This window comes from Lithobates pipiens, unplaced genomic scaffold (assembly GCF_037356315.1).
Source record: "Lithobates pipiens isolate NorthernLeopardFrog02 unplaced genomic scaffold, aLitPip1_a1.2 Scaffold_28, whole genome shotgun sequence".
In the NCBI taxonomy this organism is placed as follows: Eukaryota; Metazoa; Chordata; class Amphibia; order Anura; family Ranidae; genus Lithobates; species Lithobates pipiens.
In genome coordinates, this window is record NW_027507789.1 from 194052621 (window position 1) to 194124709 (window position 72089).

General features: G+C 45.6%; 2 protein-coding genes across 3 annotated transcripts in view; one reads left to right on the forward strand and one right to left on the reverse strand.

Moving 5' to 3' along the window:
* Positions 1–5817: 5817 nt before the first annotated feature.
* SERINC3 (serine incorporator 3) lies at positions 5818–46198 on the reverse strand. The gene is made up of 10 exons (XM_077460221.1): positions 46044–46198; positions 32021–32182; positions 27702–27895; positions 26597–26676; positions 24168–24305; positions 20940–21109; positions 19063–19153; positions 17309–17489; positions 16612–16836; positions 5818–10798 (listed from the first exon to the last, which is right to left on the reverse strand). The coding sequence occupies exons 1-10, from the start codon at positions 46080–46082 to the stop codon at positions 10660–10662; spliced, it is 1419 nt and encodes a 472-aa protein (XP_077316347.1). The 5' UTR covers positions 46083–46198; the 3' UTR covers positions 5818–10659.
* A 23200-nt stretch (positions 46199–69398) lies between these two features.
* Positions 69399–72089, forward strand: part of PKIG (cAMP-dependent protein kinase inhibitor gamma) — a 169099-nt gene continuing 166408 nt past the window's right edge. Inside the window, exon 1 of one of the 2 annotated variants that reach the window (XM_077460224.1) lies at positions 69399–69447. The gene's annotated coding sequence lies outside the window, so the exon portion shown is untranslated. The remainder of the gene's footprint in view (positions 69448–72089) is intronic. The other variant, XM_077460228.1, reaches the window with a different exon arrangement.

The following is a 72089-nucleotide window of genomic DNA, read 5'->3' on the forward strand; positions in this document are numbered from 1 at the left end:
GACCCGGATGAATTGTATGGCTAATTGTTGTATTGACTGTGTGCAGTCCTAAAGAAGACCCACTGTGGTATTTACTAGCTGTGTGCAGTCCTGAAGACCCACTCACCCCACCAGATAATTCCGGTTATTTTTTTCTATTCCTAGACTTTTGGCACACGCAAGTTGATAGTGGATCAGTTAAGAGATTTCTTGTTGGTTTCTAAGGGTTATTGCAGTTTGTATGCTTCCTGTTGTCTGTCTGAACAAACCATTTAGCGGGTCTACTTAGCATCTGAATATATTGTGACAGTTTGCTCTGGAGCGTCCTTGGCTTTAGGGGATTCATAATTTACAGTTTCAAGAGTCTTGTTTGGATCAGTAAAATGGCTGCTTCCACTGTTCAAAGGCAAGAGGTCCCCTTTAAGTTGGATGTTCCCATAATGGTATGTTTTTTTTTTTGTTCCATTTCACAGCTTCGAAGTAGCATTCCTTTTTGTTTGTGTTGTTGGGTTTTTTAATACTGGCCAACTGGACTCCATTTTCCATAACGCCCCAATTGTGTGTGAAAATTTCCTTTTCATACACAATGTTCTGTGTATTGTTTTGGTTGAAGTCTACCCAGATTTGATCCTTGAGTTTAAAGCTATTTTACTTTTTTTAAAGTCCAACCTTAGTACGAAGAGGTTGAGAGTGAGACCAACCAATCTAACTCTAGCCAGTGGTGGCTGATAAGCACTTGGGAAGAATTCAGATGAATAGAAAGGATTTTTCTTTTTTGGAAAAGCAATGTGACTGTAATACCCTGTTGGGTGGGGTTTAGCTAACATACTGTATCTCACGGTGGGTATATATGTTACAGAACGACAGTGAAGCAATGGTTTCTCTACTTCCACCTTGTTGTAAACTGAAAAAGGATTTTGCATGTACTATATATAGTACATAGCATTTCACCTCAAGGCCGTGTGTAGTAAGGCCTCGTGAACACTGGGTGTTTAGCCCTGGTTCAGGTGGAATATACAGGCACAGTTTTCCAGCCACGCTGCCACAGCCAGTCAAGCTCTGAGCAACCACCAACTGACGGGTGGAGGGTGCACCGGGCAGTATGTGCCCATGGATGAAGGTCCAGACTACTTGTGTTCCAGGCATTTGATCCTGGGTGCCTACTGCGCTAAAAGGAAGTACCCACTTGGTGCATCGTCCAGTCCTGTTAGTTGTCAGCCTCTCATAGTGTTTGACAGGCTGCTGGCAACAAGGCTAGACATTACACCTGTACCTGCCACTAGCACCTAAAGCCAGAGCCTCGTGCATCGGTGCTAAGTGCATGAGGCCTTACTGTGTGGAAATTGAGGTCAGCAAGCTTCAGTTAGAATAAATTCAAATATGGCAACTTTTTAACCTCTGAGCCACTTTTGCAGACAGGTGCTTGTATAGTTGGTAAGTGGGAGGCCATTTTGAATCTTGACGTGCAGTGGCCAGAGCTCTGTGTGGCTTTCTGCTGTACAGTTGAAAACTAAACCAGAAGGTGCCAAAACCTGTAACTTTTCTACTCAGCCATTTTATTGTGAATTTAAAACCTAATGGATTTTTATGCACTGGGGTCTGCTTTACATCCTACCAATTTACTAAAAGGTGCTTCCAGAGATTATCAATTGCCAACACCCTCTTCTATAAAACCAGGGCTCTTTTTTTGTGCCATGCTGCCAAAGCTCCTTGCATTGGGGTCCGGATAGAGATTTTACCTAGAATAAGGTAAACTAGATGGTGTAGGAAATATAAAGGTGTTATAAGCTCTATAAATAAACATGAATTTCTCTGCCCCCCCCCCTCCAAGCCAGATCTACAGCCATGGCAGTATAGTGGAGTGGAGGGATGGCTATGAGGACCCATTCTTGAATAGAATGTGCAGCTGTTACACATACTGTGGTGCATGTAAATATGTAGATGAGTCACATTAAGCTACTTGTATTACTGGTACAGTTTGATTTAAAGTGTACATGTCATCCATAATTGAGGTGTCCCTATTGGTTGTTTAAAAAAAAAAAAAAAAAAAAAAAAGGCATGGCTGACACACAGTGAGAAGCCTGTTCACCCAAATGAATTTGGTTAAATATTCCATATTAAGAAAATGCTCACTTAGTGATACTATCAATCACTTTAAAAAAACATTCTTGCCTATTCCATTCATGTATTAGCAGAAAAGAAGGGTGCCCCTTTGATGCTGGTTTTATGGCACATTCCCTGCCCTCTGGAGCTATACCCCCCTCAGTCTAATGGCAGAATTTCATTGGTAAAAACAATGTGTTGACCAAAAGGATGGCAAGTGGGGGCTTGGCTGTAGGCGGTGCGCTTAGACCACCAAACAGGAAAATCACACCCTTAGTAACAAAGTTAAGTCAAAATAGAACACCGGAGGGGGGGGGGGGGGGGTCACTCTAGCTTTGACATTTGACTTAAAAATGGCTTACCAATTAACTTTAAAGGGTATCTGAGCCAATGCTTCCATCCAGCTGTTCCGAGAAGCCTCTGTAAATAGTATGTGACAGATAAGACAAATAGTTGATGGTCTGTTTTAATGTTCTGGTCAAACGAGAGCTTTTGATGCCAGTGATTTCCTACAGACTCAGTGAGGGGTTCACAGGTTGTGAAATGCTCTATATGGCTCTTGAAATCTTTGTCTGTATAGGTATATTTTGCTTGGTATATAGGAATATTTTTATAATTGTAGGATAGCATTTGCTTTGTTTTGTTCGTTTTTTTTTTGGGTGGTGTTGTACAAGGTTTAAACACCACGCAAACTAATCCAACTTCCTTTGCAGTTCGCCTTTTTACCCCGGACCAATTGGGGCCTATGTGTGCAGATTAGAGATGAGGTGTGTATCTGCAAATCCAGTAAATTTTTTGCTACATTAGTCAGGTTATGCATTCCATTAAAATAGGATTCAGTTCAGGCGATCACCTGAAATCTTTCTTATTTTTCCAAACAAAAGCTAAAATCAGGCTGCAGGGGAGTATCTACCCTGTATGGCGATGGGATGGTACCTAGGCGGTTGCACCAGGGAACAAATCCTGAACCCCAATCTGCACATAACATACCCATGCAAATGTAATCTCTTGCTTCTAACTTGTTTTCAGCACTTGGATTGATCATGCTGCTATAAGACCCCTTTCACACCACACCGCACCTTGCGTCGGCGGTAAAACGCCGCTATTTTTAGTGGCGTTTTACCTCTGGATTTGCGGCGTTTTTCGGCCGCTAGCGGGCGCTTTTACCCCCCGCTAGCGGCCGCGAAAGGGTTAAACCCGCTGACAATACGCCGCAATAGCGGCGTTTTGCCGGCGGCATTACAGCGCTGCCCCATTGATTTCAATGGGCAGCAGCGGTGAAGGAACGGTAAACACACTGCTCCTTCACCGCTCCAAAGAAGCTGCTGGCAGGACTTTTTTCTGATGTCCTGCCAGCGCACCGCTGTAGTGTGAAAGCCCTCAGGGCTTTCACACTACAGACAATGGTGCAGCTTCTTTAGTGCGGATTGCAGGCGCTATTTCTAACGCTATAGCGCCTGCAAAACGCCCTGGTGTGAAAGGGGTCTAAGGTAATTGCTAGTAAGTGGTTGAAACCCAGTTTTGGATAGATCTTGGAAAGATTACAGTTTTTTTTTTTTCTGTGTTGCCCCAAGCAAGAGATTTTATACTGCCCATCTCTGTGACCCCCGTATTGCAAGGGGGGGGCAGGAAGGCACATTGTCAGACTTAACCCTTCCTTTCTCTACTATTTTGTTTCTCTTGTGTCCTCTCTAGGCTGGGTTCACACCTCTGATGGATGCGGCTTGCAGAAGCGTCCAGTGTGTCCCTTTTCTCTGTTTTTCTTGAATTCAGCCCCGAAATGGAGCCAAAGATGCACAGCACTCCTGTGCAAGCCACAACGGAGATACGAGAGTCGGTCACAATCTCCTGTCATGCAAATTGGATGTGGAGAAATCCGCATCCAATTCATATAGGTGTGACCCAAGCCTTAGAGAAATGTCCCATCACTTCCTGATCAGAAACTAAGGGCAAATCCTTCCAATAGGAACACAGACAGTAATAAGATGAAGCTGTAACTTTTCCTCACTCCATCCAAAACATTTTTTTTTTTTTTTTTTTTTGGGGGGTTTTTTTTGTTTTTTGGCAGCAGTGAGAATCATTTTAGTAGCAAAAGATTACATGGTTTCTATAGCTTAAAAATGAACTAAACCTTCCTCTCCTTTACAGCCAAGGAAGCTGCCATCTTGGCCTTTGTGTTTTGATCTGCACTTGCCATGGTGCTGCACATGTGATTGGTTAGATTACCAGCCATTTGAAGTGACAGTTCAGTTGAGAGCACAAGCAACTGACGGATCTCATTCACAGCGAGCCTTGAATGGAGTGGTGTTGGGAAACTGTTAAATGAAGGGTTCAGTTCAAACTGTAGTTCCATTATTGAATACATTATGTGAATGTTACTATTTTGTGACCACTGTTACATGAAATACATTATTGTGTTGCTTCTCTGTCTCCTGGGTGACTGGTACAGTAGGTAAAAGGTAAAATCGGCACACAGGCTACTATGTAGCTGGTAACGGATAACGAAATCACTGCTGTGATTTGTAGTTCAACAGGCAGAACCCGCATCCAGGGCTACATTCACACAGGAGTTCATGTGCAGAGAGTTTGCATCATTTAGAGGTGGACAAATGCCATCTCTGGATATAACACTCTACTGTGGCGCATACATACTGGCTGATTAGGTGCAGCCTAGAGCTCAGATAAAGCCTACCCTGCCATTCACTGGCTGCATCCAGAGTTGGTATTCGCATGTAACCACTCAAATGAGCCCTATGATTAAGCCCCGATGGGTGGGACAAAATGCATTAGAACAGTCTTTGGCATTTTGGGCGCCTGCGCCCCTTGCCCGAGTATCATGGAAGCACTGTCTCTGGTGCGCAGTGTTCCAAATGTGGCATCTAGGGCACTCAGATGAGCAGTTACTTGCAAAAGGCAGCAGTACCTGCCAGCGATTTGTCTAGTGTACAAATCAGACAACTGAAGTGTGTGTAACAGTATTTATAACTACTGGCAAAAATCTGATTCTTGCCAGCGAGCGCATGTGAACTTTGGTGGGAATGTAGGATCGGGATATTAAAATAAGCAGCTGCTAAATGTTCTCAATACAGCCAGTGAAATGTGTTACCGTCTTGCCTCACTATGGGGGTGGGGGGAGGAGAGACTCAGATTTTGATTGCATCATGTATGCAGAGTTTTAGGCACAATTCCTGCTGGGAACACTTTAAAAAAAAAAAGTTTATGTCCACCCAGAAAGGGTAGTTAAGAATGGGGTACACCCACCCCATGACAGTCCTTTTTTTTTTTTTTATATATTCCTTAATGTATACATAGTAGCTTGTGTGCCTAAGAGAAAAGCGCAAACTGTTTATTAAATGTTGTTCTGAAATGTCTGTACTGACGAAATGTTTATTTTTCTATCCTGGTTCATCCATTAACATTTTATAAAGAGGTGAGAACAGATTTAAAATGTCGATTTGTATGCATGGGTCAATAAATCTCTATATATGTACTTTTGGTTCTTGATTTATTTTTATATTGTGTCTTAAAATGCTTTACTGTTTATATATAATGTATGTATGTGTGTGTGTGTATATGATTTTCCTTTAGTAAATAACCCCCTTTGTTTAACAAGAAGGTTTAGGCTGGAATTTGCAGGTGTGCAAAGTGCATGCGATTGCCATGACTGGTCTAGCATTAAAAGAAGTTCACTACCAAAAGGAAATAGACAATGGGGAAAAAAACACAACAAAAACGTAGTTTCTTTAGGGTATATTAAACAGTGTATACATTACAGTGCAAATCCGAGTGTTTAAGATAGTCTCATACTTACACATTGTATGGGCTGGGATATCTATCAGGTTACTGAAGTGGTGACATCACTTTATCACGTGTCATCAGTCATCAGAGCTGGCTTTCCCAATAGATATTACTCCATATTGCCAGAAAAGGCCTGATTGGTTGCTGTGGACAACTGATGACAGAGGCGATCTGCGGGGTCACCACTTGGGTGAATAGACAAACGTCACTTCAAGAATTCCTCAACACAAAACATCTGCCTGTAGAAAAGTTTCGGCCTAAAATCATCCTTTTTCAGAATTATTTTTTTTATTTAAAATTTTTATATACAGCGCCCTCTGTCAGTTTGTTATAGCTTGGTGTCCTGGTAGGGAGATTTCCCTTCACTTCCTGTCCTGGTGAGACGAATGCCCCTTTCACCAGAACAGCGGTTCTCATTAGAAAAGACTGCCCTTCCGTTCCTGGAAGAATTAGGATTAAGCAGTTTATACGGGCTTATTTCTTTTTGTTTTTAGTTCAGCCAGTGGTTTTGGGGGGGGGGGGGGGGGACTTTATGCAAGGACAGCGTGTGGATGGGAGGATTCAATCCCGCTAAGCCTTTGTATTCTGACAGCTGGCAGACTTCCCCCACCATCATAATACACTGATCAGCACTGCAGGCTATAACCAGCAGTAGAAAATTGAACAGACTTGTTATACAGAAGTCTGCCCATCCATGGATGGAAGTTAGGCCAGTCCCGGCTGAACCAGCTAAGTGATGATCCCTTTCTGTCCTGCTGACAGGGGTGTCCAGAGAACAGAGAGGGTGAATCTCCCCAGCGGGGACACGGACACCAATCAAAACATAACAGAGTTTATAAAACTTTATCAATTAAAAAAAAAAAAAAAAAAAAACACATTTTGGCATCAGTGTTTAGCCAATAGTCTGGATTCAGTCCTGTTCCCAGCATGGTACAAGTACTGTATGCCATAACATACTTATACTATATACTCTCTTTTCTGGAAGTCAATTTGTTGGTCCTTTAAGTGCCATATAACTGTGCATTAGCACAAAACAATTAAACATAAACTAGAACAAAGTGCTCCAGGCATCGCACCAACCTTCAACCCTCAAAAGGGACTGATAACAATGCCTATGGATGTGGGTGAAGCATGAAAGTAGAAATCTCCTTTAAAAGGTCTACCATTGTGCTTGCACTGTTCCATGGCTCATATGACTATACAGGGGATTTTAGTGCAGCGCTAGTTGAAAAGGATCAGAAGTTACAAATCCTCCAATTAGAATCAATCAGGCAGCATATGTGCAATGGTGATCAGCAAACTGCAATAACATTGTAGCAAACATTCCACAGCCACTAAAAGAAAGTCTGATTGGTTGCTATGGGATGATGCTGCTAGTTTTACAGTATAGAACAGTGATGGGAAAACCTCGGCACCCCACATGTTTTGGAATTACATTTCCCATGATGCTCATTTACACTGCAGAGTGCATGATAATTATGGGAAATGTAGTTCCAAAACATCTGGGGTGCCAAGGTTCACCATCACTGGTATATAAGCTCAGGATGGTTGTACATGAAAGTTTCAGCATTGAACAAGCTTTTCATATACAGCCATCCTGAGCTTATATACCAGTGATGGGAAACCTTGGCACCCCAGATGTTTTGGAACTACACTTCCCATGATTCTCAAGCACTCTGCAGTGTAAATGAGCATCATGGGAAATGTAGTTCCAAAACCTCTGGGGGTGCCAAGGTTTTCCCATCACTGGTATATAAGCTCAGGATGGCTGTATATGAAAGGCTTGTTCAATGTATAGTGCTGAAACTATCTTTAAGACTCTATTCTCATGCTGAAAATTCCTATGGCTGGATGTGTGCAAATAGGTGCCGCAGCTGAGCATGTCCAGTGCAATGACAAGTTGCCGTTGGCTACAGCTATTTATGACAAAGTGCATCCAGCTACGATCCCTGCAAGTAAACCGCTGACCGCCTGTTATTGCATTGGATAAGCTCAGCCATTCGCACATGTCTATTCCAGCCGTAGGGATCGTCAGGTTCTGGAATATGCAAATGGGTCTTATAGTACCGAATTACAATACAAGCCCTTTGCAGCCAAGGCCAGGAATGGTATTCAGAGGTTTTATTCAGCCAGCTGCAGCTTTTCTCTTTAGACACTGATTATAGATAATGCAGGTTCTGTGGTTAATTGGCTTCAATCAGTTGCTTGTATGCAATTATCAGCAACAGAACCCAAATAATGAATGTGTCAGTAAATAAACTGCATAGTTGGCAGCCCTTCTCGGCTGATTCTTCCAGCCAAGTTACTGTGGAAACAGATGCAAGTGCCCCAACAAAAGGGATTGCATATCTACATGGGGAAGTGATCAGCTTTATTTACATGGTCTCATCATTGCGTCCTTGTTTATAGCTATACTGATGCAGGCTTTCCTATTTACCAACAGTCTCTATGGGTCAATAGTCATGGCTTTGTTACTTACAGATGAGATAGTCAACCACAAAACAAGCAGGGCTTCTCTGCCAATGGCACTATATGGAGAAAGCAAGGGACAGGTTGCATCTGTTTCCAAGTACGACTTAGCTGAAAAGAAATCTGGATCCTGTGTGATGAGACCCAGTAAGGCTGCTTTCACACTGGGGCGTTGCTGGCGGTAAATCGGCGCTATATTTAGCGTGCTTTACTGTCTTAGCAGGGCAGTTTTTAACCCCCGCTAGCAGCCAAAAAAGGGTTAAAACCTTTGCAGCGCTGACCCATTGTTTTCTATGGGTAGGGGCGCTTTAGGAGCGGTAAATACACCGCTCCTAAGATGCGGCTGCGACTTTTTTTGACCATCCTGCAAGCGCACCGCTCCAGTGTAAAAGCCCTCGGGCTTTCACACTGGAGAGAGAGCAGTGGCTGTTTCAGGGCACTATTTTTAGCGCTGTAACGCCTGCAAAGTGCCCCAGTGTAAAAGGGGCCTGAGAATTGTCAATGTATCTTCAGTTTGGGTTAGAGGATGATGAGTTGAACACCCCAACAGCGTACTATATCTCTCAAGGGTTCTGACCAGGAGAATCCTGCATGTTCCCAGCTCCTCCTGGTTCATTCACGGGGATTCAAAGCTGGGAACTGCAAAGCGTTCTCTTTCCAGTGCCATTGATGGGAGATGTAATGGGGCTGGTGGGTCCTTCAACACACCAACATCCCCCCCAAACCGAAAGCTCTGTTTTGGATGGAATGGCTGCAATGCTCTCCTTCAGAATACACAACTGATACCTAGCAAATACTGAACACAAGAAAAACCTGTACAAAAAAAAAAAAAAAAAAAATTCTCATCATTCCATAAACCAACATTATTACGAGACAAAAAAGTGCATTTTTTTTTCAAAACTAGTATATAGAAAAATGTATCCAATATATTACTGAAAAGTCAAATAAAAATGTTCTTTGATACAATAGATCAGCTCAGCAGAAGCGCACATAAAAGCAGCAATAAACATATGATAAAGCTTTGACAACAATTAAAAGTATTCATTACGAAAAAAAAAAAGCAATAAAAGATGGCTTATTTTTTTTCTTGCTAATGGAATTATTGAAAGCAAACCTGTCATAAAGAAAGCGTTTTTTTTCCCCGTATTGTAATCCTCCTAAGAGTCTTTATTTTCCTGTCCAATTTCTTCATATGAGGGCCCCCCCAAAACCCAGAGTCACTCTGCAGTTCCAGTTATGGGTTCCCCCTCTTCTTTCTCCCCCCCACTACCTGCACTTTGCAATAACTTGCTTCATCTGATAGAGGAAATTTCTGCTGCATAGACAAACCTGTCAAACAGGTTAATATAATAAATAAAAATAATTGTACATCTGCCTGACTCAGCTGGTTGCCTGTGATTACAGGTGCCAAAAAACTGTCAGTCAGCTGGCTTTGCAATACATTGGTGTCTAATTGTAGGTCTATTCTGCTTGATAAATGTCCCATCTGCTTTTTTAGGATGAAAGCATGCCTCTCCGCAGACTTTCTTCAGCAAACTGATTAGGGATAAATGCAGATGGTGATTTTGGTTTTATCCAAAGGCTATATCCACCTTTCGCAACATGTTACACCCTAAATTTGTCTAACATGTTGCTTCGCAGCCAAAACCTATGACAGCAGGCAGGGGTTTATTTTTCTCCTCCACGGCTGCGGCCACATCTAAAATCTGTGAATGAATAAACTACAAGTCCCAGCCGCCATAGCAGCAGACAGACTAGTTGTTCTCAAAGGACTACTAGAGCACTGATGAAAACATTCATTGTCTACTGACACATTCTGCAGCCCATAGCAAGTTACAGAGAGCTGTAGGAGCCTGACATTGTACCCATGATCAAGGGTGCAATATTTTGCAGGCTCCCGGGTTAAATTTTTTTTTTAAATCTGCAAAAATGTGCATTTTTGGGGGGGGCGAGTTTTAGCCTTTAAAAAATTCCGAATCACAAAATGCCTGAGCTGAGGACTGTATGGAATGACAGTGCAGACTCCAGCTGTTTAGGATTGTAGAAACAGAGAAAATGTGGTGTGCTAAAGCTCGATGTGCCTGAAAAGACACCCCCCCCCCCCATTCAGCAACCCCCTGGGGCTTTGGAGGACCCCCCATAAAGCACAGAATTTTGACAAGAAAATAAAATCTATTTCCAGGCACTTTCAGGTGATCTGTTGTAATATCATTTTTTAGGGATTAATCTAGCTTTCTTGATGACGGGTGCACCCCAAGCAGACTTTGGAATCGGGGAATGTTGTTACCAAAAAGGAGGATCAGGAGACATTTAATTGAACTCTCTGTTGGGACAGATGGCGGGAGCGATGAGTGTCCAGGTGTAGAGCAAAAGACACACCCAGCTGGAGGTAATCTTCACCCAAACAGCTGGCCACTTGCTTGTTATAGTATTCAAATCAGCATCCGGGCTGGGGGGGGAAAGAAAAAATATATATAAAAGCATTAACAAAGGAAATTTTAGGCCTCATTTCACACAGGGCATACTACAGTGTATGTCCATTCAAAGCTGTGTTTACCCACAATGAGATGCACAGGTGTTCCATGCACCCAGTTCCATTGATGTCAATTGGGATGCAGCAGCTGCTCTAATTGGACACTTTCTGGTGACAATTGGGACACTGGTGTGGATGTCCCTGAATGCAATGGGACGGCCTGCACAAGGAGGCACAGAACACCTATGCTACCCCCAGCAGGTGAACACAGCCCTGCACGGACGTACACTATATTACGCCCCTTATGAACGAGGTCTTAGACTGCATTCACTTTGTGCAATTTATTTTGTAATCATTATGAATACCCATAGACGTAATTATAATTCATATGCTGCCATTGTTATCAATAGGCCCTTCAACACCCACCATAAAGCTCATCTCTACAACATGAGAGTGAGGAATACTGTATTGCAGCAGAGGAAACTGCTTAGGCTCCGTTCACATCTAGGTGTTTATGGGCGTTTTTCTGCTCTAAGCCTCAGCTCTAAAAACGCCCAACAAGATAAATCCCATTCATTTCAAAGGCCCCTGTTCACATCTGAGCATTCTGTCGCCTGAAGCAAAATGCCCGTCACTCAAAAAAGTACAGGAGCTTAATTTTTTGGCAGACTAAAAGGATAAAAGGACACCAATGTAAAAGCAGTAAAACACCTGTAAACCCCTGTACAAAACACCAGAAAAAAAACACCTGTAAAATAGGAACGCTAGATGTGACCAGAGCCTAAGGCTGGATTCACACCTATGCCGTTGTAGCGCTTTTTGCATTTTGCAGATATGCACTACAGAATGTGTTCCACAGGAAACGATGGACTGTAGTGCAAATCTGCACAATGCACAAAGCACTAAAAACGGCATAGGTGTGAATCCAGCCTTAGGGTTGTCAGCTCACTTAGCACAGGTTCCCACTGACAGCAGGAATGAAAGCGTGTGAGTTCAGCTGAACTCGCACGATTTCATTCCCACATGTCAGTCTGACGATTTCAAAGACATCTGTGCAGTTTTCTGCACAGAGGTCTATTGAAATTGCCAAAAGTAGTACGGAAACTACTTTTGGGAATCGGACGGCTCCATTGGGGGACATGTCAAATCGCATGCCAAATCATACGTCTGGCTGCGGTTTGCAGTCCAGAGCGTTTCTGTTCACCGGTTCAGGTGCAAATTCTTACCTGAATTCGCACTTGAACCGGACCCCAAAACGCACAGGATCCTTTTCAAAACCGCTCCGCAGCCGTCCTGGAAATGTGTGAAGCAGCTCCATTGAGAGACAGTCACATTCACGTTATGCAAATTGGATGCAGTTAAGAAGGCATCCAATTTGCATATATGTGAACCCAGCCTTAGCCCTGGTTTACATTAGTGCGATTTGACATGTCAAATGGCAGCAATGGCACTGTCCTAATCAGTGCGACCCTGCGCATTTGCAGCCCCACAGCGATTTCAAAACATAGTTTCTGTACTACTTTTTGCAATTTACGGTGAGATTTCCATTGACATCTGTGCAGAAACCCGCACAGATATCTGTGAAATCACAGCTGAAACCGGGACTGAAATGCGTGGGTGAAATGGTGCGAGTTCAGCAGCTCAGTGTGAACCTGGGCTTAAGGAAGTTAGGAGCTCACTGGGTGCCTGGCACATCAACAGGTATTGTTTCTGTACTTGCAGCATTTTTAAAAGAGAGAAAAGATGGAGAAATGTTTATTTTACACAGACATACACCTTAACTCTCCGAGAATAATGGATTGCAATTGTTTGATGGTGAAGATGTGAAACATTCTTCACCTCCTAATAATGTGATAATAAAAAAGCACTGAACACTAACCGCTTTGGTTCTAAGGTGGAACAGAAATACAGGCGCATCTCAAAAAAATTTGAATATCATCAAAATGTTAAATTATTTCAGTAATTTAATTAAAAAAGTAAAACTCATTAAATAGATGTTACACACAGGGAGATATATTTCAAACATTTTTCTTTTAATTTTGATGATTATTACTTACAGCCAGTGAAAACTCAAAATGCAGTATCTCAGAAAATTAGAATATTACCAAGACCAATTAAAATAAATAGGATTTTTAATACAGAAATGTTGACTTACCGAAAAGTATGTCCAGTACAGTATAGTATGCACTCAATACTTTGCCGGGGCTCCTTTTGCATGAATTACTGCATCAATGCGGCATGGCATGGAGGCAATCCGCCTGTGGCACTGCTGAGGTGTTACAAAATCCCAGGTTGCTTTGATAGCGGCCATCAGCTTGTCTGCATTGTTGGGTTTGGTGGTCCTCATCTTCTCCTTGACAATACCCCACAGATTCTCTATGGGGTTTAGGTGTGGTGAGGAGAGTTTTATGGCCAATAAAGCACAGGGATACCACGATTATTAAAACCAGGTATTGGTACTTTTGGCTGTGTGGGCAGGTGCCAAGGTCCTGCTGGAAAATGAAATCAGCATCTCCATAAAGCTGGTCAGCAGAGGGAAGCATGAAGTGCTCTAGAATTTCCTGATAGAGGGCTGCGCTGACTTTAGACCAACACCAGCAGATGACATGGCTCACCAAATCCTCACTGACTGATGACTTTAGACCACTGAGCAACAGTCCAGTCCCTTGTCTCTGGTTCAAGAGTGACTTGACACAAGGAATGTGACAATTGAAGCCCATTTCCTGGATATGTCTATGTGTGGTGGCTCTAGAACCACTGACACCAGCCATAGTCCACTCCTTGTAAATTCCCCCCCCCCCCCCCAATTCTTGAATGGCCTTTACTTCACAATCCTCTCAAGGCTGCGGTTATCCCTGTTGCTTGTGCACCTTTTCTTCCACACTTTCTTTCCACTCAACTTTCCATTAATATGCTTGGATACAGCACTCTGAACAGCTAGCTTCTTTAGCAATGAACTTTTGTAACATAGGGCGGATCCATGCTGATCCACCCCACGAACATCCGCTTGCTCAGCGGGGATCGCTCAGTCGATCTCCGCTGAGCAGGAAGAGGACAGGTCCGTCTCTGCACACCGTGTAGGGACGGACCTGTCAGAGCGCCGCTCTCCCCTATGAGAGATCAGATGATGACAGACTGCAGAGTCAGTCATCACCCAATCCGATCCGCAGACAGATGCAAAAGTAGGTTTTTCCTCCGTCACATTTTTTCGGATCCGAGTGGGTCGGAGGTCAGCAGACATGTCACTGCTGATATCCGCCACTCCATAGACCTCTATGAAGCATCCGTTCAGGTCCGCCGAAAAAACTGACAGGCGGACCTGAACGGATCGTTCATGTGAAAGAGCCCTTACCCTCCTCATGGGAAGGTGTCAGTGGCTGTCTTTTGGACAATGGTTAAGTCAGTAGTCTTCCCCGTGATTGTGTAATCCAGTGTTTCTCAACTCCAGTCCTCAAGGCGCCAAAACGGGTCATTTTTTAGGATTTCCCTCAGATGAAACGGCTGTGGTAATTACTAAGGCAGTGACACTGATCAAATCACCTGTGCAAAATAATGGGAAGCCTGAAAACATGACCTGTTGGGGCGCCTTGAGGACTGGAGTTGAGAAACCCTGGTGTAATCTGCTGAACCAGACTGAGAAACCGTTTAAAAAGGAAACCTTTGCAGGTGTTTTGAGTTAATTAGCGGATTAGAGTGCAACACCACAAGTCTACAATATTGAACTTTCACAATATTCCAATTTACTGAGATACTAAAGTTTGGGTTTTCAATGGCTGTAAGTCATAATCATCAAAATTAAAAGAAAGAAATGCTTGAGAATATTATATATATAAATATATATATACACATACATACATACACATACATACACACACACATATATATACACACACACACACACACACACACACACACACACACACACACAGTGTCTTGCGAAAGTATTCGGCCCCCTTGAACTTTTCAACCTTTTGCCACATTTCAGGCTTCAAACAAAGATATAAAATGTTAATTTTTTGTGAAGAATCACCAACAAGTGGGACACAATTGTGAAGTGGAACGAAATCTATTGGATTTTTTAAACTTTTTTAGCAAATAAAAAACTGAAAAGTGGTGCGTGCAAAATTATTCGGCCCCTTTACTTTCAGTGCAGCAAACTCACTCCAGAAGTTCAGCGAGGATCTCTGAATGATCCAATGTTGTCCTAAATGACTGATGGTGATAAATAGAGTCCACCTGTGTGTAATCAAGTCTCTGTATAAATGCACCTGCTCTGTGATCGTCTCAGGGTTCTGTTGAAAGCTTGAGAGAGCATCATGAAGACCAAGGAACACACCAGGCAGGTCCATAATACTGTTGTGGAGAAGTTTAAAGCCGGATTTGGATACAAAAAGATTTCCCAAGCTTTAAACATCCCAAGGAGCACTGTGCAAGCAATCATTTTGAAATGGAAGGAGTATCAGACCACTGCAAATCTACCAAGACCTGGCCGTCCCTCTAAACTTTCAGCTCAGACAAGGAGAAGACTGATCAGAGATGCAGCTAAGAGGCCCATGATCACTCTGGATGAACTGCAGAGAACTACAGCTGAGGTGGGAGAGTCTGTCCATAGGACAACAATCAGTCGTACACTGCACAAATCTGGCCTTTATGGAAGAGTGGCAAGAAGAAAGCCATTTCTCAAAGATATCCATAAAAAGTCTTGTCTAAAGTTTGCCACAAGCCACCTGGGAGACACACCAAACATGTGGAAGAAGGTGCTCTGGTCAGATGAAACCAAAATCCAACTTTTTGTCCACAATGCAAAACGATATGTTTGGCGTAAAAGCAACACAGCTCATCACCCTCAACACACCATCCCCACTGTCAAACATGGTGGTGGCAGCAGCATGGTTTGGGCCTGCTTTTCTTCAGCAGGGACAGGGAAGATGGATGCAGCCGAATACAGGACCATTCTGGATGAAAACCTGTTGGAGTCTGCAAAAGACCTGAAACTGGGACGGAGATTTATCTTCCAACAAGACAATGATCCCAAACATACAGCAAAATCTACAAAGGAATGGTTCACAAATAAACGTATCCAGGTGTTAGAATGGCCAAGTCAAAGTCCAGACCTGAACCCAAACGAGAATCTGTGGAAAGAGCTGAAAACTGCTGTTCACAAACGCTCTCCATCCAACCTCACTGAGCTCGAGCTGTTTTGCAAGGAAGAATGGGCAAGAATTTCAGTCTCTCGATGTGCAAAACTGATAGAGACATACCCCAAGAGACTTGCAGCTGTAATCGCAGCAAAAGGTGGCTCTGCAAAGTATTAACACAAGGGGGCCGAATAATTTTGCACACCCCACTTTTCATTTTTTTTATTAGTTAAAAAAGTTTCAAAAATCCAATAGATTTCGTTCCACTTCACAATTGTGTCCCACTTGTTGGTGATTCTTCACAAAAAATAAAAATTTTATATCTTTATGTTTGAAGCCTGAAATGTGGCAAAAAGGTTGAAAAGTTCAAGGGGGCCGAATACTTTCACAAGGCCCTGTGTGTGTGTATATATTATATAATAAAAATAAAAAAAAATAAAAAACTGTGTAATGAATCCATATAATATATACGAGTTTCACTTTTTTAAATTAAACTACTGACATAAATTAACTTTTTGATGAGATTCACATTTTTTTGAGATGCAACCGTATAATAAAAAAGTAAAATGCCCAGCATGCCTTTCTACCAACACAGCCCAGTGATTGGCCAGTAGTCCTGTTCCATAATGCACATACTGAAGAATCTCTCACCTGTACCAGTTAGTGAGGGTCATCATGATGTAGAGGGAAGCCAGGCACAGCATGAGATGGAAGAAGGAATAGCTGTACTGGACGCCATCCTTCTCATTATCCAACACACGTTGCACCTGCCCGTCCTCGCCATCCGAGCCGGTTCCTACGGTGTCATCCAGCATGGGGGTGTCACTGCCAGATAAGGTGAGCTTGTTCACTTGGCTGTTAGTAGAGTTTCGGATGCTGCAAGAAAAGCGCATACAGTCTGATGAGAACAAACTGGAATACAATGAGCAACAAAACAACTATAATACTGTCATGTACATCAAATGACACATCGATTTGGGGGGAAAAAAAAGTTCTCCATTAAAGTGGATTGCTTGCATTTTTTTAGATATATAACATTTTAAGGTTATGTTTTTCCCCAGTCCATGACTTCTGCTAGCCAGTAAATTCTCCCTGTGCCTCACCGATATTAGATTCAGGAGCCTGCCTCCGTGACAACTGTCTTAAAGGGGATTTCCCTGACATTGGAAAGTTATCTTCTCATTTCCTGTTGCATCTACAGGACAGGAAGTGAAATCTACTAGTAGAAACTGTTTCTGTATGGCCACATCTGGTTCAGACTTCTTTTTTACAGAAAATTTTGCAGAAAAAAAAATAAAATAAAAAAACACGGCCCCCCCTCCTATGCTTCTGGCAACCCAGCTCTCACCTGGAATACAGAAGGCACAGCACAAATAGTATCAGGCCAATGATGCTCTGGGTATCCCACCACTGCAATGACTTTATGGGCTCTGGTGTGGGGACTTCTGGGACGGTCCCATTGTGGGGACTCAGCGTAGGAGCTGTAATCTTGTGGAGGATGGTCATTAAGCTTGGGTTGCATGTACGATCTGAAAAAAAAAAAAAAATGGTTAAAGAACTTATGTTATTGCATGCAGGCAAGGGGAACAGACAGCATGGGGTACTTTTGCTTAAAAGAAGCATTCAATATGCATGGCCTTAAGGCAGGGGTCTCCAAACTTTCTAAACAAAATGGCAGTTTACAATCCTTCAGGCTTTGGGGGGACAGACTGTGGACAGTGGGAATAGAAAATGCCCCAACATCAGAGACCCATCATTGGTTTTATTTGGAGGAATAGTGCCCCATTGTTGGTATCAATTAGAAAAGTGCCTAATTGATGAAGTCAACAGGGAAAAATGGTGCCCCATCATTAGTCAGTTTGCGGAAAAGTGCTCCAAAGGCCAGATAAAGGCAAGCAAAAGGCCACAACTGCCCCACTGAGCTACAGTTTGGAGACCACAAAGACATCATCTCTTCAGATCAGCTACCAATTACATTCATATCAAAACAGGTTACTGGTTGTGTTCTGTCAATTACTGCAAATTGTCGGCTAATGCCTCCAACAATCTGCGCATGTGCAGTAGTAACGTCAACACTGCTCATATCATCTGAGGCATTATCCAATGATGTGCAGTAATTGACAGATCAGAGTCTCCAATAGGCGGCTGATTAGTGGCCTCCGGTTGGCTTGAACTGCTGCCAATCATCACTTGGGCGCCCATAAATGCCTTCCAAGTCCTGCCCTCCTAATACTGTAGTAGATTTTCCCGTAGTACCAATTCCACAGTCATTGGTTGCTAGGGACACAGTTGTCAGAGAGAGCGAGGAAGAATCAGATTCTGCATCCGCGCTTTGCTGATTGTTGGATAATGCCTTTCAACCAGTGGCAGACACACACACACACACACACACACAAACCTGTTGACCTCACACCAGCTGATTTGCCGAACAGTTGGAGTGATATCACTACTGTGCATGCGCAGATCGTCTGAGACATTATCATTATCAACACCTGCAATAACACCAGAAGAAGCCAAAAGGAGTGGACTGCCGAGGTGCCCCCCCCCCCCCCCCCCTGTCAAAAAACATTCCTTTCAGTTTTTAACACCCCTGACCAATGCTGGGACCCCCTAAGGTTGTAGAATTCTATGTACCCCAATTATGAGGGAAAATGCAAAAGGACACATTCCGCCCTACAATGCCGCTCTCATTCAATGTGCAATTCTCAACACTCGTGAATTACTTCATTTTGGAAAGGAGGGGTCAAGGAGTTTGGCCACAGTAAATCAAAGTATAGAAAACTACAGGTTGGGAATTTTATCTGACCAGTCTACTTAAGTGGCAGACACAAAACTTAAAGGTAGGCAATAACGCCACAAACCAAAAGACCTACACGGTGCTCCATGGTGCCTCCTACATTTAAAGAAGATGGTTTGAAAACATGGTTAGTGGGTTTAGCATGGCATGTCAGTATGTACTCACAGCTTGGAAGATCTGAGGCTGTGTGTAGGTGGGCTGTTTCATCTCAGCCCACCTACACACAGCCTCAGATCTTCCAAGCTGTGGGTACATAATGACATGCCAAACACACTAACCATATTTGGCTCAATTGAAACACTTACCAGGTTCGTTGGATATGGCAGACCAGGTCAGGTAAACTGTGTACAGGGTAATCACAGAGGACTGAAGGAGCCCAGAGCGGGGTTGACCTTCCTGCAAAGCAAAGAGCGCACATTATTTCTAATATTCAATACCTTGAACACCAAGCTTACCCCACAACAACATGATCAAACCCTATTTTCCAGATTTCCTTAAAGGACAAGTTCATCTTTGGAACATGTTACTTGTTCCACCTGTATTTAGGGGCATTCCAGTTTCTGCCTTCTCTCTCCTCTCCACGCCTTTTGTCACAATATAAAAAACAGCGCAGCTATGTGGGTCTTCGCCCAAATGGCCACGCCATTCATTCACAGAGTTCTGTGAGGCTGGGTTCACACGCGTCTGGTTACGGTTTGCAGTCCGGTGCATTTGCGTTTACCTTCAGGCGCAAAATTTTTCCCTGAATTCACACATGAACCCGACCCAAAACACACACATAGGACCCTTTTCAATTTTGCACCGCAGCCGCCCTGGACATGTGTTAACTGACTCCATTAAAAGTCCACCATACTAACAGGTTATGCAAAGTTGATACTGTGTAAATGCATCCAATTCGCATATACGTGAACCCAGCCTGCTGCAGCAGCCAACATCTTGTAGTTCTTAATGAACCACGAGGGTGCTGGCGAGCACTCTCATAGTCAATTGATTCCTCCTACCATTCAGCAACTGCCTGCCCATATTAGAAGTACAGGCAGACAGAGTACGGAGAGCCCACAGGATCCTGGCATTGCACCCATGATCAGCAGAAGAAGAGTAAAAAGATGCATAGTAAAAAAACTGCAGAGGAAAATATAATGTGGAGGAGTTTGCTGGTCTTAAAAATACGGACGAGTGCTTCAATAAAATGTGTTTTTATTGGACTGAAGTCTCCCGTTTTCCTGAATATTGCTCACTATTGGGCTCCCAGGCTTGAGATTGCTTCCAGTCTGGCTTCGGTCCCTGCGGTCTTTTGCCGTCTTGTCACCCCTGCCCCCTACAATTTTGTCCCCCCCCCCCTTTTTTTTTTTTACTTTTACAGTTTGGAGGGAGCACTGGAGCCATGGTTGCTACATGCTTTCCAGTCATAATACTGTTCAGTTATTCTGAAAGTAAATGACCAGATCCATCCTAGGTCCATGTGAATCAGCTTGCTCCCAAAGGAAGAATTCTCTTTTGCATACTGTATGTTTTGTCTTGTGCATTTTGCATTTCTGACCTCCAAAAGGTCGTCTGTTTTTTCCTAAGCCTTTAGACTGATTGTACAAACCACAATCTGATGGCAAGTATAAAGCATAGAACTAAGATACATTGCTACAAATGATATGCATGATGCCGAGTAACTGATAAAAAGACTACCTGGCTTATGCGATACAAGAAGGAGCAATGTGCATGATGTAGTTAACCATTGCAGTGAACCTGTAAGTGAGCGGATTGAATTACACTGCCATTTGGTTGCCATAAGTTACTATTCACCATCGGCGCCGCTCTTTTGCTTTAAGCTTTTATAAAAGCAATCAGCTTATAGAGCCACAACCAGACATGCTGTGCATTACAGCACACACACCTCCACCAGCTGATTGAGCGCTGTACAAATAAGCACTCCGCTCTGCAGTCTACCATTCATCTTAGAACATCTAATGTAATTTTTAAGCCTGTTTAGAAAATATAAAGGACATAGGTTAGGTTTACCCTGTGCACCACATACAGTACTGCCCCCTGAGCCCCAAAGAAAGCAGCAGTCATTGCTGCACATTATAGCAGTAAATAACTCAGCAAACTGTAGATTTATAGGATATAAGAGATGATCGCCTCTGTTCTACAGGTACCACCCCACCCTCCCAGCATCCATGGACTGTACCTGCACTTTGGGGAGGATTGAGATGACGGATACAACAACACACAGGATCAAGTTGAAACTAATGAAGAATTTGTTCTCGGTGCAACCGCCAGGCACAGTGTAGAATACAAAGAGGAGAGCGTAGAATGTTACTGATGCGGCGTACAGCAGGCCGGTGGACGACAGTAAGACTAGAAGATACAAAGACAATGGAGGTTATCGGATACGCATTTAACATATCAATTCACAAATGCTAGAATTCAGGTTGTGGCAAAGTATTATAGCAGAACTCTGGGATGAGCAAACAATCCCCCATTAACACACACCCCCTACACAAAACACTAAACAGTTATTACATTTGCGAAAATTCCTTACCATTGAAGAGAAAAGTCTAATTGAATTTCCAGGAAGTCCTCTTTAATTTAAAAAAAATGTAGCATCTATTCTGCCAAGGAGGAGCTGTTAAAACAGTGATTACATCATATCCTCTGCTCTCTCTCTACACCATGGGTAGACAACCTCCGCCCTCCAGCTGTGGAGCAACTACAACCACAGCTGGAGTGCTGAGGTTGCCTATCCCTGCTCTACACCATAATCAAACTACACGTCCCATCATGCTTTGCAAATTGCAGTGAATGTGGGAGGGTACACGTTAAAGTGGTTGTATACCCCGCTTTGTCATTTTTATCTACAGGTAAGTCCTACAATAAGGCTTACCTGAAGGTAAAATTAATATCTCCTAAACTTGTACGGTTTAGGAGATATTCACCTTGCATGCAGCCACTGCCATCAGCAGTGCATGCGCTCCAAAGGTCCAGTGGATGCTGCCGGAAAATCAGAGCGCCTTGCTGACCCCAGAGGACTACTGTGCATGTGCGGGAGTGATATCATCATGGCTCTGGCCACTCACAGTGCCGGAGCCACGAACCTGAAAGAAACACAGAGGGAACATGTCAGCTCCCTCAGCAGTGTTTCACATAAAAGATCTGTCAAAGCCCGAGATCCCCGCTCTGTCATCCGGCCGGTGTCCTAAGGATTCTGCACAAAGAGATGATGAGCGGTGGTGGCAGGGAGCAGAGGCGGAAGGGAGGAGGATGAGGACACCACCTCCATCGGTGCTTGCTTGAGAGAACTACAACTGGGAAGAGCCAAGGCTGGTCTTACAAACAGAAAATCACAGGGCAGGAACTGTTTTTCAGCAAAATCAGCAGACTATTACAGAGGAACTACAGAGCTCAGAAGACAGATGCCATAGTTGGTAAAGTTAGGAGATCAGCAACAAGGACATGGAAAAAAGTTTTTGCCAGAGTTCTGCTTAAAACCACCAACTGAAAAGTACTATAGGAGGCAGAGCTGTATTTTTACTCATTAGCGTCTCTAAAATCAGTGTATATAATATCTTCTCCAATAACTAAGGCACCGATTGGACAATAAAGCCTTCACACATCTTTTCTGTGGCATAAACTTGTATGGCCATCTGATAATACATATTGCTGCCCTTGTTTTAAAACCCCAGACTACGGCTTGATCTCTGGACATGACTGGAATTGTTTTGAGCAATGGTTTGCCTAAAACTGGTGCACAGTCAACCTATTGCCTGTTTCGGGAACAATAGTTTTGTGTCTAGTAGGGTGGAGGCTAGAAGCTAGGTAGGCAACGCTCATTCATATGTCAAATTTACAAGCATCAGGTTTGGACTTAATAAAATGTGGAATCAAATAGGTAAGGTGAACCTGTTATTTGCCAATGCAAGGCAAAGCAACAGGTTTAGCGTTAAGCCGGCTCCCCCCAATATAACACTTCCCTTCACTTAAAGCAGAGTTCCACCCAAAAGTGGAACTTCTGCTCATTTGTCTCCTCTCCCCCTCCAGTGCCACAATTGCCACCTTGTGGGGGGTGGGGGACAGGATACCTGGATATCCTGTTCCCACTTCTGGGAGTCCGGGCCGCAGCCCGTGACATCACTTCGGGGCTCCCTCCTCCTGTCCCTGTCGCCAGGCCAGCAGGAGAGAGGAGCGGGGCCTCGCGCATGCGCAGTAGGGTTCCAGGTGTGAAACTATAAGGCTACGCTGCCGGGTACCCTAACCCGCAATGGCGGCAGCAGCACCTGACAGCTGATGAAAACATCAGCTGCGGTACCGACATCGCTGAACTCCAGGACAGGCAAGTGTCCTATTATTAAAAGCCAGCAGCTGCAGTATGTGTAACTGCTGGCTTTTAACTTTTTTTTTTGGGCTTTAAACGCTTGTCCCATTTGCCACTAGAAACAATTTGTAGAACCCCCAATGCAAACCCTAAGGGTCACACTGCTGCAACCCCAAAGTCATGCGACTGCCAGTGCAACTTCGCATTACAACTTTGGCAAATCATAAAAAATCTTTTACAAGTTACTAAACTTTGTAAAAAAAAAAAAAAAAACCTCAGTACTAAGTATTTTGTTGCTACTTATGGAAGAACAGCATAGCATGTAGGTGAAGTGAAAAGCAGTATATGAAGGAGTCCAGCCTGTAACTGTGGTTTACAACAACATGGTGCCTGTCTGCACACCATAGCATATTGTGAGATCCTGTTAGTAAAAAGATGGCTTCAGCTTGGTGTCCTATCCATGGGAGAACCCTCTTAACATTTTTCGCCCAGTAGGGATGTATTCATAGAGGCTACTGGGCAACCCATGTTGGAGGGGTTCTCCCAAGGATAGGAGACCAAGGTAAGAGGAGCTCACTATATGCTGTAGCAGAGCACAGATGAGCGCCATTTTCTTGTAGTCCTCAATGTCTCTGACAAGCCTGTATTCAACCCAACCAGCACCTGCAAACACTGTGGCCAGTCAGTTGGCATAACGGATTGGGGCATGAGCGTGATCCACTATTTGGTTTTGGCCTACTATGCAATTGTGATGGTCGACCCAACGGCTCCTTTAAGAGTTGATCTACATGGCCCTTATTCCTTGCTTATGCTCATATCAATTTCTTGCACACTTGAAATTCGCATGAGACAGACCCAAAGAAACGACTAAGAAATGTTTAGACTATTCATCCCGTGTGAACTACAAAATTGTCTATGGCCAGGAAATGCGCCATACTCTCCTCTACAACTGTCACACATAACACCACGGAGTGACAGGAAGAATGCCCCTTACCTAAATGAAACCCACCAAAACAGTGAACAAAAAAAAAAAAAAACACGCCAGACAAAAATGACATCTTCGGACTTCGGTGCGAACAGTTAAACATTTAGTATCATTCTTACCTGCATACCAACATCTGGAATTCCCCTCCTCCATGCGCTCCAACCAGGACTCATTCCAGGAATGTGCAAAATCAACAAGTAGCACCAGCTGGATGAGGATGAAGGAAAAGGCCCCTGCGGCTCCAAAGATAAACCAGGCTAGAATAGGAGAAGAGGACACCACAAATTAAAGTGGAATGCTGGTTAAAAAACAAAACAAAAAAACAAACATACACATATGCACACACAATTTGATTGGTTGCACTACAGGTTTGCACTACAACCAAAACAATTATGCGCTAGGTAGCCCTGGAAGACGTCTTAATGACGAAACACCTCAGGCAGAGCCTCATGCCAACTTCATCGTGCTCATGGAAATAGAAGTCCATGTGACTGCATTAAATTAAATAAATATGTTTTTAATTGTTTTTATTACACTATGAAAAGGCGCTTTTCTTTAGATGAACACTTTTTATATTCGTTCACTGGGAGGGATAACTTCTCTTAGGCGTTTACTAGGGATGCACCGAATGGGTTTTTTGGTACCGAAACCGATACCGAAAATGAAAAATACACTAGGCCGAAAACCGAAACCGAACCAATACCAAAAATGACAGTTTTTAAAAAATATTTTTATACAGGAGATGGTCAGAGACTGGGGACATGGCACAGGAGGTGGTCAGAGACTGGCGACATGGTACAGGAGGTGGTCAGAGACTGGCAACATGGCACAGGAGGTGGTCAGAGACTGGCAACATGGCACAGGAGGTGGTCAGAGACTGGCAACATGGCACAGGAGGTGGTCAGAGACTGGCAACATGGCACAGGAGGTGGTCAGAGACTGGCAACATGGCACAGGAGGTGGTCAGAGACTGGCGGCATGGCACAGGAGGTGGTCAGAGACTGGCGGCATGGTACAGGAGGTGGTCAGAGACTGGCGGCATGATAAAAGAGATAAGTGTGTTGTCCCCTGTGCAGCCAGTGTGTTGTCCCCTGTGCAGCCAGTGATGCAGCGAAGAGAGAGGAGAGTCGACTCCGCCGTCTGGTTCAATAGAGCGCCGGGAACATCACAGCTTTAATTTCAATAGCTGTGTGTTCCCCCGTTGCGCGCCGTCGCATACAGCCCCTCCCCCTTGTCCGGGGAACTGTGATAGATCACCCGTCCAATCTGGACGGGTAATCTGTCCATCACAGTTCCCCGGACAAGGGGGAGGGGCTGTATGCGACGGCGCACAACGGGGGAACAACACACCAAGATAAACTTATTTGGTTCAGATGGTGTCAAGCATGTGTGGAGGCAACCAGGTGAGGAGTACAAAGGCAAGTGTGTCTTGCCTACAGCCAAGCATGGTGGTGGGAGTGTCATGGTCTGGGGCTGCATGAGTGCTGCCGGTGTTCTGTCAAGACAGGTCCCCCGTCAGATAATGTCTGCCCTGTACTGCGCAGGCGCAGCGCTTGCTCAGTACGGAGGACAAAGGAGACGTCAAAAGTCTCCGAACACGAAAAGCTGTTGATCAGCTGTACACGGTGCCTGCGCAATTAAAACTACATTGTGGCACATGCTCCCGATGCTCGTGCAACTCTGCAAGGGGCGGGTGTATTATTCATTAAACTCTGCAAGGGGCGGAGGCTTACAGAAGAGGCTGCATGATGGGCAGACCTCATACGATGGGGGGTGGATTTCTCAAAGGGGCAGATGTATTATTGAGAAGCGTGTAAGGGCCGGATGCCTACAGAAGAGGCCGTATTTTACAATGAAGGGCAGAGCTGATAAGTTGGGGTGGTTTTATCAATAAAGTACACGTCTTTGCGGGCAAGTCTACACAACTGAAGGGTGCGTTTAGCATCCACCCCTTGCACACTTCAATGAATAATACACCCTCCCCTTGCAGAGTTGCCACATTTTCAATGGGGAGGTGTGTTAGATTGTGTTGAAAAGGATGTATTTTTCTTGAGCTTTTCTTGCGCTTTTTTTTTTGGGCGGAAAAGAAAAAAAAAATTGAAAAAGTTCAACTAAATACAATTATATATAGATTTTAAAAACTGTCCATTTCAGTCTCGGTTTTTGGCCAAGTGCATCCTGAATTTTTGGTTTCGGTTCAGAATTTTCATTTTGGTGCTTTACTAATAAGAACATAAGATAGAACTAGAACTAATAAGAGGAGGCTCCAATGTGGTCAGATTAGGCTCAAAGAGCAACAATAAGAAAAGGTGGATAATCAATGGTACCATAGACCAGTGGTTCTCAACCCTGTCCTTAAGTATTACCAACAGGACATGTTTTGGGAATTTCTCTTGGATAAAATAGCTGTCCAAATATACCAAGCCATTGACTCGGAATTTAAAGCACCTGTGCAAGATAAAGGAAAACCTGCAAACATGGCCTGTAGGGGGGAGGAGAGCATTGAGAACCGCTGCCATAGACAACTAAGTAGGTAATATGTAATTACTTCTTGTAAAGGGTCCTTCTGGAATGTAGAAAGCTCCCACCATTATACCGACAATGGCCAATACTTTGAAGAACCAGAATCTGCAACAAAATCAAGTCCATTAAAATGTTGTTATCAAAGACTGAAGAAAAGAGCTGCCTTTTTATCAAGGGCAACCTAAAAAGTTGGCAGAAAGACAGGCAAAGGTTTAAATTACAAAATCAGAAAAAAAGACTATTTACTACGTGGCAGTGAGAGGTTTGTATCTAAAGCAGTTCCTTAGGGAAAAAAAAAAAAAAGTCCCCATGTGGCCCTCAAAAAAATAAAATGAATAAATAAAACATTTTAAAAAAGTCAGTAGCTACAAATACTGTAGCTGCTGACTTTAATAAAAAGGACACTTACCTGTCCAGGGATCCAGTGCTGTCCTCACCCAGGCTGAGTCTTTGTCGGTCTTCATGTCCCTGGTGCCACCATGCTGACTGTGGGTAGACAGCTGTGGCTCCTTGTGGCTTCACACGGCACGCTGTGCTCTGTAAATGGTCACGCAGCCTTGGACGTGTCCCAATAAGCTGCGGGTAGAGGATGAGGGGCAGAACTTCTTGAGGCTGCATTTTAGGCATTAAGGTGAAAAAAACTTTTTTGATGCAGAGCCTCCCTTTTACTTACCTGCTGCCGATCCCCTTTCAGTGATGGGCATGAGCCCAGTGGCTTTATCCGCCATCTCTCTCCTCATTGGACAGATTGATAGCAGCAGGAGCCACTGGCTCCCGCTGTGGTCAATCAAATGACACGGGAGTGGGACAGAGTCATGCTGTCTGTGTCAATATACGCAGCAGTGGAACTCGGGAGTGAACCCGCACGGGTGCCCCCAGAGAAAGCGGGTCTCTGTGAGGACACCTGATGCAGGGGAGAAGCCAGGAGCGCCGACGGGCACCCCAGAAGAGGATCGGAGCTGCTCTGTGCCAAACCCTTGCACAGTGCAGGTAAGTATAAGAATGTAATTTTATGGAAAAAAAAAAAAAAAACCTTTAAGCAAGGATGGAAGTATACCGACAGATCCAACAACTGCAGCAAAGCCGCACAGGACATGTATATGTGGTATGATAGATGAAGCTCCACTTACCCATTGTGTATGGCAGCCCGGGGGTCCTTGCTGGTCTTCACACCAATCATCAGCAAAGCGAAGACTAGGAAGAACATGGTCATGGCAAAGCTGACGCGATACACGGCCTTATAACCGACCAGAACATCGCAGTCCACATAGCCATTAACACTGGGGATGGTTGTGCCAAATCCTCCTTCACAGAAGCCCGGGATCTGCGGAGTAGGAAATAATATTACTCATTGGGTCTCAGCCAAGGATTCTTCTACTGTGCGTTGTGGACAAACTAAACATTACACACCAGGGAGTAAAATGCGACATGATCTCTGCAAGTCTGCTAGAGAGATTGATTAGAAATTAGATATTGATTAGTGCTCTTCAGTGTAGGTACTTGTGCAGGATCCCCCCCTCTCCCCCAAATGGTGTCTCACTTGGCATCCTGTAAATTTGTTGGGCATTGTATAACATGAGGCATAGCTCTCCAAGTTATAATCTCCTTGGGATAAACATGAAGCATACCAACATGTGATCCGAGGTATTAAGCCCAGAGCTAAGCACCATTACACTCACACATGGAGCTTGTGACCAGCATAAAAGCCCATTATGAATGGATACCATAGACAGAAACCAAAGCCTGAGATCTAGAGATTCGCTGCTTTCGGAGAACCGCTGCAAGGAGGTGACATTCTAACAAAGTTAGTTTATTAACAGACTGTATTAATAAAGGTTGAGTGTTACTATTTATAAAAGGGAATCTGCACCTTTTTTTTTTTTAAAACCACTTAAGGACCGGAAAGAATTGCCCCCCTTAATGACCAGGCCATTTTTTTGTGCGGTAATGCGACGTTGTACTCAAATAAAATGCATGTTCTTTTCCCCACAAATAGAGCTTTCTTTTGGTGGCATTTGACCACTTCTGCAATTTAAATTTTTTGCGCTATAAACAAAAACATTTTTTTTTTAACTATAATAAATATCCCAAAAAATAAATTAAATTTTTTTTCCCCTCAGCTTAGGCAGATATGTATTCTTCTACATATTTTTGGTTAAAAAAAAAAAAAAAAATTATTTAAAATGTTATATTATAATATTTTTTAAATTATATATATATATATATATATATATATATATATATATATATATATATATATATATATATATATATATATATATATATATATATATATATATATATATATATATATATATATATATATATATATATTTTACAATAAGCATATATTGGTTGGCTTGCACAAAACGTATAGCCTTTACAAAATAGGGGATATATTTATGACATTTTTATTAATTCTTTATTTTTTTTATTTATTTTTTTACTAGTAATGGCGGTGATCAGCGATTTTTAGCGGGACTGCGACATTGCGGCAGACAGATCGCGCACTTTTGACACTTTTTTGGGACCACTGACATTTATACAGCCATCAGAGCTAAAAATAGCCACTGATTACAGTATAAATGTCACTGGCAGGGAATGGGTTAACACTAGGGAGCGATCAAGGGGTTAAATGTGTGTCCTAGGGAGTGTTTCTAACTGTGGGGGGGATGGGACTGCCTGGAGAAGGAGACCAATTGCTGTTCATAACCAGTATGAACAGCAGATCTGTCTCCTCTCCCCTGACAGAACGGAGATCTATCCGTTTACATTGTTCTGTCTATCTCAGGAGCGGACATTGTGGCCACAGGGCATGCGCATCGGCTATTAAAGCCTAGTCTAGTGCTCTTAAAGTGGCCAACGTACAGCTACGGCAATTTGCCCAGGGGAGCCAACCTGCCACAGTAACTGCAGCTGCTGGTCCTTAAGTGGTTAAAGTGGTTGTAAACCTCAGACATGAAATATGAACGAAGCGTATCCCTCTTTAGTGTGTACTTGTCTCTATCCAGAGCACCGGGGGGGTTATTTACTAAAGGCAAATCCCCTTTGCACTACAAGTGCAGTCGCTGTAGATCTGAGGGGGACATGCAAGGAAAATAAAAAACAGCATTTTAGCTTGCACATGATTGGATGATAAAATCAGCAGAGCTTCCACTCATTTCAGATCTTCCCTTCAGATCAAAATTGACTGAACTTCCAAGTACACTTGTAGTGCAAAGTGGATTTACCTTTAGTAAATCAACACCTGTGTGTCATTTCTGTGATGATTTGTACTTCTATTATCAGCATGAGTCACTTCTGACAAGTTTTCCTGACACCAAGCGAAAAATGGTGACAGGGGAGGGACCAGTTGATTGACCGCCTCAGCTCTGCTTCTGTGTGCCTTGTCCCTTCCCTCCAATCAGCTTTCACAAACTGTAATTTCAGCTCTCCATCCCCTTTTTTTCAGAACACTCAGACAAAACATTCTGGACTTTGGATGGATGAAGAGAAGACTGCAGATAAACAGGTAAAACGTATGTAGCAGGATTTGTTTCATCTCCGTGTATCCCCTGAGGCCAGTCACTTCACTGGGTATATGGAAGGGTTTACAACCACTTTAAACTAAAGCTACCCTATAACCTAAGGGGCTGCTGAAAGCTCTGTATAGTACATGAACACACACTGGGGGTTATTTACAAAGGGCAAATCCACTTTGCACTCAAAGTGCACTTGGAAGTGCAGTCGCTGTAAATCTAAGGGGAAGATCTGAAATGAGGGGAAGCTCTGCTGATTTTATCATCCAATCATGTGCAAGCTAAAATGCTGTTTTATTTTCCTTGCATGTCCCCCTCAGATCTACAGCGACTTCACTTCCAAGTGCACTTGCATTGCAAAGTGGATTTTCCTTTAGTAAATAACTCCCTTTGTGTTGCTATACATGCCAAAAATTCCAAAACCGCTTCATCATCATCATCATCATCATCTTGTTATGACTAAATGCCAAATGTCATTGTAATGATGCAGCTGTATTGGCGAGCTCAGCAATAATCATCAGCCTCATTACATTCTTCTAGTGCCAAAGAGTGACTGTGGAGATGATTAAACATGAAACCTGGAAATTACCGCCTGTCTGATGACAACAGGAGGCCATGCTAATCAATGAGAACAGCCCAAAATCGCATCTCCTTATAGTTTGCCTTCCCCGATTCCTCCATTACCCCCTCATCAATATGCGAATGAAATTATTACATAAAATAAAACGTCACACACCATTCCATAAACCTCAGCAGATTCCTAATACAGTGGAACCTTGATTAACGAGTAACGCGGTTAACTAGCGCTTTGAAAGACGAGCAACTTTTCTTGAAAAATCCTGACTCAGTTTGCGAGTTGTCTCGCAAAACGAGCAGAATCCAAGAGAATGTGGTGTGCAGTACCGCATTTGGCCAGAGGTGCGGGGGCGCCGGTGACACTCAGAATGGTTTGGAGCCGTTCAGAAATACTCCCGAGTGTTTCTGAGCCTTTCCGAATTCAGCTGAGCTGTCCCGGAGTATTTCCAAGGCTCTCCAGCGCCCCCCCCACCTCTAACCACATGCGGTATTGCATGCAATAGAAGTCAATGCGGAACTAATTAGTCTAATGCCGCGTACACACGATCGGAATTCCGGCCAGAAAAAGACCGATGAGAGCTTTTCATTGGAAAATGCGACCGTATGTACACTCCATCGGAATTTAGCTGTCCAAATTTCCGCCAGCCAAAATTTATAGCATGTTCTCAATTTTCCCAACGGACAAACTTTATCGGTAATTCCGATCGTGTGTATGCAATTCCGACACGCCAACAATCACGCATGCTCAGATTCAACTACGAGACAGAAGCTATTGGCTACTGGCTATTGAACTTCCCTTTTCTAGTCCCGTCATACGTGTTGTACATCACTGCGTTATAAACGATCTGAATTTGGTGTGACCGTGTGTAGGCAAGACAGCTTGAGCCGAATTCTGTCGGAATTCCGTCGGAAACACCATCAGAGATTTTTCCGACGAGAATTCCGATCGTGAGTACGCATTGATTTCTATAGGGAAACTCGCTTTGATATGCGAGTGCTTTGGATTACAAGCATTCTCCTGGAACGGATTATGCTCATAATCCAAGGTTCCACTGTATTGGGAAAAAGATGGCTGAAAGTGCTGAACAGAATTGTGTGCAATGTCTGAGGCTGGCCATACATCATACAATTTTCTTATTCTATTTTTTTTAGATTTACCGTCAGCTATGTAGTAGTACAAGGGCCTCTATTAAAAAAAAAAAAAAAAAGAAAAAAAAAAAAAAAAAAAAAAAAAAGGAGGAGGACATAAAGCAGAAGCCATGACAACGAATGTTTCTGGTTCATCTAATCTGTAGGATTGAAGTAGAGCCTGGATGACCACCACGTGTTATATAATAAATGCGGTCCAAACTTACCTTTTTCAATTGGTCCGCTATCCCAGGGGTGAGCATGAGACAGGACAGGAAAGTGCCCAGCAACATGAGGAATGCATAGACGAGACGGGTCACCGTGGAATTACCGGTGCTGGGGCAGCATCGACACAAGATACACGTGGCACTGCTACACAGGCATGGAATCTGCAAGAGACAGAAAAGTCATTATGAAGCGTCCAGTTATGGGTGAAGAGGTATTTAAAAAAAAAAAAAAAAAAAAAAAAAAAAAAAGGGGGGGGGGGGGGTTCTGCTAGTTATGGAACATGAGGTTTCGCATACAATTTCCACAGTTCAATACAGACAGCTATTAAAGTGGTTGTAAACCCTCCCCCACAACTTTGTCCCATGTAAATCAGCATACAAAACCCTAATGAACACTGCTTGTAGATATCTCCTTACTTGCTTAGTATTGTTGTAATCCTTGTTGTTCTGTAGAATGACGTCACTGAGCATGCCCAGATCTCCCCTGATTTAAGGCACACTCTCTATGTCTTATCTATCTGTTATCAGGACTTCCTATGGCACAGCACTGAACTCTGCTAATCACTCAGAGATTCCTCCTACACACCATGTGACATAACATACAGTCTAAACTTAGCCATTACTGTAGTCTTATCAGCTGAAGCTGATAAGTCTGACAAAGGGAAACATTAGACATCGGCACAAGTAAATACTATGAAATAAACTAGTCAGCTATGAACAGGGAAGCAGGGTTGCCATAGAAACGTTGGATTGAGAAGGAGGCTTGGTTAACAGTACAGGAAGTGCTCAATGTAAGGATGGAAATACACTCCACTGTGGACTCAGAAAACAATACTTAAGATGGTGCTGCCTAACCCCTGGAAACAAGTTTTTTAAAGTTTCTTTAAACAGTAAGTAATATGAGATTTGGGCTGGATTACAGTGGCTATAGTCTGATAATGACTTATTATAATGGACTAAATGAAAAGAAGCATCAGAGTGGGAGAGTTTACTTCCTCAGACTGAATAGACATTGTTATCTGCTAAAACGTATGTGAACGACTCTCCGATTTTCTGCAGGACTATGAAGTGAAGGGAGAGGAGATTCATGGGTGACAAACAGCAGCACCTGAGCCGCCGGGTCTGTTCTAGGGAATATAAATATATTCATATGAAGTGTACCCCTTGCACACGGGGCTGTTTAGCTGCAGTGCGTCCCTCCTTGCGTTTTTAGTGGCCTGAAAGAGACAGGTGCAGCAGCCAACCTTCTTGTGACCATATTAAACCAATCGGGGGCTAACCATACACGCTTATGGTCCATACACACGATCCGAATATCGCACGAAAACTGCCGTCCGAGGAAGAATCGGATCGTGTGTACACTACTTATGAGAGCCGATCAGGACAGTTCATCCAATATTATTCGGCCAGGCAAGCACGAAAATTTTCCTTGTACAATTCCAGATCGTGAGATTTTCATTTAGTCAGTATAGATGACGTCCGAAAATACAATACAAATACATTACAACACATGACATCACGTCAGATTTTTTTTTTTCTATCGTATGAGAATTTGTGACTTTATTTACCTATTCAATTTCTACTATTAAGCGAAAAAAGGTCATACGATATTTGGAACGTGTGTACGGGCCATTAGACTGTACAGCAGAAACAAATCGATTCCGCCACCCACATTAAACATCATGGACAGAGGAATCTGCACCAGCTAGTGCATTCAAGAAGCCGATGCACCCACCTCTTCCCAAATACTTGAACAGTAACTGCCATGGACTAGATGTGGTCACTGTCTGGCTGACAATCTTCCACTCACCTCTTGATTTTGAAAACTCTCCATGTCAGGTTGAGAGTTGCCAAGTGAACCACCCATGGCTCTAATTTTGCCAAATGCTTGCTGAATCGGCCAAAATTCAAACAGTGTATAACTAGCTTTACATAGGGAGTCCGCAGTCCTGTGTAAGCTATGACTCCAGAGGCTTGAAGACCACGCAGGGCCCCAACAGAGACCTGAAGACCACGCAGGGCCCCAACAGAGACCTGAAGACCACGCAGGGCCCCAACAGAGACCTGAAGACCACGCAGGGCCCCAACAGAGACCTGAAGACCACGCAGGGCCCCAACAGAGACCTGAAGACCACGCAGGGCCCCAACAGAGACCTGAAGACCACGCAGGGCCCCAACAGAGACCTGAAGACCACGCAGGGCCCCAACAGAGACCTGAAGACCACGCAGGGCCCCAACAGAGACCTGAAGACCACGCAGGGCCCCAACAGAGACCTGAAGACCACGCAGGGCCCCAACAGAGACCTGAAGACCACGCAGGGCCCCAACAGAGACCTGAAGACCACACAGGGCCCCAACAGAGACCTGAAGACCACACAGGGCCCCAACAGAGACCTGAAGACCACGCAGGGCCCCAACAGAGACCTGAAGACCACACAGGGCCCCAACGGAGACTTGAAGACCACAAAGGGCCCCAACAGAGACTTGAAGAAGACCACACAGGGCCTCAAGACAGCAGCAGGAAAGAGTGGTTCCCATTGCTGTTTCCGAGACTGAGGAGGGAGAGACATTTTGCTCTTGTGCTTATCGCTGGATCGGCTCAGGTAAGTATTAGGGGGGGCTACCCACAGAAGATTTTACCACCTTAAAGTGGAGTTCCACCCATTTTAAAGTCAGCAGCTACAAAAAGTGTAGCTGCTGACTTTTAATAATCAGACACTCACCTGTCCCACAGTGCAGCAATGCGGGTGCAGGAAGCCTCGCTTCCCTGCCCCTCCTCTCAGAGGTGCCGGCATTCTAACTGTGGGCGCCCGGCTGTGGCTGGGTGCCCATAAAAACAGAGTATCCGCACCTCTCCCAAAAAAATGACATGCCAAAAAGTGGCATGTCAGGGGGTCACCTGCACGTAAAGCTGAAGTTCCGTTTTTGGGTGGCACTCCGCTTTAATGCAGGTAATGCATGGAGGTAAAACAAAACCTTCAGCCTGTAGAACCACTTTAAAGAAGAATTCCAGCTTTCCTATCACTTTAAATAATATGTTTGGACCAGTATTTCCAATACAAAACAATGCGGTAGTTGTGTGTGCTGCACTGTATTTTAGAAGCATTAGCTACATACAGCAAGCAGCACCGTGTTCCGACAACAGCGTGGATGACTTCCCGTCTGCTGCCAAACTAAATAGATTGGGCTGAGTACTTCTCTGCTATTGAGGAAAAGCCTTGTAGTTTTATTTGATGAATGCAAACCCCTTATTGATTGACTGAGGTGAAAACGGAGTCAAAGGAAATCTTTTACTCACCGATTAAAAGAAGTTTTTTTTTTTTTTTTTTTAAGAACCCTACTTACCAAGGTGGATGCTGCCCCTGCCAGCTCTCGGCCCACATTCACACTGAGGGCAGGCTTGAAATCGTGTGCGTTCTGCTGAATGCGCACAATTTCAAACAAGCGTTCTAGTCCAACTTCCGGGGCAATTTGTCAGACATCTGTGTGGGTTCATGCACAGATGTCTATTGAAATTGCCCCTTAATCCCCAAAAGTAGTGCAGAAACGACTTTTGGGAATCAGTGCGGCACCGCAAAATCGGCGTTGCACAGATTTGGACGGTGCTATTGCCAGAAATAGGCTCTGATTTGGAATGCGATTTGACATGTCAAATCGGCCCAATGTGAATGTGGGCTAAGGCTGAGAACTGAGCAATCAAACACTGCTCATCACTCAGAGCTCTGTGAACACAGCTGGTGACTGTCACCAGCTCTCTGCTCTGCCTCCTCACTAGAGCGCTCGGCTGTGGAGGGGGCATGAGAGGCTGGCTCAGGCTCTCAGTGACTCGCTGAGAGGCCAAGCCTGGTGCCAGTTCAGGGATCTGGGTGGATCCCGACCATATGGTCACGAAATTTCCCGAGCCTGGACCAGTTCTGTGATGTCAGCCGACAACATGTCTTGAGCCCGATGTTTGCTTGAAACGGGTCACAGGAGTGCAGAACTAACTGTACTCCTGTGATCCACAGAACAAGTACAGACAAATCAGCTTTGCTTTAAAAATACAAGGTTTGTCCTGGATGGAGAAGCACATAGCTCAACTTTCTTTAATTACAGCAAGAGTGGTCTGTTGGAACCCAGCACCACATACTGTATGTAGTTAATGCTGCTACAGTATAATATAATGCAGCCAGCAGCCGCATTGTTTGGCAATGGAAAAGGTTCATTTGGGCCAGCTTGGCCCGAACAAATTTAAGTGTTAGAAAAAGCTGGAATTGTAGCTGAATGTATCCTGGCTTTCTTCTGACTGGCAATCACTAGATCATGTGCTGGGTGTATGTGGAATGTACTAAAGGTTATCTTGTACCTCTCAGTGTCTGCTTCTGTGTTCTGGTGAATAGAGGTCCTCTGAATTCCTGTACAAAGTCGTTCCGTGCAGATATTAGGGGAATTAAGAAAGGTTAACAAATCTATATCACACTGGTAAATTATTACTCTGTACCACCTCCATGTCTGCCGAATCAGAGCTCCCCTACAGAATGGAAGCTTCTCCCTACAGAGCAGACTGACCGTCATCCGTGGTCATCTGTGGACGTCATACCACGTCTGTGCAGATCTGCAAATCAGCATACTGGGAAAGCAGCATGTGATCAAGGACCTGTACTGTCCTGCGGTTCCATCACCTACAGCTGTCAGATTTCACTGAAGGAGGGGTGTGAAAACCTTGGCATCCATAATGCTACTACTTGGACTATTTATCACCTCCCACCACCATTACTAGTAATGGCGGCGATCAGCGATTTTTAACAGTGACACCAATACAGTGATCAGTGCTAAAAAACAAATATGCACTGTCACTATACTAATGATACTGGCAAGGAAGGGGTTAACATCCGGGGCGATCAAAGCGTTAAAGAGGAAGTAAACCCAGATGGGTTTTACTTCCTCTTTGTTTCCCTGGAAAGGTAAAGCATAATGGGCTACTATGCATCACATAGTAGTCCATTATGTGTCACTTACCTGCAGGAGAAGCCCGCAATGTCCCCGTCTTCCTCGCTAGTAGCGAGCGTCCATTCTTCACCCCTCTTCCTTCCGGGGCCGCGAACTCCAGCTCTGTGACTGACCAGAGTCGCATGACGTCACTCCTGCACATGTGTGCGGGAGCCACCTTTAACGGCATGACCCGAGCTAGAAACGGCACAGCGTGCCCTTTAACTCTGGCGCATGCTCAGAAGAAATCGCCATAAGGCAATTTGCAAATATCTCTTAGACCGTGCAGGTCTGGGAGGTATTTCAAGCACCTAAAGGTAAGCTTGAATCTAGGCTTACCTGTAGGTTAAAGTGGTTGCAAAGGGTTTACAACCACTTTAAGTGTGTTCCTAGGGCAGCGATTCTCAACCGGGGTTCTGTGGAACCCTAGTGTTCCTCCAGAGGTTGCTAGGGGTTCCTTCAGCATTGGGCCATTTCTGCCTCTTGGGATAAGTTTCCACTCACACCATTGATTTTTAGCTATCTGTAAGGAGGTAATTCTTCCCAATGACCACAAGCGTAAGGACCATTCTTCCCACTGACCATCACACTAATGTATCACGAGTTGTAGATTTCTCATTTTTAGCAGAGGTTCCCCTAGACTGGAGAACTATTTCAAGGGTTCCTCTGTGTTGAAAAGGTTGAGAAAGGCTGCCCTAGGGGGTGCTCTGTGTGGGGATGCTTGTACTTGGTAAGACAGATCCATGTTCCTGCTTAGCAGAAAAAGCTGTCTGCCTAGTCTATCATGAACGATCGATTGGCTCCTGCTGTGTCCAATCACAGCAGGAGCTGGTTGCCAGTGGCGCGTGTCTGCAACGCAAACGTGATCACGTATAGGTACGCGATTTCACCTGTAGGAGCCGCTCTCGCGGGCGGTCCGCAACTGGTTAAAGTAGAGCTATAGGCAAAAGTTTATTTTTTCCACTTTGGATCGAGCCAGGGAGTGTTATAACCTCTGTCAAAAATGTTTTTCACCATCTGCGTCCCATTTTAATTCCTTCACATCCTGTCACATAGCCAAACAGGAAGTGGGACGTTAAGGGAATTCCTTGGGGACCCGCCAAGCCATCAAACCTAGTGTTTCTAGCTCAGATTACACAAACAGCTGAATAACTCAAATGGAGCAACTCTCAACCTCTACTTTCTAAGCATGGCTCCATAGAGGAATTCAATTATAGAAAATGTGAATAATATCAGCTAATACCCAACTCTTTAGAATAAAAACTTCCCTCTGACTTTGGCACGGCTCTACTTCCAGTCTAACCTGTACAGATCACATGTCTCCATGTACGGCAGATAAGAGGAATCTGCAAAGTTACAAGGCCAAAGATCGATCTGCTGGAGCGAGGATCAGGTCTGTCAATATAAAAGCCAGCAGGGACAGTTATGAATCAAGAGCGGCTTCTTCAGTAGGACTTTTACTTTCAGCTGGTGTAATGGTGTCATAGGTGTCCTGTACACAACCTCACCTGATAGAACTATGTGATAACACAACGTCCCTGAGAGAGAACGACTTCTTACAGCACTCAGGAAAGAGGATCTCTAGTTTTTTTTTAAATCCTTAATGAAAGGATGAGCATTTCAAAGCCAACATTAACTAGTTGCCACCCACCGTCCAATGACAGCGCGGAGGTACGGCTCTGGTATGTCATATGACCGCGTCCCAGAACGGCTGTGCCGTGTTGCTAAGACACGGAGTGACCCCGATCTCTGTAAAGAGTCGCAATAACCATGTGATCGGCTGTGTCCAATCATAGCCGGTCACATGTAAACACAGAAATGTCAGTAATCGGCACTCCTCTCCTCACACTGACAGAGCGTGTGGCGAGGAGAGCCAATAAGTGGCATCTCCTCACAGGAGAGGAGACATCTACGCATGTAATCAGGGCACTGATCATCAGTGCCCTGATTACAATAGCGTCACCAGTGCCACAAATCAGTGCCGGCGAGGAGTGCCTACCAGTGCCATTAGTGATGCCAGATGCATGAAAGAGCCACCAGCTCTGACACTCCACTTAGTGAAGTGATAGCAACCAAAGAAGACATCTTCCAAGATAAGGGACTAACAGTTTAACTGGTTAAGAAAAAAAAATGGCCTCTGCAAAGACAGCCAAGAGCAAATCCCAGTCCCAAAGACACTAGAGTGGCCTGACATGTGGGACCATCTATGCTACACACTGTACGAAGTATGAATCCAGAAGTGAGAAACAATGGCCTCTGGAAAAAATGGATAGGCAGGAACTTGAACCCTGAATGGTACTTAAAGGCCAATCTCCTTTCCCCTACTGAATGGAGAAAGAGAAGAAAATTTCACACTCAGATTCCTGTGAGTGCCACTTCGTAGCTTCCCCCAGGAAAAACAATATTTCTAAGTCCTGTAATCTAGGTTCCCTGAAACCAGCTTCCCGGGCTCAACAGTGTGGAGATACAGGACTCCAGACCATTAGGCCCCACTGGCCTGGGAGTGTTCAAGGAGCGACCCCCCGCAAGACTCGCTATATCAACATATCAAAGCCCCGCTAGGCTAATTCGGCAAACACTATTATCAGTGTTACCACCTCCTGGATTCTTCGCAAAAGACGTGGGAGAAAGCATCAAATACTGTAAGGGAGAACTGGTCCCTAAAAGGTGCTACCAGTGCATCTGCCCCTATTGCCAGTGGGAATTTCGTCCCAGACACAACCTGTTCCCACTTGTTGAACTTGGAATCTAGTAGATTCACCTGCAGAGTTCCCCCTGCCATTACTGGATTACACCTACAACTGGTTTGTCCCAACACGCAGAGCAAGGCGTACTGGCCAACAATCCAATATAATTGATGGGCATTGGGCAGTACTTACAACTGTGGAGACCAAGTCCACTGAACTATAGCCACCTTCAAACCAACTGGAGAAGCAGGCATCAGTGGTTATCTTGTCCATCTCTTATCCAGATCTTGAACCATCAACCAGCAATCTTAGCTCTGTAATACCCCAGGAACAGAGCCCTCTGGCAATCCAATGCCTGGAACTTCATGTTCCAGACAGAGAGAATGATCCTCTACCAAAGACCTGTAGTAGGACTGTATGTAGGGAATGTGCCTTGACCTTGATACAACTTCCTCCTGCAGAAATGCATCTAAGGAAAATCTGGAACAGACTGCTTCCTAAACAAAGATTATTGAAGTAAACAGATTGGCACATCCAATACTCACACTTCACTAGTATCCATGGGCTGGTGTTATGTCTCCAGGAGGCCCTACCTGGTATTCCCAAAACCACATGGCTTTACCATGGCCACCTTTCCCCTTCCTGCTTATATAGAAATAGGCCATACTGAGCAACCTGCGCCCTCTAGTGGCTGGAGGAGAAGCAACAGACCACATCACTAAGTACATAGCATGATTCAACAGCCCACTGCTCCCAGTGGCCACCGGGAGAACAGACAGACAGTCAGATCTCTCTCATTTTTTTCCCCAAAAGACAAACAGAAAACAAATGCAGACTTTAGTCCAATCTTTACTCATCACGGTGAGCTTTGTCATAAAAGACCTTCAGAGACTGGGTCCCCTTTAATGTGGCGTCTACTCCCCTGGACCTGTATAACACCCTGCAGGAAAGCACCTTGGTCAGAACAAACACTGCACAGGTTTCCATTACTCAGTGTCCAGCGCCATAAGGCTGCATTACAGGCAAAACCTTCCAATGAGGCTCAGGTACCATCCATTTTGGCTGATAGCTTTTTCGAATGGATCCGATCGAAGTCCATGATTCTTAATAGAACCGTCCAGACCTCCAATGAGAACATCCACCTAACAGACACTGGTGAAAAAAAAAAAACAGAGAGGTACTTCCTGTGTAGGAGGAGTTATATAGGGGGGACTTCTTGTTTCATTGATCTACCAGTGTCCATTCACCAGTAGGTGGCTTATAACCCAGTTAATTATTATGGCTGCTCTGTGTCCTGTGATGTACGATTAAAAAAAAAAAATATTTTTTTAAACACACATTATTTATTTTTATATATATATATATATATATATATATATATATATATATATATATATATATATATATATATATATATATATATATATATACACACACATACATATACATATACACACACACACACACACACACAATATACATATACCTCTCTGATGCTATCCAAACTCGAAAAAGGTTTTCCTTTAGTTGTACTTTAAAACTCAAGTGCAATGTATGCATATATCACTTCCTTCCCGATCAATGTGTAATTACGTTTCCCTCCCCCCCCACCCCCAATCAAAAACTTTGGTTTTGACGATTTTTTTTTTACATCACTGGCTCTCAAAAAAACTCTTTGCTCTGAGTTTGGTAGGAGGGGCTGCTAGGCTCCTGTACACATCACAGCACCCTGCCTGGCATGTTCTTTCTTAGGCAGGAGCATTATATGAAAGAACACATCCCAGCATCCCTTGAGATGTGCATGCTCCTACCTGCTGACTGCTGACTTTAGCTGTGCAATCTGCTGATCAGTTGTAATCCTTTCATTTCCTGTGTAAATTACTTGATTTGCTTGATGGCAGTGGAAATGACAGTACAGATCAGGAGAAGTAATTAATGAATGATGACCTTCAGACAGGAAATGAAAGCAGGTTCAAGATAGCTGATACAGTTTCAAAGGGATAGAATGTGGAGATACAAGCGTTTTCCTTTAGTAACCAATCAACCTTTATGTCCAGGCAGCCCATACAGGCAAGGCGACACCTGATTGGCTACTGTGAATGCATTTTTTTTTTTTTTAAGCTCCAAAATAGAGAAATGGTGTACAGTGCACCAGGAAAGCATTCACAGCACTTCACTTTTTCCACATTTTGTTATGTTACGTTACAGCCTTATTCCAAAATGGATTAACCACTTGAGACCCGCAATACGTCTATTGACGTCATGGGGTTTCGCTGGTTATATCTAAATGATGCCCGAGTCCACAGACATCATTCAGATATTGCCGTTTTCAGCCGGCGATTCCCTACACCATAAGAACGATCATAGCGGCTGTTCCGCCGCTTGATCGTTCTTACAGGCGGCGGAAGGGGACGCCCCTCCCCTCCTGCCGCCCTCCGGTGCTTCTACCGACTCACCGTTTCCAACGGTGAGTCGGTCACATGATCCGCCGGCCCCAGCATGTGATCATAGAGATTTCCGGCGGACTAGATTGTCCCCGGAGTCTCTATGGTCGTTCGGAGGCCGGGCGCGATGTTATGACGTCACGCCCGGCCTCGGTATTCAAATTAACGGCGCCAATCTGGCTAGGAAGCCAGGATCGTTTTTTTTTTTTATTCTTCCCAGCCTAGAGGTGAGATATGGGGTCTTATTGACCCCATATTTCACTGTAAATAGGTCTGATCGTGCCATATTCCTATTACAAGGGATGTTTACATTCCTTGTAATAGGAATAAAAGTCATACATTTTTTATTTTTTTTATTTTTTTTTTAAGTGTAAAACTAAAAAAATAAAAATAAAATTAACAATAAAAAAAAAAAAAAAAAAGTTGGAATGACCGCCATTGTATTCTCTAGGGTCTTTGCTAAAAAAGCATATATAATGTTTGGGGGTTCTATGTAATTTTCTAGCAAAAAAATTAGGAATTTTACATGTAGGAGAGAAATGTCAGAATTGGCCTGGGTCTGAAGTGGTTAAACTCATTATTTTCCTCAAAATTCTACAAACAATACCCCATAATGACAAGGTAAAAGGTTTTGTTTTTTTAATCTTTGCACATTTATATAAAAAAACAAAAAAAAAAATAATCCCATGTACACAATATTCACAGCCTTTGCTCAATTCTTTGTTGAAGCACCTTTGGCGCCAATTACAGCCTCAAGTCTTTTTGAGTATGATGTTACAAGCTTGGCACACCTATTTTTGGGCACTTTCTCCCATTCTTCTTTGCAGGACCTCTCAAGCTCCACCAGGCTGGATGGGAAATGTCGGTGCACAGCCATTTTCAGATCTCTTCAGAGACGTTCAATCGGGTTGAAGTCTGGGCCACTCACGGACATTCACAGAGTTGTCCTGTAGCCACTCCTTTGTTATTATGGCTGTGTGCTTAGGGTTGTTGTCCTGTTAGAAGATGGACCTTCATCCCACTCTGGAGCAGGTTTTCATCAGGGATGTCTCTTTACATTGCGGCATTCACCTTTCCCTCCATCCTGACTAGTCTCCCAGTTCCTGCCGCTGAAAAACTTCCCCGCAGCATGATGCGGCCACCACCATGCTTTACTGCAGGGATGTTATTGGCCAGGTGATGAGCTGGGGGTGGTTCCCCCAAACATGACGCTTGCCATTCAGGCCAAAGAGGTCAATCTTTGTTTCATCAGACCAGAGAATTCTCATGGCCCAAGAGTGCTTCAGGTGCCTTTTGGCAAACTCCAGACAGGTTGTCATGTGCCTTTTACTGAGGAGTGGCTTCCGTCTGGTCCCTTTACTGTACAGGTCTGATTGGTGGAGTGCTGCAGAGATGGTTGTTCTTCTGGAAGGTTCTCCTCTCTCCACAGAGAAATGCTGGAGCTCTTTCAGAGTGACCATCGGGTTCTTGGTCACCTCTCTAAGACCCTTCTCCCCCGATCGCTCAGTTTGGCCGGGTGGTCTGCTCTAGGAAGAGTCTTGGTGGTTCCAAACTTCTTCCATTTACAGATGATGGAGGCCACTGTGCTCATTGGAGAGGGGGTGTGGTCGAGCTCCATGTCTGAATGGACACAGGGAGCTGTGACTCAGTTTAGGTGCCCCCGTAGCAAGTTGCTTATTGTGGGGGCACTGAAAAGGAGGGAGGAGCCAGGAGCTCAGAAGAGGGACCCGAGAAGAGGAGGATCTGGGCTGCTCTGTGCTAATCCACTACAACAGAGCAGGTAAGTGTAACATGTTTGTTATTTTTATAGGAAAAAAGAAACAAGACTTTACAATCACTTTAACTGTGGGACCTTATATAGACAGGTGTGTGCCTTTCCAAATACTGTCCAATCAACTGAATGTACCCCAAGTGGACCCCAATCAAGTTGTAGAAACATCTGAGGGATGATCAGTGGAAACAGGAGGGGCCTGAGCTTAGTTCAGTGTCATAGCAAAGGCCGTGTATTTACGTATATGGGATTTTTTTCAAACATTTCAAACTTCTTTCACGTAAATAACAATATGGGGTATTGTTTTGTAGAAATGTGAGGAAGATAATGAATTTAATCCATTTTGGAATAAGGCTAAAACATTACAAAATGTGGAAAACGTGAAGGGGGAATCTTCCAATAAAGACACTTATTTTGGGGATAAGAGGTGATTTCCTCTGACTTCCTGTTGTGTCTCCGTTACAGGAAATGAAAAGAAATGTACCCAATGGGACCTAAACACCAAAACAACTGGTGGGGGTTCTACCCTTCTCTACTATATCTGAAAAAAAAAAAAAAAGAGAGAATGACGTTTTTATTCCCTATACAAAGACTTGAGAGCGCAGAACACAAAGCTCTAGCAGAGGAATAAGGATGTCAGTTTTCAGCCATGTGACCAGAATTTCCATACTGATCGGACCGACCCGTCCCCGTGCCACACACTGATCTGACCCACCGGTCCCCGTGCCACACACTGATCTGACCCACCGGTCCCCGTGCCACACACTGATCTGACCCACCGGTCCCCGTCCCACACACTGATCTGACCCACCGGTCCCCGTCCCACACACACTGATCTGACCCACCGGTACCCGACCCACACACACTGATCTGACCCACCGGTCCCCGTCCCACACACACTGATCTGACCCACCGGTCCCCGTCCCACACACACTGATCTGACCCACCGGTCCCCGTCCCACACACACTGATCTGACCCACCGGTCCCCGTCCCCCACACACTGATCTGACCCACCGGTCCCCGTCCCCCACACACTGATCTGACCCACCGGTCCCCGTCCCCCACACACTGATCTGACCCACCGGTCCCCGTCCCCCACACACTGATCTGACCCACCGGTCCCCGTCCCCCACACACTGATCTGACCCACCGGTCCCCGTCCCCCACACACTGATCTGACCCACCGGTCCCCGTCCCCCACACACTGATCTGACCCACCGGTCCCGGTCCCACACACACTGATCTGACCCACCGGTCCCGGTCCCACACACACTGATCTGACCCACCGGTCCCGGTCCCACACACTGATCTGACCCACCGGTCCCGGTCCCACACACTGATCTGACCCACCGGTCCCGGTCCCACACACTGATCTGACCCACCCGTCCCGGTCCCACACACTGATCTGACCCACCGGTCCCGGTCCCACACACTGATCTGACCCACCGGTCCCCGTCCCACACACACTGATCTGACCCACCGGTCCCCGTCCCACACACACTGATCTGACCCACCGGTCCCCGTCCCACACACACTGATCTGACCCACCGGTCCCGGTCCCACACACACTGATCTGACCCACCGGTCCCGGTCCCACACACACTGATCTGACCCACCGGTCCCGGTCCCACACACTGATCTGACCCAGCGGTCCCCGTCCCACGCACACTGATCTGACCCAGCGGTCCCCGTCCCACACACACTGATCTGACCCAGCGGTCCCCGTGCCACACACTGATCTGACCCACCGGTCCCCGTCCCACACACTGATCTGACCCACCGGTCCCCGTCCCACACACTGATCTGACCCACCGGTCCCCGTCCCACACACTGATCTGACCCACCGGTCCCCGTGCCACACACTGATCTGACCCACCGGTCCCCGTGCCACACACTGATCTGACCCACCGGTCCCCGTCCCACACACTGATCTGACCCACCGGTCCCCGTCCCACACACTGATCTGACCCACCGGTCCCCGTGCCACACACTGATCTGACCCACCGTCCCCGTCCCACCTATACAATGACAGGGCAGACAGGTACCAACAACCAGACATGACTAATCAAAATCCAATTTCGCCTCTCAGATGACAGCCAGGTACCCCCATAACCAGACATGACTAATAGATCCCCCATGAACCATGTCTTACCCAGCTGGCGACAGAGCAGATGCCCAGCACGCCCCCCATATTCTCTCGGTCGGCTCTGTTTACAGTCAGACAACAATAGTCCTCCTTCCCTTCCTGTCTCTCTGCAGACACTGACGTCGCCCTGCGTCCTTACGTCACTCCCCTCTGCAGCTCGGACCCCACCCATCGTCTCCAGGAGAAGGCATAGTTCGCGCAGGCGTACTAGGAGAAGCCGGTCTGCATTCCTGAGGAGCGCGACTTGTGGCACTGCGCATGCGCATGAGGTAAATGTAGTGCTGACTGTGTGGGTTGTGATTGGAGTGCAGTGTACACACTATACAGTCAGGGCTTCTCCGAGTGTCACCACATGTCTTATTATTATTATTGGAGCTAATGTGCAAGACATATCATCAGTGTGTCCAATCCCAGAGGTCACAGATCGCCCTCCTTACATGAGCCGGCTGCATTCGTTTTCTTTTCTCAGTTTTTTTTCCTTTCCCCTGGTGATCCTGCCAGTGATGCACTTCCTGTCCCAGGGTGACAACGCTCACTCAGTGTACGGTAAGGAGAAGCAGCGTTGTCACCACTACAGGAGTGCACATCGCTGGATTTCTGACGGGATCAGACAGAACACCACGGCCCTCGTGATCAGGGGGGAGGGATGATATTATACCCCAGGCCTGGGTGGGGACATTGCTGGGAGGGTTGATATTATACCCGGGGGGGACATTGCTGGGAGGGTTGATATTATACCCCGGGGGAGACATTGCTGGGAGGGGTGGTATTATACCCGGGGGGCACATTGCTGGGAGGGTTGATATTATACCCCAGGCCTGGGGGGGACATTGCTGGGAGGGGTGATATTATACCCGGGGGGGACATTGCTGGGAGGGGTGATATTATACCCGGGGGGGACATTGCTGGGAGGGTTGATATTTATTATACCCGGGGGGGACATTGCTGGGAGGGTTGATATACCCGGGGGGGGACATTGCTGGGAGGGGTGATATTATACCCGAGGGGGGGACATTGCTGGGAGGGTTGATATTATACCCGGGGGGGACATTGCTGGGAGGGTTGATATTATACCCGGGGGGGACATTGCTGGGAGGGCTGATATTATACCCGGGGGGGACATTGCTGGGAGGGGTGATATTATACCCGGGGGGGACATTGCTGGGAGGGGTGATATTATACCCGGGGGGGACATTGCCGGGAGGGCTGATATTATACCCGGGGGGAACATTGCTGGGAGGGGTGATATTATACCCGGGGGGGGGGACATTGCTGGGAGGGTTGATATTATACCCCGGGGGAGACATTGCTGGGAGGGGTGGTATTATACCCGGGGGGCACATTGCTGGGAGGGTTGATATTATACCCCAGGCCTGGGGGGGGACATTGCTGGGAGGGGTGATATTATACCCGGGGGGGGACATTGCTGGGAGGGTTGATATTTATTATACCCGGGGGGGATATTGCTGGGAGGGTTGATATACCCGGGGGGGGGACATTGCTGGGAGGGGTGATATTATACCCGAGGGGGGGACATTGCTGGGAGGGTTGATATTATACCCGGGGGGGACATTGCCGGGAGGGCTGATATTATACCCGGGGGGAACATTGCTGGGAGGGGTGATATTATACCCGGGGGGGACATTGCTGGGAGGGGTGATATTATACCCGGGGGGGGGACATTGCTGGGAGGGGTGATATTATACCCGGGGGGGACATTGCTGGGAGGGGTGATATTATACCCGGGGGGGACATTGCTGGGAGGGTTGATATTATACCCGGGGGGGACATTGCTGGGAGGGGTGATATTATACCCCGGGCCAGGGGGGGACATTGCTGGGAGGGGTGATATTAATCCCCGGGGGGGACATTGCTGGGAGGGGTGATATTATACCCGAGGGGGGGGACATTGCTGGGAGGGTTGATATTATACCCGGGGGGGGGACATTGCTGGGAGGGGTGATATTATACCCGGGGGGGACATTGCTGGGAGGGGTGATATTATACCCGGGGGGGGGGACATTGCTGGGAGGGGTGATATTATACCCGGGGGGGACATTGCTGGGAGGGGTGATATTATACCCGGGGGGGGATATTGCTGGGAGGGTTGATATTATACCCGGGGGGGGGGACATTGCTGGGAGGGGTGATATTATACCCGGGGGGGACATTGCTGGGAGGGGTGATATTATACCCGGGGGGGGACATTGCTGGGAGGGGTGATATTATACCCGGGGGGACATTGCTGGGAGGGGTGATATTATACCCGGGGGGGGGATATTGCTGGGAGGGTTGATATTATACCCCGGGCCAGGGGGGGGGGACATTGCTGGGAGGGGTGATATTATACCCCAGGGCCAAAAAAAAGTAAGACTCAGAACCCCTGCAACTCTGATGGGGGGGGATATGGGATCCCCCATAGAATCGATATGATAGGCCCAGGATAGGACCTCCAGCTGTTGCAGAACTACAAGTCCCAGGAGGCATAACTGAGAGCCACAAGCATGACACCCAGAGGCAGAGGCATGATGGGACTTGTAGTTTTGCAACACCTGGAGGTCCATTAATTGCATATCCCTGTGACAGGCACTTCCAGTACACTGACCTCCACTAGTGTCCCACTAGATTTTACCCCCTTCCTGACCAGAGCACTTTTTGCGTTTTGGCTCTGTGTCACTTTAACTGACAATTGCGCGGTCGTGCGATGTGGCTCCCAAACAAAATTGACGTCCTTATTTTCCCACAAATAGAGCTTTCTTTTGGTGGTATTTGACCACCTCTGCGGTTTTTATTTTTTTGCGCTATGAACAAAAAAAGAGCGACAATTTTGAAAACATACAATATTTTTTACTTTTTGCTATAATAAATATCCCCAAAAAATATATAAAAAAACAAATTTGTTCCTCAGTTTAGGCCGATATTTATTCTTCTACATATTTTTGTTTAAAAAAATAGCAATAAGTGTATAGTGATTGGTTTGCACAAAAGTTATAGCGTCTACAAAATAGGGGATAGTTTTATGGCATTTTTATTATTCATTTTTTTTTTACTAGTAATGGCGGCAATCAGCGATTTTTATAGGGACTGCGACATTATGGCGGACACATCGGACACTTTTGACACTATTTTGGGACCATTGACATTTATACAGCGATCAGTGCTATAAAAATGCATTGATTACTGTATAAATGACACTGGTAGGGAAGGGGTTAAAAACTAGGGGGCGATCAAGGGGTTAAGTGTGTCCTAGGAGGGATTCTAATTGTGGGGGGGGGGTGGGCTACTACTCACATGACAGCGATCACTGCTCCCGATGACAGGGAGGAGTAGATCTCTGTCATGTCACTAGGCAGAACGGGGAAATGCCTTGTTTACATAGGCACATCCCCGGTTCTGAGGCTTCATGACACGATCGCCAGGAGACTGGCGGACATCGAGTCCGCGGGTACCACAGTCACGGAACACGCAGCAGGCTGCGCCTGCAATGCCGCTTCTTAAAAGAAGCCATGTCATTGTGCCGATGTACATCGTCATGTGCTGGTCGGCTAGTGGTTAAGGACTTGTTCACACTCATACAATACTGACGCTTAACAAATGTGCCTATAGCACCAATGCGCATTAATAGGTGCGGTTGATAAGCGTTTAGGCCTGGATCACACTTATGCATTTTTTTTGTGCGTTTTCAGTTTTGCAGAAACACACTACAGTCCATTTCACATGGTTTCCTATGGATGTAGTTCACATCGGTGCATTTTATGGAAAGGTCCAGGGACCTTTTTCTGGTTTTTGGTTTCACAGACTTCAATAGTTGAACTGCTTCCTGACCGCCTCACGCAGATATACTGCAGCAGAAAGACACGTACAGGCAGATTAAGGTACCTGTACGCTGCCCTTTAAGAGGCGGCTTGCGGGCGCGATGGCGGGTCTCACGGACTCAATTTCCACGGGGATACCCACGATCGTCTCACGGAGAGGAAGAATGGGGAAATGCTAATGTAAACAAGCATCTCCCTGTTCTGCTTAGGGACAGGACCCTGATCACAACTCCCTGTAATCGGGAGCAGTGATCAGTGACGTGTCACACACAGCCCCCTCCCCCCACAGTTAGAATCACTCCCTAGGACACACTTAACCCCTGCAGCGCCACCTAGTGGTTAACCCCTTCACTGCCAGTCACATTTACACAGTAATCAATGCATTTTTAATTGCACTGATTGGTGTATAAATATGAATGGTCCCAAAATCTCACCAAAAGTGTCCGACGCGTTCGCCATAATGTCGCAATCCCTATAAAAATCACCGCCATTACTAGTTAAAAAAAAAAATGTATAATAAAAATGCCATAAAACTATCCCCTATTTTGTAGATTCTATAACTTTTGCGCAAACCAATCAATAATCGCTTATTGCGATTTTTTTTCTTACCATAAATATGTAGAAGAATACGTATCGGCCTAAACTGAATTATATTTTTTGGGGATATTTATTGTAGCAAAAAGTACAAATAATGCGTTTTTTTCAAAATTGACGCTATTTTTTTGTTTATAGCACAAAAAATAAAAACCGCAGAGGTGATCAAATACCACCAAAAGAAAGCTCTATTTGTGGAAAAAAAAGGACGTCAATTTTGTTTGGGAGCCACGCCGCACGACCGCGCAATTGTCAGTTAAAGCGACGCAGTGCCGAATCGCAAAACATGCTCTGGTCTTTGGCCAGCCAAATGGTCCGGGGCTGAAGTGGTTAAAGATGTATATTGAAATAAGCAAAATACACCTGCAATATGCAAACTGCACAAGTGTGAATCAGACACATCACACACAAATCTATTGCCATCCAGGAGCTGCGGGCAGCTGTCTGGGGGGCAGGTTTGGCATTACTGGGGGGCAGGGCAATTATGTCAGCAAAAACAATTTGGCCACACTCACTGCGCTGCGGCACGATAAAACCCCGAAAAACACGGTCGGACATTCTGACCACAAAATCCGTCAGATTTTTTCAGACGGATTTTGTCCGAAACTTGTGTTGCATACACACGGTCGGACAAAGTTGTGGGAAAATCCGATCGTTCGGAACGTGGTGACGTTCGTTGCGTATGACGGGACTATGTAGAGGCTAGTAGCCAATAGCACTTTGTCCGTCGGAATTCTCTACAAACGATCAGATTTTTTTGTCTGAAAATTTGAGATCCTGCTCTCAAATTTTTTCAATCGAATTTCCGACGGAAAAGGTCCGATAGAGCCCACACACGATCGGATTTTCCGACAATATAAATCGATCGGACCTTTTCCATCTGAATTTCTGACCGTGTGTACAAGGGCATAAGAGCGTAGCATTATTACTCTCATTGTTCGGGTTTGGCTTGAAGAAAAGGTGGCAACTCTATGCACCACTGCAGTTAAAACTGCGCCACAAACACCTATTATTAAAGAGGAAGTAAAGGCAGGAAAAAAAAAAAGAAGAAAACTCCCTGTAAGGCAAAGGCATAATGAGCTAGTATGCATAGCATACTAGCTCATTATGAATAACTTACCTGAGATGGAATCCCGCGAAGCGACTCTCATTTCCCTCCTCCATCACCGCCATCTATCCCAGAGTGACTTCCGGGTATCATGGCTCTGGCGCTGTGACTGGCCGGAGCCGCAATGAGGTCACTCCCGCGCGCGGGAGCCGCCACTAACGCCATGATCGCCGTTAGCAGCGGCATTCTCAGTGCGCCTGCGCGCCGCTGTCTGCGGCACATGCGCCATAGACATCGGTGCCTGTCTTTTGCAAATATCTCCTAAACCATGTAGGTTTAAAAGATATTTCTTGGACCTACAGGTAAGCCTTAATCTAGACTTACCTGTAGGTAAAAGGGGTCTGTAAGGGTTTACAACCACTTTAACTGTAATGTACTACCGCACTGCAACTGTTACCATAGACTTGAATGGAAGCTGCTTCAACTCCTTTCCAACTCAACATGAGGCTTCCATTATGAAGTAACACGACGCTAATGCTTTATGTTTTCATAATGTGAGCCTTATTATCCACTTTAGCCCCAGACCATTTGGCTGGCCAAAGACCAGAGCACCTTTTGCGATTCGGCACTGCTTCGCTTTAACTGACAATTGCGCGGCCCATGCGACGTGGCTCCCAAACAAAATTGACGTCCTTTTTTTCCCACAAATAGAGATTTCTTTTGGTGGTGTTTGATCACCTTTGCGGTTTTTATTTTTTTGCGCTATAAACAAAATATAGCGACAATTTTGAAAAAAAAACAACACAATATTTTTTTACTTTTTACTATAATAAATATCCCCAAAATATATATGAAAAAACATTTTTTTTCCTCAGTTTAGGCCGATCCGTATTCTTCTACATATTTTTGGTTAAAAAAAATCGCTATAAGCGTTTATTGATTGGTTTGCGCAAAAGTTATAGCGTCTACAAAATAAGGGATAGTTTTATGGCATTTTTATTAATAATTTTTTTTTATTAGTAATGGTAGTGATCAGAGATTTTTATCGTGACTGTGACTTTTTTTTGCGCTATAAACAAAAAAAGAGCGTCAGTTTTGGGGGAAAAATATATATATTTTATAAAACATATCCAATAAATAAAAAAATGTAAAAAAATCAAATTTCTTTATTAATTTAGACCAGGCATGTCCAAAGTCCGGCCCGCGGGCCAATTGCGGCCCGCGGTCCGGTTTTGAACGGCCCGCCTGGTTGTTTAAACATATATATCTTTTGTGGCCCCCGGCGATCTCCCAGAGCCGGGGCCACAAAAGATGTATAGTCCAGCTGCCTCGGAGGGAGGAGGCGGGACGAGTGCCGTGCACACAGGAGGAGAATTTCCTGTTTACACGGCAGCTGTAATAGGAAGTCCCGTCTCTGCCATTGGACGACTGTGCTGTCCATTAAAGGAGGCGGGACTTTCTCTTAAAGAGGCCGTTGTGTAAACAGGAGATCCTCCTGTAAGATGTCTTTGGCGCTCGTCCTGCCCTCCATGGCTGCACTGATGGTAATGGTGGCTGCATTCCTGGCAATTGCAATTGTGGACCTGCATTCCTGGCAATGGTGAGTGAATTACTAGCAATGGTGGCTGCATTCCTGGCAATGGTGGGTGAAATTCCTGGCAATGGTGGCTGCATTCCTGGCAATGGTGGCTGCATTCCTGGCGATGGTGGGTGAAATTCCTGGCAATGGTGCGTGAAATTCCTGGCAATGGTGGCTGCATTCCTAGCAATGGTGGCTGCATTTCTGGCATTGGTGGATGCATTCCTGGCAATGGTGGCAGCATTCCCGGCAATGGTTGCAGCATTCCCGGCAATGGTGGCTGCATTCCCGGCAATGGTGGCTGCATTCCCGGCAGTGGTGAGTGAATTCTCTGGCAATGGTGGCTGCATTCCTGGCAATGGTGGCTGCATTCCCGGCAATGGTGGCTGCATTCCTGGCAATGGTGGCTGCATTCCCGGCAATGGTGAGTGAATCCCTGGCATTGGAGGGTGAATCCCTGGCAATGGTGGGTGCATTCCTGGCAATGGTGGGTGCATTCCTATCAATGGTGGGTGCATTCCTGGCAATGGTGGCTGCATTCCCGGCAATGGTGGCTGCATTCCTGGCAATGGTGGCTGCATTCCCGGCAATGGTGGCTGCATTCCCGGCAATGGTGGCTGCATTCCCGGCAATGGTGGCTGCATTCCTGGCAATGGTGGCTGCATTCCTGGCAATGGTGGCTGCATTCCCGGCAATGGTGGCTGCATTCCCGGCAATGGTGAGTGAATCCCTGGCAATGGCGGGTGAATCCCTGGCAATGGTGGCTGCATTCCCGGCAATGGTGGCTGCATTCCCGGCAATGGTGAGTGAATCCCTGGCAATGGCGGGTGAATCCCTGGCAATGGCGGGTGAATCCCTGGCAATGGTGGCTGCATTCCCTGAAATGGTGAGTGAATTCCCGGCAATGGTGAGTGAATTCCCGGCAATGGTGAGTGAATTCCCGGCAATGGTGAGTGAATTCCCGGCAATGGTGGCCGAATTCCCTGGCAATGGTGGCCGCTGCATTCCTAGCAATGGTGAGCGCTGCATTCCTAGCAATTGTGGGTCTGCAGATAGACACTGATCCTTGTTTTGCTTCACAGTTCTTTATTTAAAATTTTAAGTTTTTTTTTCCTGAAGTTTTCTTAAAGTGAAGGTGCGTGTTATATGTCAATAAATATGGTGTATCCAAATAATACACTTGAGCTCATCTATTCACCACACACAGCCACAAATCAAGAGAATTCTTGTGGGGAAGTGTATTGGTGCTCGGATGGACACACTTAGACCGAATTTTAATGGGTCAAAGAATGTCAGGCAAAATGGTCGGCCCTCGAGTATGTTCACTTCATCAAATCTGGACCTCTTTGAAAAAAGTTTGGACATCCCTGATTTAGACCAATATGTATTCTGCTACATATTTTTGTAAAAAAAAAAAAAAAATCACAATAAGCGGTTTGCGCAAAAGTTATAGCGTCTACAAACTAAGGGATAAATTTATGGACCGAGCCGAAGAGAGGAATCACATTCATGTACCTGTTTGCGCTTAGAGTGATTGTAAAGATTTTTTTTGTTTTTTTTTTTTTAACCCCTTCACGCCGACATTACGCAAATTTGCGTCCATGGCTTGAAGGGGTTGTACCGAGTACCGTTTTTTAGAGCGGGTGATCGGCTCTTCAGGGATAACAACTAATGTGGCTAAAAGCCGCTTGGCTGTTATCCTAAAGTAGCGGGAGGGCAAGTTCCCAAACCCCCCGCAACTTTTTCCGGGCCTTCTGTCCCACCGGGAGATCCAAACCACCAGCCAGCAGGTCCATCAACTAGGCTGATACCCGAACAAAGCCGGATTCGGCTCTGATCGGGTCTCCAATTTAAAATCCCAGAAGCGACGCCACAAAGTCACTTCTGGTTTACTCGGCTGCCAATGGCGCTGATTTTTTAAAAATTACAGTATTCAGAATCGCCACTTTTGGCGATCTGAATACTTTTAAGGGGAAAGGAGGGATTTGGGTCTTTTAGATCCCCGATCCCTCCATAAAGAGTACCTGTCACTGCCTATTACTGTCAGAGATTTGATTTTTTTATTTATTTTTTAAAGAGACAATGGTAAAAAGATAAAGAAGAAAAAAACAAATTTTTTTTTTAAAGTGCCCCTGTCCCCGCGTGTTCGTGCAGCAAAGAAAACGCAATATGATGTCGCCTATGAAGATTTTTAGGTACCGTAGTTTGTTGCCATTTCACGAGTGTGCGCAATTTTCAAAGCATGACATGTTAGGTATCTATTATCTTGGTGTTACATCATCTTTCACATTATACAAAAAAATTGGCCTAACTTAATTTTTTCCCCAAAAAATAAGTTTGAAAGACTGCCACTGTGACATAAATTATTGCAACGATCGCCATTTTATTCCCTGGGGCAGTGATGGTGAACCTTGGCAGCCCTGATGTTTTGGAACTACATTTCCTATGATGCTCTACTACACTGCAGAGTGCATGAGCATCATGGGTTCCCCATTGAAAATGGCACGTCTGACGAAACGCATCTGGGAGGGCACGCTGTGATGTCACCACGCTGAACGACAGGAGGATTAGCTCCCGAGTTTGCCGGCCGGCTTGTATTCATGCGATTGGAATTTTTCGTATGTAAGTGCATTTTTGTTTATAATTAAAGGATTACCAATGATTTTACAATATGGGAAGCTTCTCTCTCTTTCTCTGAGCATATTCATTGTGTGTGAATGGGAGTGTGGAGAACCGTAAAGATCTGCAATATACGAAGTGTCGCCCCTGGATTGCAAGACATCTGGTATAGGCGAGAGGTTGCAATTGGCTTTTTCCATAACGCTTCTTACGCTTTACCATCTGGTAAGCGCATTGTTTTGTCGGTGGCTGGGCACATTAGTGATAGGTGTGTGAAATCACTGTGGTGTGTCCTTTTTGAAGCTGAGCGATTTTCTTTCAACACAAAGATTATCCTGTTATGGACTTTTATTCATTTAATAAGTCAGAGACTTTATGATGAATCTAGTGCTGTTTTATTATAAGCTACTTTTATGTATTGGCGCAGCTCTTTTCTTCTACTTTCATTGATTGTGTGCGTATCCCACAGTTGAGCAGCAGCCTTGCGACTTTTAATTTTTTATTCAATATTTACAGTGATTTTAAATTTTTTATTCAATATTTACCTTGTTTTATTTTGCATTCTGGATAAGCTGAGATTATGTGTGTTTGAAGGTCTAAAGATCATTCAGCACATCTACACTGCAAAATTGATGTGTGTTTGTCTTATATGGTCAGGGCCGCCTTTAATATTGACTGGACCCGGGGCAAACATTTTCTTGGGGCAATTTCGCTCTCTGCATGCTTTGAGACATACAATAAATAGCAGCTAGACTTAAAATCAGTTTACTGAATCAGATCAGGCAGCGATTGTGATTGGTTGCCAGAGGTTACAGTGTATCATTATTGCTCACTGACTGACTGCTAGAGGTTACAGCACACATTGTGGCTCACTGTTATTTTCTAGAGGTTACAGCACACGACTTCTGCTTGTTGTTTGGTTTCTAGAGATTACTGTACATCAATACTGCTCACTGATTGAATGCTAGAGGTTACTGAACATCTATACCACTCACTAATTGGTTATTAGAGGTTACTGCCCATAATTACTGCTCACTAATTGGTTGCAAGAGGTTGATGCATAGCATTACTGCTCACTGATTGGTTGCTAAAGGTTACATCACATCATCTCCTCACTGCCTGCCTGTGTATTCACATGCACCAAAATTCAGGGGGCTGTGGCACCATGTTATTTTGAAGAATCCACCTCCAATTTGCTTACTTCAAAACATGATGTTAAGCTTAATGCCCACAATTGTAGGCGGGACTTTCAAGCATCCTTTACCTCCCCAGTGGGCAGCATTCGGCAGAAGTGATGGTGGATGTGACCTCGGGGGACATGATATATATATATATGAATGCCGACTCTATTTAAATATCAATGCCGCGGTCCACGGTTATTTACATATTAATGCCGCCACTATTTACATATGAATTCCGGTTATTTACATGTAAACACAGGGTCTGCAGGTGAGTCATCTGTACATGGCAATAGGGCAGAGCTGAGCAGCAGAAGTTTACACTGAGATATCGGGACACAGCACAGGACTAAAACTTCAAGGGATAAGAGAATTTAAACTGGGATAGTTGGCAAGTATTAGGCAGCTGCTTTGGGCCCCATTGAAACGGCCTTGTGTATGGTAACACCTGGAAGTGGTTGTGATGTCCTCTCTTGTTTTCCTTTGCAATAGGGTGATCCTAAACAAGGCTTGTACTTTCTTCTGATTATCCCCAGAATGTCAAATCCGGAGCCTTGAGACCACAAAGAAACTTTTCACCCCAGCCTGGTGAACAGCAGTCACATGAGTGAGTGCAATGTCAGCTGTCTCAACAGTGCTTACATGTTTTACTTGTAATACCTAAAAACTTCCACTAGATGTCCTCAGCTGATTACACTGGATGGCAGCACTGAGCAGAAGCAACTGTGGAAGAGGCCCTAATACAACCCATGATAATTCAATGAGGGCTTTGATGAGTTCCCAGGAAAATGTGTCAGCTTTTTCCATTATTTTCACCTGGTAATCTGCCTAGTAACACTTCCAGGCCCGTACACACAATATGAAAATCGGAAATAAAATTTCACCTGACAAACAATCTGCCGATTTTCAGACAAAAACTGGATGTGCAGACTATAAAAAATTTTGTCGGATGTGAACACACTGATCGATTTTCATTCCATTAGTACGGATTTCATCCAAAAAAAAAATCGTCAGCGCAAGACTACGCATGCTCGGAAACAAAAGAATACATACAAAACTATTCAACACATTACGTCACTTCTGACGCTGTATTCTGTCATATGAGAATTCTCGTATGGTCAGTAACCTCTTCACTTTTGACATGCGACTAGCATGCAACAAAAAAACGTACGCCCGAAAATCTGATCGTGTACGGGGGTGTCTCTACTAGGGTTGCCGCTTCATCCCTTCAGGCTGGGTTCACATTGGTAAGACACGACAGTCGTAGCGCTTTGGATCCGATTTTGCCCTGCGACTTGAAGTCTGACATGTGTCCGACTTCAATGAACAGGGATCTGACTTTGATCCCCGATAATACCAGGCACTGTGTCTGGTATGAATCTTTAGGGGAAACTCCACGCCAAATCTTTTTCAAAAACCAGCGTGGGTTCCCCCTTCAAGAGCATACCAGGCCCTTTGGTCTGGTATGGATTTTAAGGGGAACCCCCAAAATCCATACCAGACCCTTATCCGAGCACACAGCCCAGCAGGTCAGGAAAGGGGGGTGGGGACGAGCGAGGGCCACCCCCCCCATGTTGAGGGCATGCAGCCTGGTACAGTTGGGGGGGGGTGGCCCTCGCTCGCTTTGATGGGCCTGTGTCTCCCCACCCCAAAGCACCTTGCCCCCATGTTGATGAGGACAAGGGCCTCTTCCTGACAATCCTGGCCATTGGTTTCTGGGTTTGCAGGCAGGGAGCTTATCAGAATCTGAAAACCCCATTTAACAAGTGGATCCCCAGATCCAGGCCCCCCACCCTATGTGAATGTGTATGGGGTACATTGTACCCCTACCCATTCACCGAAAAAAAGGGTCAAAAATAAAACACAGTACACAGGTTTTTAAAGTAATTTATTAGGCTGGGTTCACACCGGAGCGATGCGGGAACGCCGCAAATCCACGGCGTTTTCCCACATCGCATGCCTCCCGCCGGCAGTTCACACTGCCCTATGCGAACTGCTGGGAGTGTCAGTGAAATGTTAATGACACCCCCAGATCAGTTTGCATATCTCAGTGCGATCTGCAAACTCGGACAGGAATCGGATCGCATGGTGTGAACACCCATGCGATCCGATTCTGCTGCGGACCAAAAAAAAGGGTCCCGTGCGAGTTTGTGGCGGGTGCGATGCGAATTCAGCCATACTATCTGTATGGCTGAACTCGCATCGCACATCGCACAGAGCATTCGCTGTAGTGCGGTGCGAATCACATCCGGCTCTCGCTGCCGCAGCAATCTGAACCCAGCCTAAAGGCAGCTCCGTCTTCCGATCTCTTCTCCCCTCTCTGGTTCTTCTCCCTCTGTCCGCTGTCTTCTGCCAGGTCTTCTCCGCTGTCTTCTCGCTGTTTTGCCTGGTCTTCTCCGCTGTCTTCTCCCTCTGTTCTTCTTCTGATGTTGACTTGATGCTCTCTCCCGCTCTAATGCCAGGTGTGCGGTGTGCCATTACTTATATTAGTATGGGGCGGGCTCATAAGCCCCCAGCTAATGCATCCTATGCGTTAAGGTGAAAAAACATTTGGCAGTGACCGGCAGTTACCTGAGACCTGGAACTTGACCCTGGGGTTTTCGGCTCTTGATTGGATAGATTGATAGCAGCGCAGCCATTGGCTACCGCTGCTGTCAATCAAATCCAATGACGCGGGCGCTGGGGGCGGGGCCGAGTCATACATTTGGCGGCTATGGATGCCGAATGCTGGACTCGGGAGCGTGCCCACAAGGTAGCCCCCCGGGAGAGGGCTTCTCCTAGGGGGTTATACGATGCGGGGAGGAGCCGCGACAGCCACTGAGGGACCCCAGAAGACAAGGTTTGGGGCCACTCTGTGCAAAACGGTCTGCACAGTGGAGGTAAGTATAACATGTTTGTTAAATAAAAAATAAAAAACGAGCCCTAATGCCGCGTACACACGACCAGACTTTCCGGCAGACTAGGTCCGACAGTCTTCCCAATGGACTTTCGGCGGAGTTCCGATGGACTTTTACGAACGAACTGACTTGCCCACACACAAAGTCAGTTCGAAAGTCCGTTCGTTTAGAACGTGATGACGTAAAGGGGACTAAACAAGGAAGTTCAATAGCCAGTAGCCAATTGCTGCCCTTGCATCGTATTTGGTCCGTCAGACTAGCACACAGATGAACGGTTTTCCCGTTTTTTTTTTTTTGTTTTTTTTTGTCCGGCGGAATTGAGTCGGATAGATTTGAAACATGTTCTATTTCTAGGCCCATCGGATTTATTTTTCGAAAAAAGATCGGACTAGCCCACACATGATCGGATTGTCCGACGGACTAATCCCTTCGGACCTAGTCTGCCGGAAAGTCCGGTCGTGTGTACGCGGCATTACAATCACTTTAAAAAATAATAAGAGCCCTTTCACATTGAGCCACCCCGAGCGTCGGCGGTAAAATGCTGCTATTTTTAGCGGCGCTTTACTGTCGTCTTTACGGCGCTATTCGGCCGTAGCGGGTTGGTTTTAACCCCCACTAGCGGACGAAAAAGGGCTAAACCCGCCGGCAAAGTACAGCGGTTTGACAGCACTGCTCATTGATTTCAATAGGCAGGGGAGCTTTAGGAGCGGGGAGTTCACCGCTCCGTACGCGCTCCAGAGAAGCTGCTGGCAGGACTTTTTCTGACGCCCACCCAGCGCACCTCTCCAGTGTGAATGGAGCCGCTGTTTCAGGGCGCTTTGCAGGCGCTATTTTTAACGCTATAGCACCTGTAAAGCGCCTCAGTGTGAAAGGGGTCTAACTTTCCAGGTAAAAATAAAGAAAAAAAAGCCTTTAAAAATAAATAAATAAAACGAAAGCAGCCGTCACATCTAAGAATTGGTGAGCTGTAATATAATCATTGCTGTTTTTGGGTTTCTTACCGCTTTACACCACAATTATTGTGATCAGGAAGCTTAAACATTTTTTTCATTATTGTTCGGGCACAGTATAATGGCACATATCTCTGTGACCTTGAGGGGGGAGACGATGTCTTTCTGTAAGTTGTATAGTCATCATCGTCTAATGACAGTGATCACCAGCTGGGAGTTGATGTGTTTGGCTTCCAGCACCTTCACTATGACCATGGCTGTCATATACCATCTGTTCACAGACAAATCTACACTGCGTGTTAATGCCCAGAGTACAGTACGGGCTCCCACGGGTACCTGCGTGCCTTTCTCACAGACGATCTTCCGTGAATGCTAGGTGTGCCATTACCAGCGAAAACATCGCCAGCATGGATCTGCACCCTGCTTCTGGAATACACAGCAGATTGGGGAGTAGGCAGCTGTCATCTGGGCATTGACAACTGTGAGCCAATCAGAAACCATTTTACAGGTGATAACACTACAGTCAAACGCAACCGACTTCTTATTGGCTGTGTGTTTTTTTTTCACTCTGTTTCTTTAAATAAACTCAATGACGTGTTACATATTTGAAGAGGGCGGGTTGCGTATATCTTTAATTTAACAGTCCGGGAGTCTATAAGGACATAATAGGATACAGATGGGCTGTTGTCTCTTAATTAAGGCCGCCCTGGCCATTATAAGAGAATACATCCCACTGGCCACCCACTAGGATATTTTCCTTTAATCGTTTTAATTAGAAGCAGCCATTAAAAAATAGTTAAACGGGCGCAGCTGTTTTAGTATCTTTTTTTTTTTTTTTTTTTCTTAAAGTGATCACATTTTTTTTTTTTTTTTTTACTGTTTTAAGAAAACATTTCAGTATGTGTAGCCTTTAACGCAATCTGCTGACCTACAGTTGTTGCAGAACTACAAGTCCCATCATGCAGCTGCCTCTGAGGGTCATGATTGTTAACTGTCAGTCTTGCAATGCCTCATGGGACATGTAGTTCCACAACAGCTGGAGGGCCACAGGTTGCCCGCCCCTGCTTTAACTATACAGAGTATATGGATGTGGAGCAGCCATAGTTGCTTGTTCTCGCAAAGCTGTGCTAGGAGCTCTGGATGTGAAGGGGAAAACATGTTTGGTATCCACTTCAAGGGAGGCAGCTCTCTGTAATGTGGGGTGTGGGGGTCCCCGGAGAAGTCCAAGCAAAGTGTAACAGGATGATAGAGTCACCGGGTAGTGCAAATCCATAAAAAGTTTCTTAACCCTTTCATGACTAAGCCTATTTTTAACATTTGCTGTTTACAAGTTAAAATCCATATTTTTTGCTAAACCCCCAAACATATATATATATATATATATATATTATATATATATATATATTTTTTTAGCAGAGACTCTAGAGAATAAAATGGCGATTGTTGCAATATTTTATGTCACACGGTATTGGTGCAGCGGTGTTTTAAACGCAACTTTTTAGGAAAAGGGACACTTTCATGAATAAAAAAAAAAAAAAAAAACAGTAAAATTAGCAAAATTTTTTAGCATAATGTGAAAGATAATGTTACGCCGAGTAAACTTGTCACGCTATAATTGCACGCACTCATAGAATGACGACAAACTACTGTACCTAAAAATCTCAATAGGCGACGCTTTCATTTTTTTTTTCCGGTTACCAGGTTAGAGTTACAGAGGAGATCTAGTGCTAGAATTATTGCTCTCGCTCTGACGATCGCGCCGATACCTCACATGTGTGATTTGAACACTGTTTACGTATGCGGGCGCGACATCCGTATGCTTTTTCTTTGCTGTGCGAACTTGCGGCGACGGGGGGTGCTTTAAAAAAAAAAAATTCTTATTTATTTTAAAATTAATAAATTGTTTAAAAAAAAAAAAATAATAATAATAATTTGATCACTTTTATTGCTGGCACAAGGAATGTAAACATCCCTTGTGACAGTAATAGGTGGTGACAGGTCCTCTTTATGGAGGGATTAGGGGTCTAAAAGACCTCTGATCCCTCCTTTACACTTCAAAGTATTCAGATCGCCATTTTCAGCGATTCTGAATACTGTATTTTTTTTTTTTAAACTGGCGCCATTGGCAGCCGAGTAAACGGGAAGAGACATCATGACGTCGCTTCCGTGTTTACAATTAGGAGACTGGAATGAAGCTACTTACAGCTTCATTCCAGTCTGTCCCTAGCTGCCGGAAGCGGCGGATGTTCGATCGGGGCTCACGACTGAACGGGAGCCCAGGTAAGAGCGGCGGGAGGTGGCGGGAGGGGGTGCGCCCCCTCCCGCTCCTCCGGCATAACAGCCAATCGCCTTTTAGCCGCATCGGTTGTTATGGCTGGACCTTTGCTTGCCAAAAATCCGGTGGACTTTAGAAATAGAACATGTTTTACATTTTCCCACCGGAACTCCGCCGGACCAAGAAATCCGTTCGTGTGTATTCTAGTCCGACGGACAAAAACCAACGCTAGGGCAGCTATTGGCTACTGCCTATGAACTTCCTTATTCTAGTCCGGTCGTACGTCATCACGTTCAAATCCGTCGGACTTTGGTGTGATTGTGTGTGGCCAAGTCCGTTCATTCGGAAAGTCCGTCAAAAGTCCGTTGGTAAGACCATCGGACCTAGTCCCTCGAAAAGTCCGGTCGTGTGTACGCGGCATTAGGCAAAATTATGAGTGAGCCCACTCCCTTGGCTGAGAAGCAATCCCACACACGAATGGTCTCGGGTTGCTGTACTGTTGACATGACACAAGACTGATGGTAGCGCTCACCTTTTTCTTCTCTGGACAAAATTGTTCCGGATGCCCCAAACAATCAAAAAGGGGATTCATCAAAGAAAATGACTTTACCCCAGTCCTCAGCAGTCCAATTCCTGTACCTGGTGTTTTTCCTGGAGAGAAGTGGCTTCTTTGCTGCTCTTGACACCAGGCCATCCTCCAAACGTCTTCTCCTCAATGTGTGTAAAGAAGTACAGATGTTCTGCCTGCTGCCATTCCTGAGCAAGCTCTGCACTGGCAGTGCCCCGATCCCGCAGCTGAATCAACTGAAGGAGACAGTCCTGGCGCTTGCTGGACTTTCTTGGGTGCCCCGAAGCCTTCTTCACAAATGCAGTGGAAATGTTTTTTATGGCATTAAAGTGGTGTTGCCACCAAAAAAAAAAAATAGCTTAAAATTCATTAAAAAAAATAATTGGAAACATTTTTTTTTTTTTACTCACCTCTAAATACCTGTTGCTAGGGGGTCCCTTGTAGTCTGCCTTCTTCATTGCCCGGGCTGGTGACATCACTTCCCCTCGTGCCGCACAGTCATCTGGGACCTGTCACGTGTCCCAGATGACTGTGTGGTGTATCACGGCACCCGCATGCACAGTGGGTGCCCGGCTGTGAAGTCACAGCCGGGTGCCCACAGTAAGAATGCCGGCGCTGCGAGCGGAGCAGGGAACTTCGTTCCCCCGCATCGCTGAACCCCGGGACAGGTAAGTGTCCGATTATTAAAAGTCAGCAGCTGCAGTATTTGTAGCTGCTGACTTTTAATTTTTTTTTTTTTTTTTAGGGGGCACCCCACTTCAAGTTCATTTTCATGGCAAAGAGAGACTTTGCAATTAATTTCAATTCATCTGATCACTCTTCATTATATTCTGGAGTATATGCAAATTGCCATCATAGAAACTGAAGCAGCAGACTTTGTGAAAATTAATATTTGTGTCAGTCTCAAAACTTTTGGCCAACGGCTGTACAATAAGCACAGAAAAAGTATTTCTCCCGCGCTCGTGCAAGCGGTATTAGTGTAAAGTAGTAGTAATTCCGAATGGTAAGTAGTATAGAACGATCATGCTTTTCCCGCTGCCTAGACTGACCAGGGGTGGTCCAAAATTCATTAACCACTTGCCGCCCGCCCTATAGGCAATTGACGGCTGCAAAGTGGTTGCATAATCCTGACCGGACGTCATATGACGTGATCAGGATTATGAGCCGCTGCGCGCCCCCGGGGGCGCGCATCGCGGCGATCGTTGTTGCGGGGTGTCAGTCTGACACCCGGCAACTACGATCTCGGTAAAGAGTCTCCGACGGAGACTCTTTACCACGTGATCAGCCGTGTCCAATCACGGCTGATCACAGTGTAAATGGGAAGAGCCGGTGATCGGCTTTTCCTCACTCGCGTCTGTCAGACGCGAGTAGAGGAGAGCCGATCGGCTGCTCCTCTGACAGGGGGGGGTCTGTGCTGATCGATTATCAGCACAGCCCCCCCGAGGATGCCCACACTGGACCACCAGGGACGCCACCAGACCACCAGGAAAAAGGTAATCCTCCCTAGACCACCAGGGATGCCAGTCAGCACAATGGGTGCCAATCAGTGCCCATAATGGATGCCAATCAGTGCCCACAATGGGCATCACTGATTGGCATGCATTATTGTTTGGCACTGATTGGCATCCATTACTATAGTATAACACCAATGCCGCCTATGAGTGCCCACCTGTGCCGCCTATGAGTGCCCACCTGTGCCGCCTATGAGTGCCCACCTGTGCCGCCTATCCATGCCCATCCATGCCCATCTGTGCCGCCTATCCATGCCCATCTGTGCCGCCCATCCGTGCCAGTTTGTGCCACCTATCAGTGTCCGTCCGTGTCGCCCATCAGTGCCGCCTATCAGTGCCACTTCATTGGTGCCACATTGGTGCCCATCAGTGCCGCCTTATCAGTGCCCATCAGTGTAGCCCCATCAGTGCCCATCAGTGAAGGAGAAAACGTACTTATTTACAAAGTTTTGAAACTGAAACAAAAAAAACATTTTTTTTTTCAAAATTTTCGGTATTTTTTTATTTGTAGCGCAAAAAATAAAAACCGTAGAGGTGATCAAATACCACCAAAAGAAAGCTCCATTTGTGGGAAAAAAATTATAAAAATTTCATTTGGGTACAGTGTAGCATGACCGCACAATTGTCATTCAAAGTGCGACAGCGCTGAAAGCTCAAAATTGGTCTGGGCAGGAAGGTGTTTAAGTGCCCGGTATTGAAGTGGTTAAAATGGGTTACAAGATATTCGTTAAAAATTAATAATTCAAAGGCACTACACATTCCGAACTACCACTAGTTTAGGGTGGGTGATGCCGCGTACACACGATCAGACTATCCGACTATCCGAGCAGACCTGCCCACACACGGGACTTTTTCAGCAGACTAGGTCCGGCAGACTATCCGCCGTACTTTTGAAATGAACAGACTTGCCCACACACATGGAGGAAAGTCCGCTCATTTTGAGAGCGACTCCAGGTAGCCGGGACCAGCGAAGGAAGCGTCGCAAGGGTGAATGCTCAATTTACGCTAACGTGTTTCGAGGTTTTCCCTCTTCATCAGAGCCGTGGACAGAAGAAGAAGAAGAAAAAGAAAAAGATAGTAAAGGAGAATACAGCACCTACTATGTGATACATCTCTGAATCAGCCATTCCTCTTCATGTGTATCTACCACACCCTACAGTCTTTTTTTTTTTTCTTCTCTCCAAGGCTCTGATGAAGAGGGATAACCTCGAAACGCGTCGGCCTACCTTGAGCATTTGCCCTTGCATGGGCATAATGATTTAATAATTTTGAATGAATATCTTGTAACCCATTTTAATTGATTTGTAATCATTTCTTAGGATTTATTCATAAACAAAGTAGATAAATACAATCACTTTGATTCATACGTTATATATCACGCGCCTTCCACCCCTATTTTTTTCACGTACAGTATCCACAGCAGGAGATCTGTTCCATTTTTTTCCCTTCAGCCGATAAAATCTATACAAGTGTGGCCAGATCTAGGGATAGATATGTACTCTACAGTACTTTCCTGGGTTCTGCTTGCGTTGGAAATTGAACGCAAGTGCTGCACGGCGACACTGCAAACTGCTGCACCATTGGATTTAAAAACAATGAAATCTCTATTGGAATGTCAGGATAGGGGCTCCAGGTCAACAGTCATTTTATTTATACTGACAGGGTCCCTTTAAAACCCATCAGTGACCTGCCTACTATTTTAGTTGCTGTGGAGGGGGGAGGGGGGGGGGGTAGATTTGTTTACAATAAAATCTGCGTCAACCACAAAGGTCCAGGATGTAGAAGGCTGCCCAAAGTCTGCATCCTGTCTGTGAGTGCCCAGATAATGTACACAGATCAGCCCCATACTGCTTCCTCTGCCTGTCTAGAATATGCAGGCGATGCCCTTTGCCTGTGCCGGCCCTCTTCCCACAGACGTGGCTCTGACGCTCGTGTTTTGGGAATAGCTTCCAGAATGCTATTATACTGGATTAGGCCGGGGTGTCAACACGCGGCCCCGGGATTCCCACGACAGATGAGAGCAGAGACGCCTGATCTTTATCCTCTTCTTCAAGTGTTGGGAGCCTATAGAGCGCATGGATCAGACTACTGCTCTATAAAAAGGGGCATTGTGCTAAAAGAGTAGTGGAGGCATGGAAAGGAGTACAGGGGATGTTGGATCAGGAAAGGAATTTAAAGCCCAATGATCATTTTTAATAAAAACAAAACACTGGACAGCCATTCTGGCTGCAGTACTCACCTCCTCTTCGGCACCGTCCCCTCTTGGACTCTTCTGCTCTTGGTTTAATGTCTCCTAGGGCCGCTCAACCAACTTTCTGTGTTCAGGGTGTCATGGACACACCCCCTGGGGGTCATGGACACACCCCGGGTGTCATGGACACTCCCTCTGGGGGTCATGGACACACCCCCTGGGTGTCATGGACACTCCCCCTGGGGATCATGGACACACACCCTAGCAGTCTGCACTCACAGTATAATGAATGCAGAATGTGGTGCTGATGTAATGATGTCCTCTGCATCACTGAAGATCTCTCAGTGCCCCGGAAATGGTGAGAAGGAAGAGGACCGGCATATCATAGGTGTAGGCAGCCTTCCTGTCCATATTGGCAGTAGGTTGGGCCAGGCTCGACAGAACCTCATTTTAAATTTTTTTTTTTGGTTATTGATTCTATGAAATAATGTGACGATGGGGGGGTAGATATGTGATGATGGGGGGGAGGTAGGTAGATATGTGATGATGGGTGGGGGGAGGTAGGTAGATATGTGGTGATGGGTGGAGGGGAGGTAGGTAGATATGGGTGGAGGGGAGGTAGGTAGATATGTGGTGATGGGTGGAGGGGAGGTAGGTAGATATGTGATGATGGGTGGGGGGAGGTAGGCAGGTATGGGATGATGGGTGGGGGGGAGGTAGGTAGATATGTGATGATAGGTGGGGGGAGGTAGGTAGATATGTGATGATGGGTGGGGGGAGGTAGGTAGATATGTGATGATGGGTGGGGGGAGGTAGGTAGATATGTGATGATGGGTGGGGGGAGGTAGGTAGATATGTGATGATGGGTGGACAGGAGGTAGGTAGATATGTGATGATGGGTGGGGGAGGTAGGTAGATATGTGATAATGGGTGGGGGGGAGGTAGGTAGGTATGTGATGATGGGTGGGGGGAGGTAGGTAGATATGTGATGATGGGTGGAGGGGAGGTAGGTAGATATGTGATGATGGGTGGAGGGGAGGTAGGTAGATATGTGATGATGGGTGGAGGGGAGGTAGGTAGATATGTGATGATGGGTGGAGGGGCGGTAGGTAGATATGTGATGATGGGTGGAGGGGAGGTAGGTAGATATGTGATGATGGGTGGGGGGAGGTAGGTAGATATGTGATGATGGGTGGACGGGAGGTAGGTAGATATGTGATGATGGGTAGGTGGGGGGAGGTAGGTAGATATGTGGTGATGGGTGGAGGGGAGGTAGGTAGATATGTGGTGATGGGTGGAGGGGAGGTAGGTAGATATGTGATGATGGGTAGGTGGGGGGAGGTAGGTAGATATGTGGTGATGGGTGGAGGGGAGGTAGGTAGATATGTGGTGATGGGTGGAGGGGAGGTAGGTAGATGTGTGATGATGGGTGGGGGGAGGTAGGTAGATGTGTGATGATGGGTGGGGGGGAGGTAGGTAGATAGATATGTGGTGGTGATTATGATGGGTGGAGGAGAGGTAGGTAGGTAGGTATGTGATGATGGGGGGAGGGGAGGTAGGTAGGTATGTGGTGATGATGATGGGTGGAGGGGAGGTAGGTAGGTATGTGGTGATGATGATGATGGGTGGAGGGGAGGTAGGTAGGTATGTGGTGATGGGTGGAGGGGAGGTAGGTAGATGTGTGATGATGGGTGGGGGGAGGTAGGTAGATGTGTGATGATGGGTGGGGGGGAGGTAGGTAGATAGAAATGTGGTGGTGATTATGATGGGTGGAGGAGAGGTAGGTAGGTAGGTATGTGATGATGGGTGGAGGGGAGGTAGGTAGGTATGTGGTGATGATGATGGGTGGAGGGGAGGTAGGTAGGTATGTGGTGATGATGATGATGGGTGGAGGGGAGGTAGGTAGGTATGTGGTGATGATGGGTGGAGGGGAGGTAGGTAGGTATGTGGTGATGATGGGTGGAGGGGAGGTAGGTAGGTATGTGGTGATGATGGGTGGAGGGGAGGTAGGTAGGTATGTGGTGATGATGGGTGGAGGGGAGGTAGGTAGGTATGTGGTGGTGAAGGTGTGATGATGGTGGGGGAGGGGTCGATTTGTCTCTCGCTCTCCGGTAGTAGTGTACTCCGGTCTCTATGGTGACGCGGGGAGGGGAGGAGTCAGCCGGGACGGAGCCGGGAGAGGAAGGTGAGCGGGGATCGGGGTGTACGGGGGAGATGATGATATATAGGAGTGTACGGACACTGATCACGGTAATATATATATATATATATATATATATAAATATATATATATATATAGATCACCTACCTGTGTATACAGCTCAGCACTCATCGCGCTCTCAGTGATATATTGCGGGGAAATTTAGAGATCGGGGGGTCTCCGGGGATGATGAGATGTGGGAACCGTTATCTGTGTTATATTGTTTATATATATATATATATATATATATATATATATATATAGCGCTCTATTCAGTAGATATATGGGGGGATCGTTCAGTAGATATATGGTGGGGGAATCGTTCAGTAGATATATGGTGGGGGGGGGGGGAGTCATTGTATGGTGGGGGGGGATCATTCAGTGATGTATGGTGGGGGGAATCATTCAGTAGATATATGGTGGGGGGGATCATTCAATACATATATGGCGGGGGGGGAATCATTCAGTAGATATATGGTGGGGGGGGGATCATTTCAAGAGATATATGGTGGGGGGGGAATCGTTCAGTATATATATGGTGGGGGGGAATCGTTCAGTAGATATGTGGTGGGGGGGATCATTCAGTAGATATATGGTGGGGAGGGAATCATTGAGTTAGATATATGGTGGGGGGGGAGGGGAATCATTCAGTAGATATATGGCGGGGGGGGGAATCATTCAGTAGATATATGGTGGGGGGTATCATTCAGTGTTGTATTTGGGGGGGGGGGATATATAGTGGGGAGATTATTCAGTGATGTATGGTGGTGGGGATCATTCAGTAGATATATGGTGGGGAGGGGATCATTCAGTTATGTATGGTGGGGGGGGAATCATTCAGTAGATATATGGTGGTGGGGGGATCATTCAGTAGATATATGTTGGTGGGGGGATCATTCAGTAGATATATGGTGGTGGGGGGATCATTCAGTAGATATATGGTGGTGGGGGGATCATTCAGTAGATATATGGTGGTGGGGGGATCATTCAGTAGATATGTGGTGGGGGGGGGGATCATTCAGTAGATATGTGGTGGGGGTGGATCATTCAGTAGATATATGGGTGGGGGGGAATCGTTCAGTAGATATATGGTGGGGGGGGGGAATCATTCAGTAGATATATGGTGGGGGGGGGGAATCATTCAGTAGATATATGGTGGTGGGAAGATCATTCTGTAGATATATGGTGGGGGGGGGGGGGGGGGGGGGTCATTCAGTGATGTATTGGGGGGGGGGATATATAGTGGGGAGATTATTCAGTGTGTATGGTGGTGGGATCATTCAGTAGATATATGGTGGGGGGGATCATTTAGTGATGTATGGTGGGGGGAATCATTCAGTAGATTATGGTGGTGGGGGGATCATTCAGTAGATATATGGTGGTGGGGGGATCATTCAGTAGATATATGGTGGGGGGGATCATTCAGTGATGTATTGGGGGGGGGATATATAGTGGGAGATTATTCAGTGATGTATGGTGGGGGGGATCATTCAGTACATATATGGTGGTGGGGGGATCATTCAGTAGATATATGGTGGGGGGATCATTCAGTGATGTATTGGGGGGGGGGATATATAGTGGGGAGATTATTCAGTGATGTATGGTGGTGGGGATCATTCAGTAGATATATGGTGGGGGGGGATCATTCAGTGATGTATGGTGGGGGGGGGATCATTCAGTAGATATTGGTGGTGGGGGGATCATTCAGTAGATAAATGGTGGGGGGTATCATTCAGTGATGTATAGGGGGGGGGGATATATAGTGGGGAGATTATTCAGTGATGTATGGTGGTGGGGATCATTCAGTAGATATATGGTGGGGGGGGGGGGGGATCATTCAGTGATGTATGGTGGGGGGGAATCATTCAGTAGATATATGGTGGTGGGGGGATCATTCAGTAGATATATGGTGGTGGGGGGATCATTCAGTAGATATATGGTGGGGGGGGATCATTCAGTGATGTATTGGGGGGGATATATAGTGGGGAGATTATTCAGTATTCAGTGATGTATGGTGGGGGGTCATTCAGTAGATATATGGTGGGGGGGAATCATTCAGTAGATATATGGTGGTGGGGGGATCATTCAGTAGATATATGGTGGTGGGGGATCATTCAGTAGATATATGGTGGTGGGGGGATCATTCAGTAGATATATGGTGGTGGGGGGATCATTCAGTAGATATATGGTGGGGGGGGATCATTCAGTAGATATATGGTGGGGGGGGATCATTCAGTAGATATATGGTGGGGGGGGTCATTCAGTAGATATATGGTGGGGGGGGTCATTCAGTAGATATATGGTGGGGGGGGATCATTCAGTAGATATATGGTGGGGGGGGGATCATTTCAGTGATGTATTGGGGGGGGGGGATATATAGTGGGGAGATTATTCAGTGATGTATGGTGGGGGGGATCATTCAGTAGATGTATGGGGGATCATTCAATGAATTATAGTGAGGGGGGTATATGAGGAGTAGATGGTAAAGAGGAGATCTTTTCTTGATTGTGGGGTCCCCTCTGATACCCCAAGGGGTATATGCAATGATGTATGTACAGGATATTGGGGGGGGGGGGGGGTGTTCTTAAATCTGGTGTTGGGGGGGGGGGCCTCTGTCTTCCTCATAC

Excerpts from the sequence above, each read along its gene's own strand:
- SERINC3 (XM_077460221.1), bottom strand. The coding sequence starts at position 46,082 with ATGGGGGGCGTGCTGGGCATCTGCTCTGTCGCCAGCTGG. Across the intron at positions 19,154-20,939 it reads CAATCCTCCCCAAAGTGCAG|GAAGGTCAACCCCGCTCTGG; the intron begins GTACAGTCCATG and ends TTTGCTTTGCAG. Across the intron at positions 17,490-19,062 it reads TGCCATATCCAACGAACCTG|ATCGTACATGCAACCCAAGC; the intron begins GTAAGTGTTTCA and ends TTTTTTTTTCAG.